The sequence below is a fragment of the Triticum aestivum genome, chromosome 3D (genome assembly GCF_018294505.1).
Source record: "Triticum aestivum cultivar Chinese Spring chromosome 3D, IWGSC CS RefSeq v2.1, whole genome shotgun sequence".
In the NCBI taxonomy this organism is placed as follows: Eukaryota; Viridiplantae; Streptophyta; class Magnoliopsida; order Poales; family Poaceae; genus Triticum; species Triticum aestivum.
In genome coordinates this window covers 554,532,599-554,604,687 of record NC_057802.1, presented here as the reverse complement: position 1 = coordinate 554,604,687, position 72,089 = coordinate 554,532,599, and the positions used below count along the sequence as shown (strand labels likewise).

The window sequence follows — 72,089 nt, the reverse complement described above, 5'->3', positions numbered from 1 at the left end:
GTCAGGGGTACCACTACTAAAATGTGGATTAGTCCTCTCTCTATGCATTTAACTCCTCTCCTTTAACACAGGAGAGTTCTGGATTGGAGGGTTTGGAGGATAATAAATGCTCATTAACTTGATTTCAGCCTTTTTAGTATTTGGATCCAAGCATGGGTGTAACATCCCAAATTTTCAATTTGGTATGTTATACATAGAACATCATTGCATATCATATTTTATTGCATTTTGACAAATCCTCGATAAATCCTAAGCAACTCAAGGACCCTCGGAGAGAGTTGGGCATTTTGTCGAATTTTCATATTTGATTTTTCATCAAATAATAAAACGAGGATTTTTGGTTTTAATTATTTTCTCTCCGGAAAAATATTTCATTAAAAATAAATGAGAGGAGAAAATATGACTTCTCCAAAACAATTGAAATATTGGAGGAAAAGTGTTAAAATCATTTATTGGAATTATTCGGATTTTATTTGCAATTTTAATTGCATTAAAAAAATATTGCACGTTTTCAAAATTTATTTTGTGTCAAAAAAATGTTCACCCTATTCTAGATTTTCTAACTAGACGGGGAAAATTTGTTTTATCTTTTTTGGATTTTTATTTATTTTTCTACAAATTTTTTCGGCGGAACGTTTTAAAAAAAATAAAAAAATTGCGCCGCGCCCCCCTTCACCCCGCACCGCCACCCGCTGCAGCGCCGCGCCGCCGCCGGTCGCTCGCCGCCCCGCAGCCGCGCCGCCGCCGCCCGCCGCCGCGCAGCCGAGCCCGAGCCCCGCCCGAGCCTCGTTGTCGCCCCGCCGGAGTCCCGCCGGAGCCCGTCCCGACGAGGTAGCCGCGCCACCGCCGCCTTTGCCGGTTTTCTAAAAAAACCGTTCGTTTAAAAAAAACCCTAGATCGGTTTTTTCTTCGGTTTTGTTATTTTGTGAGCGTTCACCGACTCGTTCGTTTTAACGAACGCGTTCGTCGGATTTTCTCTGTTAACGAACGTCCGTTCTTTAACCGTTCGTCCGTTTTTCTTTTTCGTCGGATTTTTCCGCGATTATCTCAGATCTCGATTTCTGATCGAATCTTCGTTTCTGTTTAACTTTTCGCTCGTTTATCGGAATCAGGCGATTCAAGCGCCTAGAGTTTCGTCTCGAAATTCTCTTTCCGTTTAACCTAGTCAAACAAGTTTTTGCTACTGTAAAATTTGACCTAGATCCAGATTAGTAAACGAAGATTGTTTCTTTCGCCGTTTGACTTTCGTTGCTTCGTTCGAGTTGATTCTTTTTGCAAACCGGAGTTCTTAAGTTGAAGTTTCTGGTTGGATCTTTCATTCGAGTTTTACCTATGCATTAGATGAGTACTAATTGACTGTTTGTTTGTTTGCGATAGAGTACCCGGAGTGTGCCGCTTGTTACTTCGAATCGCTAGGTTTCGCGGATCATCAGCAAGGCAAGTAACACTTTGATCATGTACCTTCCATACCCAGTTTTATTGCATTAGTTCTATTCCTCAAACATTGCATGGTTAGGATCAAATTAAATTGTGGGTTTTGGGAAGTAGATGAGGTAGTACCTATTACCTGTTCTTTTATCAAACCCTTGGGAGTTACTTCTACGTTGCTATTATATTGCCATGCTATGCTCGTAGACGTGGATTGGGTTTGAGAGAAATTCATGACAGATGTGAGATTGTTAATAATGGTTTACCTAAGGTGGCAACTAAAACTCACATCTGGGTGGATTGAGGCACCTGGAGAATCCAGTGTTGTCTGTTTGTATAAGGACCGCCACCCAGGCTCAAAGGGATCATAAGATTATTCATGCTAGAAACTTCCGTGTGCAGCCACAAGCTATTATGGGCTCTAGTATAGTTGAGTAGGCTACATGATCTCTTGAAGAGGTGGGCTAGCAGATGTAGGGGAAAGTAGGTGTACCGGTCCACCCGGAGTAAAGAGTGATTGTTCCTGAAAGACTGTGTCTCGGTCATCCGTTTCTCAAACATCATGCAGTGCGAGAATCAAGCGGAGGCGATCGAGTCTTGTGGGGAAAAGTGCGCAAACCTCTGCAGAGTGTACAAACTAATCATGGTTAGCCGTGTCCCCGGTTATGGACAACTTGAGTATCTAGTACATGGATTATCATTTGAATCTCATCACCATGTTACTTTTAATTAATTTTGTTGGGTTAATGATGACTTTTAATTGGGATTGAGATGCTGTCAACCATCTCAATGTTTCACAACCACCATGATAGTTAAATAAAAATTTATTCCTTTGCAGTAGGGAAAAATTGGCTTTTCGCAAAAACTGTAACCATAGAGTTTTCCACCAGCCAAATATGCATGTAGTATAGCATTATGATATTCATTATTCTCTATGTGTTATATTGCCAGCATATTCCATGTGCTGACCCGTTTTCGGGCTGCAATGTTTCATGTTGCAGACTTTTCAGACGACGAGTAAGGTGCTCTAGGTCGTGGTCTTATACTCAGTGATGCCGCTGGAGTTGATGGACTCACTTATCTTCCAAGCCTTCCGCTGTTATCGTTTTTAGATGGCCTTAAGCCATATTTATCATACTTAATCTCTTTGGAGATATTCGATGTAATAAGTGTGTGATTGCTACTCTGTTATAAATCCTCCATTTGTACTGTGCGTGTCAGCATTACTGATCCAGGGATGACACTGGTGCACAGCAGCACAGACCATTTGAGGTCTGGTCGCTACAAAGGTGGTATCAGAGCACACGCTGACTGTAGGACACGACCACTAAGCTTAAGCCCTAGAACACTTCTCTCTTCTCATTTCTGACCCCTCTCCTTTTTTCTACTCTTTTAGGAATGGCGGATGCAAGGAGCAAGTTCATGCAACCAGATGAAGACACGCCTTTTGATCGACACTTGAAGGAAGTCACTAAGTATTTGAACATAGGAATACCAAGCATCACCGGAACCTACAACGCCACATTACCCGAAGAGGAGAGCTGGAAGATTCAAGTTCACATTCCAGGAAGGACGTTTGTGCCAGTTACTGAACCCATAAGATTGGTTTTCGAAGCACCAACCTGGAGTTTAGGGAAGAGCATGGCCGCCCACATCGCTATGGGACGCATTAGAGAAGTCTACCACCAGGAGCTTAAGGATACTATTTATCAGATTTGTGGACGCCGAGACGCGCAATGGGAGATGATCAGAACCAAGAAGGATGGATCAATTGCAGCTTTCATCCAGGAGCAAAACCAACATATTCGTCGCCAGGAGAACCAGATGTGCACGGACAAGGAAGAACTGAAGAAGGCATTGACGAAGATCAAGGAGCTGGAGGAAGAACTCAAGGCTACACGCGAGGATTATATGGAGGAAATCATCGCACTAGTAGGGAAGAATGACGACCTGGAGAAGAAGATTGGAGTATTCATGGGAAATCTAGTGCCAAAAGCAAAGGATGACGAATGCACTTGTCCGGATAACTACATCATCATCGACGACACCGACTCGGAACCAAGTGAAGATGACTTTGTTGACGAAGCTGGAGCAGACATCATGGAGTCTTCAACGGATCAGAATTTCTAGTAGACCACCATACCAGTAGTAGTTTTCCCCCATTTAATAGTATAGTTCAAGCACTTTGTAACGCTAGTTAGATCGACTGTTATGCCTGGTTTGAATTGATTGAGTGATATTGATTGTATTTGTCTCATGAGCATATGGGTAGTGTTTTCTCTCTAGACCTCATTCTATTCTTAACTCTCATCTTTTCTAAACCTATCAGATGCCTCCGAGACGCGACCCCGGATTTGTTTTCCCACCGGAGATCACCCAGTTGATTCAGCAACAGAATGCCCTGATGCAAGTGTTAGTGCAGAACCAAGGCAACAATAACAACAACAACCCACCGCCACCACCACCTGTTGATCACTTAGCCCGTTTCTTGGGGCTAAACCCGCCAGTGTTCTCCAGTAGCACCGAGCCGATTGTTGCAGATGATTGGCTCCGCAAAGTTGGAAGGGAGTTGACCACTGCAGGATGCACAGATGCGGAAAGAGTGCGTTTTGCCGCACATCAGCTTGATGGACCCGCAGCATCATGGTGGGAGAATTATACAGCCACGCACCCCATTGACACTGTCACATGGGATCAGTTTCAGCAAGCTTTTCGTACAGCACATGTTTCAGCAGGAGCTATGGCTATGAAGAAGCGTGAGTTTCGCAACCTACGCCAAGGAGGATGCACCGTAGGCCAGTATGTGGAGGATTTCAGTAAGTTAGCACGTTATGCACCAGATGACGTTGCTACAGATGCAGCCAAGCGGGAGAAGTTTTTGGAAGGACTGAATGATGAACTGAGTATGCAGTTGATGGTAGCAACCTTCAACAACTACCAGGAGCTGGTAGATAGAGCTCTCATGATTGAAGGGAACCAACAGCAGATTGAAAACCGTAAGAGGAAGTATGGACAAGGGAAGTATAATTCTGGAGCTCAGCAGAAGCCACGATTTGCCCCGAAACCGGGAGGACAGTTTCAGCATACCCATGGAGGAGGTAGTTCGCACAACCATAATGGCTCCAAGAATGGTAATGGGAATGGAGGAAGCAACGGACAGAACCGTACCAACCCATCTACCCCAGCCAAGAGGGACCTAAGTCATATTACTTGTTTCAAGTGCCAGAAGACTGGACACTATGCAACTGATTGTCCTGAAGCCCAAAATGGAAATGGCAATGGAAGCTCTGGGAAGAAGCCGAACCCATTCAACAAAGGACATGTGAACCACGTGAGCGTGGAGGGGGTTGAAGCTCAGCCTGATGCAGTAATAGGTAAGTTTTTGGTTAAGTCATTTACTGCAACCGTTCTTTTCGATACTGGTGCATCGCATTCATACATATCAAGGGGATTTGTGAATAAGTTTAAGCTGTCCACCCAAGTTCTCAAAACCCCTATGTTAGTAACCTCGCCAGGAGCAGAGTATATGGCAAGCCAAGGATGTTTTCAGATACCATTGGCCATTGGTAGGCATGTTTTCCCCTCAGACCTCATAGTTTTGGAGTCGCAAGGTTTGGAGGTGATTTTGGGAATGGATTGGCTATCGTTGTAGGGAGGAAACATCGATTGTGCCAGCAAGACGATTTTGCTTACCACCCCAGAAGGAAAAAGGATCAAGTATGTATCCCGGCATATGCCGAAGAGGACTCAAGTGAATTCCTTATCAGGAGTTGTACAAGAGGAAGTACCAGTGGTGAAGGATTATCCGGATGTATTTCCAGAAGAGTTGCCAGGCATGCCACCAGATAGAGACATTGAGTTCTTGATTGAACTTTTGCCAGGCACAGGGCCAATATCTAAGGGACCGTACAGGATGCCCGCAAAAGATTTGGAGGAAATTAAGAAGCAGATCAAGGAGTTACTGGATAAAGGCTATATTCGCCCAAGTTCGTCACCTTGGGGATCACCAGTACTTCTAGTGGAGAAGAAAGATGGATCGCTGAGGATGGTTGTTGATTACCGTGGATTGAATGAAGTGACCATCAAAAACAAGTACCCACGGCCGATGATCAATGATTTGTTTGACCGCCTACAAGGAGCTAAAGTATTTTCCAAGATCGATCTACGATCAGGATACCATCAGTTAAAAATTCGAGAGCAGGATATACCTAAGACGGCTTTTACCACCAGATATGGATTGTATGAGTATACCGTTATGTCATTTGGTCTGACTAACGCACCTGCCTATTTTATGAACCTGATGAACAAAGTATTTATGGAGTTTTTGGATAAGTTCGTCATGGTGTTCATTGACGACATTCTAGTCTTTTCCAAGAATGAGGAAGAGCATGAGGAGCATTTACGATTGGTACTTGAGAAGCTCAGAGAACATCAATTATATGCCAAGTTCAGCAAATGTGAATTTTGGCTGAAGGAAGTTGGATTCCTTGGACATGTTATTTCTGGAGAAGGAATAGCAGTAGACCCTACCAAGGTTGACATAGTGACAAGTTGGGAATCACCCATGACAGTTGGAGAAATCCGGACTTCTCTTGGACTTGCAGGATACTACCGGAGATTCATCGAGAACTTCTCGAAGATTGCTAAGCCCATGACTGAGCTATTGAAGAAGGACACCAAATTCAATTGGACTGAGGAATGTGAAGCTAGTTTCCAAGAGTTGAAGAAACGATTGGTTACATCACCAGTGTTGATTCTACCAGATCAACGCAAGGAATATGAAGTTTATTGCGATGCTTCTCGTCGAGGACTTGGAGCAGTGCTTATGCAGGAAGGAAGAGTTGTGTCATATGCTTCACGACAACTTAAACCCCATGAGAAGAATTATGCTACGCATGATTTGGAGTTAGCAGCCGTGGTGCATGCGTTGAAGACATGGAGACATTTTCTGTCACGACCGGTTTTTCAATAAAATAATTATTGAGAAACCAATCCCTGTTACGGACCAGCGAGGAAGAATTCCTTCTCACTGATAGACAAAACATTGGTCACAGAAGAAAAAATACCAGGAGTACTAAATATAATACAAAGTTGAGCAGAGGCTGCCCAACAATTTATTACATGCACGCCGATAAAACAATTACGGCGAATAGGGTGGAAAACTACTAACTCACGATAATAACGATGGTGGAGATATCACCGCGGGGCGAGTGATATGACTCCAGAAGACTACAGCTCTTCGAGCGTCGGAGTGAGGCTCGAGAAGACTTATTGCGGGTGGCGGAAGCGTAAACGATGCAAGTGACCAATATCCGGGATCGCGCAGGACTGACTGGGACTCCTCTAGGCGTCGGACGCGCTATCAAACTCTTCATCCAAGAGATCGCCTTCGCCAACATCTGGCCAAATCAACAAGCCAGGTGAGTACTATGAAAGTACTCGCAAGACAGTTCGGGCATAAGGTATAACAAATGCAAACATGAAGCACATGAATAAGTTAACCAGTGCGATCAGACATAGAGATAATAAATACTGGGTACCAAGCGAGGGTCTGAATGACGCCTCGAGCGGAAACTGCAGAATAGTAATACTGGTGCCAAACGAGTGTCTGAAAGACTCCTCGAGAGGAAAAATGCGGAATAATAATACTGGTGCCAAACGAGTGTCTGAAAGACTCCTCGAGAGGAAAATGCGGAATAATAATACTGGTGCCAAACGAGTGTCTGAAAGACTCCTCGAGAGGAAAATGCGGAATAATAATACTGGTGCCAAACGAGTGTCTGAAAGACTCCTCGAGAGGAAAATGCGGAATAATAATGCCGCAGTCGGGTGTCGGGGCGACACCACATAAAGGGCTTATAACAGAAAATAAAGACAGTGCATGCCACAGTCGGACGTCTGAGCGACATCGCATAAAGGGCTTATATTGTAACACAAGAATACAATAATTCGGGAATATAACTTATCACAAGCACGAGACAAATATAATGTTGGTCCATCCACAGAAATAACAATAAATCTGAGACTTTACCGCTTGAGCTTGTTCACCGGGGGCGAGTTTTTCACACGGATAGATTTGGATATAAAAATCTACATTTCTGACTATGGATACGATGATTTGGAAAGAATTGACTCTGCAGAGTTTGTACTTAACCACAGCCAACGGATTTCAGTAGTCACGGGGACTAGTTCCGTCTACGGTTTTCTGGAAGGAACACGTCTAACCAGTACACACCCAATTTAACCATCCGAAGCCAGGGATCACCCTCGGCAACATTCAGGAAAAACCCTGAGTCGGGGAGGCTAAAACCTCGCGTAGCATGGGATCAAATTTCTATACGCGCGCTATAAGGGGGTGCCCCCCGTCTCGGTCCCAACCGGAAACACCCATGCCCCCTGACCGAATGACTGGCTTTAATCCTGGGCCAAGGTACCATCATCCCGGCCTCTCTGTTTGGTGTGTACACGGAAAGAGGTTACCAACTTACTAAACCATATCCTGGCAATGAGACATGTGGTAGCACGGAAAGGGGAAGGGACGATAACACGGCTCCAACCATGTTGACGTCGAAAAAGTCGGATGACACAAGGCTGGCATGCTACAACAGTACCACCTTGCTGCCCTTCATGTCACCACATGATTAGGCCACCTCTCATCAGAGGTCATCGCAACTTTGGAACATGCGGGAAAAGATCGATAACGTGGCTCCAACCACGTTAACGCCGAAGAGAGTCGGCTGACGCAAGGCTGGCATGCTACAACAGTACCACCTTGCTGCCCTTCATGTCACTACATGATTAGGCCACCTCTCATCAGAGGTGATCGCCACTTCGGAATAACCGGGTCGTTGCCTTACAAGCAACGAGGTATTTATCGACGCTCACATGCCACGCACAAACTTTCACATGAACATGCAAAACATCTGCCATATCAAATGTTCAAACATGCTTGCCTGGTTCGGAGAAGTCGGAGTCTAGCTCGGCGAAGTTCGCGGCTCCGTCCCCTCTCCCGGAACCTACGGCAATCACGAAACGGGGTACTAACGTGAAAACCAACACATGCACAGAAAACTTGCCAAATATTTTTGCAATAAATCCCATAAAAAACTAGACAAAATCTGGAGATTGACAGAAAAAGAATCACTCAAAAATACCTTTTCATTAAAAAGTTATAAAGGTTTCTGTCCAGGGACCTTTCTGTAATGAAACAGAAAAGTTCCAGGGTTTTAACTGAGAAAACAGAAAACGCTTCGGCTGGGAATGCGCAACCGCAAGGAGAAAACGTATTTTGCCCGAAGGCGCCAACAGAAAACGGTTCGGGGGAAATAAAACAGAGGCTGACACGCGGGGCCCGCATGTCAGGTTTGAAAGCTCGCCGGCGCCCGAAGACGGCGGTGGACGCCGGCGTCGAACCACGGCGAGTTAGGAGAAACGGAGGGTACCAAGAGCTTCAGTGTCTTCTTCCGCGTCGGTGGGTGGTGGACTCGTCCAACGGGGAGCACCACGTCGACGGCGACACTATCTTCGGCGGACGGCGGTTCGGGTGAGGTTGGGGAACTCCGGTGGAGGGCTGCAAAGTACGAATTGAGGCGCGGGTCAGAACGGGTGATGCAAGGAGAAGCTACTGGCAAGAGAATGGGGTTGCGGAGCACACACGGGGGCGAATCGGGCTGGACCCCGTGGCGGATCGCGGCGGCCGGAGTCGAGGAAGGAGACCCCCTCGCGGCTCTTCCAGTGGCTGGGCGTGCTCTAGGGGAAGTGTAGGGCTGGTGGGTGCTCGAGTTGAAGCTCGGGGCCGCTATTTATAGGCAGCTCGACGGGGTGGCCGTGAACGGAGAACCTCCGGCGAGCGATTACGGCGGAGCAGTGGGTTGGCAGGAGGTTTGAGCGGTCGAGAAGCATCAGTGGATGTTGCTGGACTTGATTTGCAGCTGAACGTGGTTAGTCTTGGCGTAACGGCGTCTGTCCACGGTGAGGTGACCGCACGGGCTCAACGGCGGCAGAGAGCGCGCTCCGCGCCCTGGGGTTCACGACGAGAGCGGCAGCGCATTCGGGGGAGTGGACGGCCACGCGGCGGGCTCCGGTGGTTTGGGCGGTGCTGGGTGGAGTCGGCGGCGCCGTGTCTCCCGCTGGCGTCCGCAATGCCGCCGCCGGCGTCGGTCACGGGGCGGCGCACCTTCTGCTGCTCGTCGCCGACGCCCGCAAGATGCCAGGCACTCGTGCGGTGCAGGAACGGGAGGGCGAGGACGAGGAGCAAGGCGACGCGAGGGTACTGGCGAGATCGATGTCATGCTCTGAAGAAAACGACAGTAGCCACTGAACTGAATCTCTAAATTTTTGAAACTTGACAGTGACTATGCATTGCAGGTGTTCGACAGTAGGTTTTGGTAAAAAGATGAATTTTGCTGGGGCTGTAACTTGGTGAGATGATCGCTCAAAGCACCCAGGGGCTGCATGAATTTACTTGGAATTTTTGGAGAAAGTTTTGAATGAATTTCACCAAATTTGGCAAATCTGGTCCAAACTTGCAGCTGATGTAGTTTGAAAATTTTGAACTGGAGACCAGTGGATCTTCATGGTTCCAGGTTGAGGGTTCAAGGGACTAGGAGGGGAAAGAAGTTTGGGGCCAAAAATCAAAACAGAAAGAGGAGTTCCTTTGTAAATCTCCAAGTGGTAGAATAGAAGGCAGAAAATATTTGAATAGAATTTGAAAGGAAAATAAATACATGGGGAGGTCCAACTTGCTGGATTTGATGTAAATCATGATCCAGAGGTGAGGGAGGAGTTAGGAGAGATCATTTGCACTTGGGCCATGGCAAAAAGGAATTGTTGAAAGTGGCAAAAGGCTTTCCAAAAGCCATAGTGCAAATTCAAGAAAAGGTTTTCAAAAGTTATTTTCCCAAATGAAAACCATTTTGTCTTGAGTCCTAAAGAAAGCAAGAACCTCCAAGGTCAAAGGCAGATCTTGGGTGAATCCAAATAAAATTTTTGCCATAAAGAAAGATATTTGAGAGTGAGAGTTCTCTTGAATTTTTTTTTTTTGAAAAATCCAAATAAAAACTTGGGTGTCACAACACCTACCCCCTTAGGAAAAATCTCGTTCTCGAGATTTCTGCTGATCCTCAAACAGATATGGATACTCTGCTCGAAGGAAATCCTCCCTTTCCCATGTAGCTTCATCCTCAGTGTGGTTGCTCCACTGAACCTTGAAAAATTTTGTCGTTTTCCGACGGGTCCTCCGTTCAGACTCTTCTAAAATCTTTACTGGCCTTTCTCTGTAGGTGAGATCTGGTTGCACATCAATGTCCTCATGGGGTACATGTTTCTCCGGGTTACTCACACACTTCCTCAGCTGCGAGACGTGGAATACGTCATGGACGTCTGACAGCTCCTTGGGTAGGTCTAGTTGGTAGGCTACCGTGCCTCTACGTGCCTTTAAACAAAATGGTCCAATAAACCTTGGGGCTAGTTTTCCCTTTATTTTGAACCGTTGCAGACCCGTCATAGGAGATACTCGGAGGTATACGGAATCACCAGGTTCAAAGCTGACCTCACGATGCTTCTGATCATAGTAGCTCTTTTGTCGGCTCTGTGCTGTCTTGAGTCTGTCCCTGATCTGTTTAACTTTTTCCTCGGCCTCCTTAAGCGTTTCTGGGCCGAAGATACGGCTGTCACCTGTTTCTGACCAATTCAATGGGGTACGACACCTCCGTCCGTACAATGCTTCAAAGGGTGCCATTTGCAAGCTGGCTAGGTAACTGTTGTTGTACGCAAATTCGGCATACGACAAACTCTCCTCCCAACTGATCCCATAGGTGAGCACACAGGCTCTTAGCATATCCTCCAGGATTTGGTTTACACGTTCTGTTTGTCCATCTGTCTGAGGGTGGTATGCTGTACTGAAAGCCAGTTGCGTGCCCAGAGCTTGTTGTAGGTGATCCCAAAATTTGGAGACGAATTGGGTGCCTCGATCTGATATTATGGTCTTCGGGACTCCATGCAAGCAAACTATACGAGATAGGTAGAGCTTTGCCAGTCTTTGTGTGTAGTAGGTAGTCCTTACAGGAATGAAATGAGCAACCTTGGTTAGTCTGTCTGTGATGACCCATATGGCGTCATTTCCGCGTTGTGACCGGGGTAATCCGACAATGAAGTCCATTCCTATCTCATCCCATTTCCACTCCGGTATTCTGTTTGGCTGGAGTAGCCCTGCTGGCTTTTGATGCTCGGCCTTGATACGCTGACATGAATCGCAACAAGCAACGAATGTGGCTATATCTCTTTTCATACCGTGCCACCAAAATCTTTCCTGGATGTCCTTGTACATTTTGGTCCCTCCAGGATGGATCGAATATGGAGCGGTGTGGCTTTCCGTCAAGATCTGTTGCTTGAGTTCCTCAATGTTAGGTACGCAAAGTCTGTTTCGGTACCACAATGTTCCTTCACTGTCCGTGACGAATTCTGAAGTCTTACTACGGTTCATTTTCTTCTTTATGCCTTCGATACTGGGATGTCCCTGTTGAGCCTTCTTGATTTGTTCCACTAGGGTGGGTTGTATCTCCAGGTTCGATACGGTGCCCTCGGAGACTAACATCATGTTGAGCCGAGTGAACTCTCGCTGAAACTCAGGCCTCAAGTTTTGCTGACCGTCACTGTCCGGGCTGGGGTTTCGACTAAGGGCATCGGCTACTACATTTGCTTTTCCTGGGTGGTTGTGGATGCCGACGTCGTAGTCTTTGACCAGTTCCAACCAGCGTCGTTGGCGTAAATTCAGCTCTGGCTGTGTGAAGATATATTTGAGGCTCTTATGGTCCGTATATATTTCACAACGATTTCCCAACAGAAAGTGCCTCCACTCTTTGAGTGCATGTATGACCGCTGCTAGCTCCAAGTCATGTGTTGGGTAATTTTCCTCATGCTTTCGCAGTTGCCTGGAGGCATATGCGACAACTTTGCCATCCTGCATTAGTACACATCCGAGACCTTTTTGGGACGCGTCACAATATACTTCAAAACTCTTGTGTATGTCTGGCACAGTTAAAACTGGTGCGGTTGTCAGTTTCTTCTTGAGTTCTTGGAAGCTCTGCTCACATGCTTCCGTCCATACGAATCTCCTGTCCTTCTTGAGCAGTTGGGTCATAGGTTTTGCCACAGTGGAGAATCCTTCAATAAATCTCCTGTAATATCCGGCCATTCCTAGGAAACTCCGCACATCTGTGACGTTGGCTGGTGGTTTCCAGTCCAGTATGGCTTTGACCTTTTCTGGGTCTACGGCTATGCCTTCTTGGTTCAGTATATGGCCTAAGAAACCAACTTGTCTTAGCCAAAATTCGCATTTGCTAAATTTGGCGTACAACTGATGTTTCCTCAATTCTCCCAAAACAATTCTGAGGTGCTCAGCATGTTCTTCTGGTGTCCTTGAGTAAACCAGAATGTCGTCAATGAATACCACCGCAAATTTGTCCATGAATTTCATGAACACTTTGTTCATGAGGTGGACGAAAAATGCGGGGGCGTTTGTTAGACCAAAAGGCATCACTGTGAACTCGTATAACCCATATCTGGAAGTGAATGCTGTCTTGGGGATATCCTCTGTTCGTACCTTCAGTTGATGGTATCCTGATCTCAAATCAATCTTTGAAAATACTTTAGCTTGTGCGAGCTGGTCAAACAAATCATTTATCCGTGGCATCGGGTATTTGTTTTTGATGGTGACCATATTGAGGGCTCGATAGTCTATGCACAGTCTCAGTGTCCCATCCTTCTTCTTGGCGAACAATACGGGCAAACCCCATGGTGAGGAGCTGGCTCGTATAAACCCCTTGTCCAGTAATTCCTTTATCTGCTTCTTCAACTCCACCAATTCTGAGGGTGCCATTCTATACGGTTTCTTATAAATGGGAGCGGTGCCAGGTGCTAATTCAATGCTGAATTCGATCTCTCGATCTGGTGGCATACCTGGTAGTTCTTCCGGGAACACATCAGGGAACTCACACACCACTGGCACTTTTCTTAATTCTGCGATGCCCATCTTGTTCAGTTTTGGTTTCTGTGACCGCGGCCTTTCTTGAGCGGAGACTCTTATTGTCTTGCCGTGATGGTGAGTGAGAATCACTGTCCGATTGAAACAGTCGATGAATCCTTTGTTGGTGGTTAACCAGTCCATTCCTAAAATGACATCCAGTCCTTTACTTTCCAACACGATGAGATTCGCGTGGAATGGTAGTCCTTCGAACTCAATGACCACTCCTTGGCAGTAACCCTGAGCAATTTGCTTGTTTCCGGGGGACTTGATGATCATAGACTTCTCCAAGGGGAGTATCGGAAAACCATGTTGCGAAACAAAACTCTTCGAAACGAACGAATGGGAAGCACCAGAATCAAACAAAACCGTGGCAGGTACTGTGTTGACAGGGAACGTACCGAGCACGATGTCTGGGGCATTCTGCGCTTCTTCCCTGGTCACATGGTTCAAGTGACCCTTCCTGTGGTTGTTGTTGGGATTGAAGTTGTTGCGCTTGGGGGCGGGATTGTTTCCACCATTGTTCGGCTTGGGTGCCGAGTCTCTTGGCTTCGGGCACTGTTTAGCATAATGCCCTTGCTGACCGCAAGCATAGCAGGTGACTCCCGGACGATATGTGAACTCCTTGTCTCTGGCATGAAAATGTCCGACGGGTCTTGGCTCAGTAGTCGTGGATCTCCTTGTGTCTGTCCTTGGGACCTCAGCCTTGCCTCGGTTGCTGCGGGCAAGAGTCGTCTTGTCCCTCTTCCGCTTGCGGATATCTTCCAGACTACGGCGCTCATTTTCCAAGGTGATGGCCTTGTCCACTAGCGTCTTAAAATCCGGAAAGGTGTGTACAATCAGCTGGCATCTTAGTGCTGGTGCCAGGCCGTCCAGGAATTTTTCCATCTTCTTGTTTTCTGTCATGCTCGTCGTAAGCATAACGAGACAGTTGGGTAAACTGGCCGTTGTATTCTGTGACGGACATGCCTCTTTGCTTCAGGTCATCAAACTCTCTTTTCTTGATCTTTAGGATGCTCCTGGGGATGTGTGCCCCACGGAAGCCTTCCTTGAATTCTTCCCAGGTGATGTTGTGTTCCCTGGATTGCATGTGTAGGAAGTTCTCCCACCATGCTGCGGCTGCTCCAGTAAGGTACTGTGGTGCATAAAGCACTTTCTCATGATCTGAGCATTGAGCAATAATCAGTTTCCTTTCAATCTCACGAAGCCAATCATCGGCTTCCAGCGGCCTATCGGTGTGAGCAAAAGTTGAGGGGCGAGTCTTCTGCAACTCGGATAACTTGGAATGTGGTTGATAGTGTTCACGGTGGTTTCCCATGTTGATGACATGGTTCATCATCTCTTGGTGCTGTTGCTGGCTTTGCTCGAAGAGACGGCATACTTGAGACAGTGCTGCTTCGCTGTCTTGTTGGCTGGACTGGCCCTGAGTTAAATTGTTGCTGGTCTGTGTCCCGTAAACTTCTTCTGGCTGATTGGGCATGGAGCGAGTCCATGGGCGAGACATTTTTCCAGTCTGGGGGTATCATTTGCAAAACCCATGAGAAAAATTGTGTAGCACGAGGAAAACCCTTGCAAAGGCAACACAAATGATTTTCACGGAGAAGAAGTGCTTAACCTAAAGCTTTCATGCGAAAAGCAAATACAAGATACAGCACTCAGGTTGTGCGTACACAATCCCGACATGTTATTAAAACTAGCATACTACTCCGGAAGGCAGCAAACACACCAATACAAACTAGCGTACAGATAAAACAGCACAACATACAAGCAGACATAACACGCGGCTACTCGGTGCTCTCAGTCGGAGATGGTGAGGATCTCCTTCCCCTTGCCGATGGCAAGGCTCAGCGGTCCAGGAGAATCAACCTCCTCCTCTCTAGCTGGCTCCTGGCGCGTGATGCTGCGCTGCGGTGATGGCGCGGGGGCGACTGGTGGTAGAGCGCGGGCGGCAGGCGGTGCGGCTCTGACTGGAGTAGGAGCGATGACTCGGTCGAACTCCTCAGTGGTAGGCAGACGGCGAGCAGTGGCCAAAACGGCCGGTGCATACGAGGCTGAAGACGAGACAAATGTCAGAGGCGGCGCCGTGTGGAGGAGCTCCTTCCGGCTGGCAGGACTGCCCCGGACTAGGTCCATGCGGGCAGCCACAAGATCATCTACAAGGTTGTCGAAAGACTCCTCCAGAGCCTTGAGATACTCCACAACCATCTCGATGGCTTCGTCTCTTTCTCCCCGATGGCAGGCAAACGCATAGTGGCTGGTGTAAGGCACATGGCATGGGAGGTAGCGGTAGCGACGAGTCTTCATCGTAGGAAGGATGTCCCGAAGGCGAGCTATCGCCTCGCGGGCAGCCATCTGCATAGCATGCCTCTCCGTAGGCATGGCCCTTCCCGTAAAACGGAAATGGCGAGCAGCAGATCGTCCTCCCCTGAACTGCACCACGGCTTGGTGCATAGACACGTCGTCACTGAGCTTGTGCTGATAGAGGGTGAACTCCGGGCGAGCTGCTGGCCCGATTGCGAGTTTGGTGATGGAGACGAGGAGCTTGACAAACCCCTCGGGCACGTTGGTGAACACTCGATTCTCACAGCCGCTACCAGCCATCTACAAAAGTAGGCAAAAATTCTGAGTAGTCATGTCATAAATTTTATGATGACCAACAGAAAATAGCTACAATTGCAAAATGCTGAAGAAGTACTAAAGATGCTAATAACCGATTAGCGATCGCACCTAGTGGCTTCCTACAGTCAGCCTGGCTCTGATACCAAGCTTGTCACGACCGGTTTTTCAATAAAATAATTATTGAGAAACCAATCCCTGTTACGGACCAGCGAGGAAGAATTCCTTCTCACTGATAGACAAAACATTGGTCACAGAAGAAAAAATACCAGGAGTACTAAATATAATACAAAGTTGAGCAGAGGCTGCCCAACAATTTATTACATGCACGCCGATAAAACAATTACGGCGGATAGGGTGGCAAACTACTAACTCGCGATAATAACGATGGTGGAGATATCACCGCGGGGCGAGTGATATGACTCCAGAAGACTACAGCTCTTCGAGCGTCGGAGTGAGGCTCGAGAAGACTTATTGCGGGTGGCGGAAGTGTAAACGATGCAAGTGACCAATATCCGGGATCGCGCAGGACTGACTGGGACTCCTCTAGGCGTCGGACGCGCTATCAAACTCTTCATCCAAGAGATCGCCTTCGCCAACATCTGGCCAAATCAACAAGCCAGGTGAGTACTATGAAAGTACTCGCAAGACAGTTCGGGCATAAGGTATAACAAATGCAAACATGAAGCACATGAATAAGTTAACCAGTGCGATCAGACATAGAGATAATAAATACTGGCTACCAAGCGAGGGTCTGAATGACGCCTCGAGCGGAAACTGCAGAATAGTAATACTGGTGCCAAACGAGTGTCTGAAAGACTTCTCGAGAGGAAAAATGCGGAATAATAATACTGGTGCCAAACGAGTGTCTGAAAGACTCCTCGAGAGGAAAATGCGGAATAATAATACTGGTGCCAAACGAGTGTCTGAAAGACTCCTCGAGAGGAAAATGCGGAATAATAATACTGGTGCCAAACGAGTGTCTGAAAGACTCCTCGAGAGGAAAATGCGGAATAATAATGCCGCAGTCGGGTGTCGGGGCGACACCACATAAAGGGCTTATAACAGAAAATAAAGACAGTGCATGCCACAGTCGGACGTCTGAGCGACATCGCATAAAGGGCTTATATTGTAACACAACAATACAATAATTCGGGAATATAACTTATCACAAGCACGAGACAAATATAATGTTGGTCCATCCACAGAAATAACAATAAATCTGAGACTTTACCGCTTGAGCTTGTTCACCGGGGGCGAGTTTTCACACGGATAGATTTGGATATAAAATCTACATTTCTGACTATGGATACGATGATTTGGAAAGAATTGACTCTGCAGAGTTTGTACTTAACCACAGCCAACGGATTTAAGTAGTCACGGGGACTAGTTCCGTCTACGGTGTTCTGGAAGGAACACGTCTAACCAGTACACACCCAATTTAACCATCCGAAGCCAGGGATCACCCTCGGCAACATTCAGGAAAAACCCTGAGTCGGGGAGGCTACAACCTCGCGTAGCATGGGATCAAATTTCTATACGCGCGCTATAAGGGGGTGCCCCCCCTCTCGGTCCCAACCGGAAACACCCATGCCCCCTGACCGAATGACTGGCTTTAATCCTGGGCCAAGGTACCATCATCCCGGCCTCTCTGTTTGGTGTGTACACGGAAAGAGGTTACCAACTTACTAAACCGTATCCTGGCAATGAGACATGTGGTAGCACGGAAAGGGGAAGGGACGATAACACGGCTCCAACCATGTTGACGTCGGAAAAGTCGGATGACACAAGGCTGGCATGCTACAACAGTACCACCTTGCTGCCCTTCATGTCACCACATGATTAGGCCACCTCTCATCAAAGGTCATCGCAACTTTGGAACATGCGGGAAAAGATCGATAACGTGGCTCCAACCACGTTAACGCCGAAGAGAGTCGGCTGACGCAAGGCTGGCATGCTACAACAGTACCACCTTGCTGCCCTTCATGTCACTACATGATTAGGCCACCTCTCATCAGAGGTCATCGCCACTTCGGAACAACCGGGTCGTTGCCTTACAAGCAACGAGGTATTTATCGACGCTCACATGCCACGCACAAACTTTCACATGAACATGCAAAACATCTGCCATATCAAATTTTCAAACATGCTTGCCTGGTTCGGAGAAGTCGGAGTCTAGCTCGGCGAAGTTCGCGGCTCCGTCCCCTCTCCCGGAACCTACGGCAATCACGAAACGGGGTACTAACGTGAAAACCAACACATGCACAGAAACCTTGCCAAATATTTTTGAAATAAATCCCATAAAAAACTAGACAAAATCTGGGGATTGACAGAAAAAGAATCACTCAAAAATACCTTTTCATTAAAAAGTTATAAAGGTTTCTGTCCAGGGACCTTTCTGTAATGAAACAGAAAAGTTCCAGGGTTTTAACTGAGAAAACAGAAAACGCTTCGGCTGGGAATGCGCAACCGCAAGGAGAAAACGTATTTTGCCCGAAGGCGCCAACAGAAAACGGTTCGGGGGAAATAAAACAGAGGCTGACACGCGGGGCCCGCATGTCAGGTTTGAAAGCTTGCCGGCGCCCGAAGACGGCGGTGGACGCCGGCGTCGAACCACGGCGAGTTAGGAGAAACGGAGGGTACCAAGAGCTTCAGTGTCTTCTTCCGCGTCGGTGGGTGGTGGACTCGTCCAACGGGGAGCACCACGTCGACGGCGACACTATCTCCGGCGGACGGCGGTTCGGGTGAGGTTGGGGAACTCCGGTGGAGGGCTGCAAAGTACGAGTTGAGGCGCGGGTCAGAACGGGTGATGCAAGGAGAAGCTACTGGCAAGAGAATGGGGTTGCGGAGCACACACGGGGGCGAATCGGGCTGGACCCCGTGGCGGATCGCGGCGGCCGGAGTCGAGGAAGGAGACCCCCTCGCGGCTCTTCCAGTGGCTGGGCGTGCTCTAGGGGAAGTGTAGGGCTGGTGGGTGCTCGAGTTGAAGCTCGGGGCCGCTATTTATAGGCAGCTCGACGGGGTGGCCGTGAACGGAGAACCTCCGGCGAGCGATTACGGCGGAGCAGTGGGTTGGCAGGAGGTTTGAGCGGTCGAGAAGCATCAGTGGATGTTGCTGGACTTGATTTGCAGCTGAACGTGGTTAGTCTTGGCGTAACGGCGTCTGTCCACGGTGAGGTGACCGCACGGGCTCAACGGCGGCAGAGAGCGCGCTCCGCGCCCTGGGGTTCACGACGAGAGCGGCAGCGCATTCGGGGGAGTGGACGGCCACGCGGCGGGCTCCGGTGGTTTGGGCGGTGCTGGGTGGAGTCGGCGGCGCCGTGTCTCCCGCTGGCGTCCGCAATGCCGCCGCCGGCGTCGGTCACGGGGCGGCGCACCTTCTGCTGCTCGTCGCCGACGCCCGCAAGATGCCAGGCACTCGTGCGGTGCAGGAACGGGAGGGCGAGGACGAGGAGCAAGGCGACGCGAGGGTACTGGCGAGATCGATGTCATGCTCTGAAGAAAACGACAGTAGCCACTGAACTGAATCTCTGAATTTCTGAAACTTGACAGTGACTATGCATTGCAGGTGTTCGACAGTAGGTTTTGGTAAAAAGATGAATTTTGCTGGGGCTGTAACTTGGTGAGATGATCGCTCAAAGCACCCAGGGGCTGCATGAATTTACTTGGAATTTTTGGAGAAAGTTTTGAATGAATTTCACCAAATTTGGCAAATCTGGTCCAAACTTGCAGCTGATGTAGTTTGAAAACTTTGAACTAGAGACCAGTGGATCTTCATGGTTCCAGGTTGAGGGTTCAAGGGACTAGGAGGGGAAAGAAGTTTGGGGCCAAAAATCAAAACAGAAAGAGGAGTTCCTTTGTAAATCTCCAAGTGGTAGAATAGAAGGCAGAAAATATTTGAATAGAATTTGAAAGGAAAATAAATACATGGGGAGGTCCAACTTGCTGGATTTGATGTAAATCATGATCCAGAGGTGAGGGAGGAGTTAGGAGAGATCATTTGCACTTGGGCCATGGCAAAAAGGAATTGTTGAAAGTGGCAAAAGGCTTTCCAAAAGCCATAGTGCAAATTCAAGAAAAGGTTTTCAAAAGTTATTTTCCCAAATGAAAACCATTTTGTCTTGAGTCCTAAAGAAAGCAAGAACCTCCAAGGTCAAAGGCAGATCTTGGGTGAATCCAAATAAAATTTTTGCCATAAAGAAAGATATTTGAGAGTGAGAGTTCTCTTGAATTTTTTTTTTTGAAAAATCCAAATAAAAACTTGGGTGTCACATTTTCTCATCGGAAACCATTGTGAGGTGTACACGGATCACAAGAGTTTGAAGTATATTTTCACGCAGAAGGAGTTAAATCTCAGACAGAGGAGATGGTTGGAGCTCATCAAGGATTATGATATGAGATTGCTTTATCACCCAGGAAAGGCTAACGTAGTAGCCGACGCGTTGAGCCGCAAGAGTCATGTCAACACCTCATGACAGGAGAGTTACCTCAGGAGTTAGCCGAGACCTTCGCGAGCTATGTTTGAGATAGTCCCAAGAGGCTATTTAGCGACATTGGAGATTCAGTCTACCTTGATGGAAAGGATCAGAGAAGCTCATAAGACAGACAAGGAGATTGAAGAGATAAAGAAGAAGATGAGCAAAGGAAAAGCCAAGGTATTTCGTGAGGATGAGCACGATACCTTATGGTTTGAGGACCGCGTATATGTGCCAAATGATCCGGAGATCAGGAAGTTGATTTTGCAAGAAGCCCATGATTCACCGTACTCGATACACCCAGGAATACCAAGATGTATTTGGATCTGAAGAATACTTTCTGGTGGACCGGAATGAAGAAGATTTGCAGAGTACGTAGCAGTTTGTGATGTGTGTCAGAGAGTGAAGCAGAGCATCAGAAACCAGCAGGATTGCTACAACCATTGCCGATACCCGAATGGAAGTGGGATAAAATAGGCATGGATTTTATCACAGGATTACCCAGGACTCGTTCAGGCTATGACTCAATATGGGTTGTAGTCGACCGTTTGACGAAAGTGGCTCATTTTATTCCAGTGAAGACCACTTACACCAGTGCTAAGTTGGCAAAGATATACATGACCAGGATCGTATGTTTGCATGGAGTTCCGAGGACCATTGTATCAGACAGAGGAACCAATTTACCTCGAAGTTTTGGAAGCAGTTACATGAAACACTGGGAACCAGGCTAGAATTTAGTACAGCTTTTCACCCGCAGACAAATGGACAGACCGAGAGAGTCAACCAGATTTTGGAGGACATGTTGAGAGCTTGTGCACTAGATTATGGATCTAGTTGGGACGACAATTTGCCATATGCAGAGTTTTCGTATAACAACAGTTATCAAACCAGTTTGAAGATGGCCCCTTTCGAAGCTTTGTACGGAAGGAGGTGTAGAACACCGTTGTTATGGGACGAAGTTGGAGACCGTCAGTTGTTTGGACCAGATTTGATTAAGGAATCTGAACAGAAAGTGAGGTTGATTCGCGATAGGCTCAAGGTAGCCCAGTCCAGGCAGAAGAGTTATGCTGATTCTAAACGAAAGGAGACAGTTCACGAAGTCGGAGACCGAGTTTATCTTCGAGTATCACCACTTCGAGGAGTGAAGCGCTTTGGAGTTAAGGGAAAGTTAGCGCCCCGTTTATCGGACCATACAGAGTTGTGGAACGTATGGGAGAGGTTGCCTACAAGCTGGAATTGCCCGAAGGATTGTCTGGAGTTCATGATGTATTTCACGTCTCCCAGCTGAAGAAGTGCCACGCAGAGATGGCTGAGATACCACTAAGAGATACTGTGCCACTGGAAGCAATTCAGCTGGAAAGTGATTTGACCTATGAGGAGAAACCAGTTAAGATTCTTGAGTATGCCAGCTGTGTTACCCGCAGTAAGGTTATCAAGTTTTGCAAAGTCCAGTGGAGTCACCACACGGAAGATGAAGCCACCTGGGAGCGAGAGGAAGATCTACGGAAGGACCACTCCCACCTGTTTTCTAGCCAGCCCGAATCTCGAGGGCGAGATTCATCTTAAGGGGGGTAGGTTTGTGACATCCCAAATTTTCAATTTGGTATGTTATACATAGAACATCATTGCATATCATATTTTATTGCATTTTGACAAATCCTCGATAAATCCTAAGCAACTCAAAGACCCTCGGAGAGAGTTGGGGATTTTCTCGAATTTTCATATTTGATTTTTCATCAAATAATAAAACGAGGATTTTTGGTTTTAATTATTTTCTCTCCGGAAAAATATTTCATTAAAAATAAATGAGAGGAGAAAATATGACTTCTCCAAAACAATTGAAATATGGGAGGAAAAGTGTTAAAATCATTTATTGAAATTATTCGGATTTTATTTGCAATTTTAATTGCATAAAAAAATATTGCACGTTTTCAAAATTTATTTTGTGTCAAAAAATGTTCACCCTATTCTAGATTTTCTAACTAGACGGGGAAATTTTGTTTTATCTTTTTTGGATTTTTATTTATTTTTTTACAAATTTTTTCGGCGGAACGTTTTTTAAAAAAAGAAAAAATTGCGCCGCGCCCGACCGGGCCGAGGCCCAGCCGAGCCAGGCCGGCCCGCCCGCGCCGTCTCCTTCCCAGCACGACGCCGCCGCCGCCCGAGTCCGTGGCGAGCACGGAGCCGCCGCCGCCGCCTTTGCCCTCCTCCAAGCCGCCTCCCCCCTCTCATATATACCGCCGCCGCCCCCCCTTCACCCCGCACCGCCGCCCCGCACCCGCACCCGCCGCTGCCCGCTGCAGCGCCGCGCCGCCGCCGCTCGCTCGCCGCCCCGCAGCCGCGCCGCCGTCGCCCGCCGCCGCGCCGCCGAGCCCGAGCCTCGCCGTCGCCCCGCCGTCCCGCCGGAGCCCCGCCGGAGCCCGTCCCGACGAGGTAGCCGCGCCACCGCCGCCTTTGCCGGTTTTCTAAAAAAAACGTTCGTTTAAAAAAAACCTAGATCGGTTTTTTTTCTTCGGTTTTGTTATTTTGTGAGCGTTCACCGACTCGTTCGTTTTAACGAACGCGTTCGTCGGATTTTCTTTTTCGTCGGATTTTTCCGCGATTATCTCAGATCTCGATTTCTGATCGAATCTTCGTTTCTGTTTAACTTTTCGCTCGTTTATCGGAATCAGGCGATTCAAGCGCCTAGAGTTTCGTCTCGAAATTCTCTTTCCGTTTAACCTACTCAAACAAGTTTTTGCTACTGTAAAATTTGACCTAGATCCAGATTAGTAAACGAAGATTGTTTCTTTCGCCGTTTGACTTTCGTTGCTTCGTTCGAGTTGATTCTTTTTGCAAACCGGAGTTCTTAAGTTGAACTTTCTGGTTGGATCTTTCATTCGAGTTTTACATATGCATTAGATGAGTACTGATTGTCTGTTTGTTTGTTTGTTTGCGATAGAGTACCCGGAGTGTGCCGCTTGTTACTTCGAATCGCTAGGTTTCGCGGATCATCAGCAAGGCAAGTAACACTTTGATCATGTACCTTCCATACCCAGTTTTATTGCATTAGTTCTATTCCTCAAACATTGCATGGTTAGGATCAAATTAAATTGTGGGTTTTGGGAAGTAGATGAGGTAGTACATATACCTGTTCTTTTATCAAACCCTTGGGAGTTACTTCTACGTTGCTATTATATTGCCATGCTATGCTCGTAGACGTGGATTGGGTTTGAGAGAAATTCATGACAGATGTGAGATTGTTAATAATGGTTTACCTAAGGTGGCAACTAAAACTCACATCTGTGTGGATTGAGGCACCTGGAGAATCCAGTGTTGTCTGTTTGTATAAGGACCGCCACCTAGGCTCAAAGGGATCATAAGATTATTCATGCTAGAAACTTCCGTGTGCAGCCACAAGCTATTATGGGCTCTAGCATAGTTGAGTAGGCTACATGATCTCTTGAAGAGGTGGGCTAGAAGATGTAGGGGAAAGTAGGTGTACCGGTCCACCCGGAGTAAAGAGTGATTGTTCCTGAAAGACTGTGTCTCGGTCATCCGTTTCTCAAACATCATGCAGTGCGAGAATCAAGCGGAGGCGATCGAGTCTTGTGGGGAAAAGTGCGCAAACCTCTGCAGAGTGTACAAACTAATCATGGTTAGCCGTGTCCCCGGTTATGGACAACTTGAGTATCTAGTACCTGGATTATCATTTGAATCTCATCACCATGTTACTTTTAATTAATTTTGTTGGGTTAATGATGACTTTTAATTGGGATTGAGATGCTGTCAACCATCTCAATGTTTCACAACCACCATGATAGTTAAATAAAAATTTATTCCTTCGCAGTAGGGAAAAATTGGCTTTTCGCAAAAACTGTAACCATAGAGCTTTCCACCAGCCAAATATGCATGTAGTATAGCATTATGATATTCATTATTCTCTATGTGTTATATTGCCAGCATATTCCATGTGCTGACCCGTTTTCGGGCTGCAACATTTCATGTTGCAGACTTTTCAGACGACGAGTAAGGTGCTTTAGGTCGTGGTCTTATACTCAGTGATGCCGCTGGAGTTGATGGACTCACTTATCTTCCAAGCTTTCCGCTGTTATCGTTTTTAGATGGCCTTAAGCCATATTTATCATACTTAATCTCTTTGGAGATATTCGATGTAATAAGTGTGTGATTGCTACTCTGTTATAAATCCTCCATTTGTACTGTGCGTGTCAGCATTACTGATCCAGGGATGACACTGGTGCACAGCAGCATAGACCATTTGAGGTCTGGTCGCTACAATGGGTGAGGCTAGCATGTTTTAGTCCCACTACTTTTAGTCATGGGACTAAAACGTATCCAAGCACCCTCTTAGTTTTATTTGAAAGGTGGGTTGTGCTGGACACCATTATTGTGACTAGCCTTTTTAATAGTACTATATGCATAATTTGGCGACGAGCGCTCTCTATATGTACCACCTTTTTTTTAATTTCAAGTTTTGCTCCATGGCGCAATCCATCGATACTACTGTTGTACAAAAGTATACATTTTTTAAAAGGCTAGAGGGCGGGGCAGTCTAGCTTGGTCGGTTTCACGAGAGGCGTGGGCCTTTGTGATTTGACGGCTCATTACTGCTGGAAGGCGGGGCCTTGTGATTTGACTGCTTGTATAAATGCGCCGACGACCTAATCGAGGAGGAGCAAAGAACCGTGCGGTATACTCAAGTTCTCCACTGGAGTAGTACTGCGACGGAGGAGCACGAAACACGGCAGCCCAGTGCCATATGGCGATAAAAAATGATCTAATTTGCTAGTCATCTCATTGTTAGCATTGTTCTATTCATTCCCTCAAAAAAAACACCATTGTTCTATTCATGCCTCGCAGAGAACGTGACACGTGCGGCGAAACACCCGAAGCAAAACATGAAACACAGGAGCAAAAGAAGAAGGAAGATTATCACCCCAAATGATCTAATTCACCGCGGAGCCGAAACTGCTTCTTCATCGCCTCCACGACCTCCATCTCCTTGCGCGTCTCTTCCGCCATATTCTTCATTCTGTCCATGACGCGGGATTTCTCGACGCGAGCCTTCATCATATGTTCCACGGCCGCAGAACGTACCTTGACAGCAGCCGGGTGCTCGATGCGGAACTTCGCCAACTCCTCCTTCTGTTCCATGACGAGGGCCTGCAGCATCTTCATCGAGGAACTACTATTCTCATGCAGCTTCTTCCAGCCGGCGTTCTTCTCCTTCAACAGGTCAATCTCGTGGAAGAGCTTCGCCTTGTCCTCCTGAAGTCGCAGGATTTCACCGGTCGCCTTCTTCTCCGAGGCAATGCTCTTCTTCAGCAGCATCACCAAGCCGGCGGTCAACTCCCCCTGCTGATTGAGCTCAGCGGGCATGTCATCGAGGCTCTCCTTCAGCAACTCCATCAAGCCTTGGATGAACTCCTTCTGCTTATTGAGCTGATCGGGCATGCCGTCGAGGGATAATGACTCCAGCTCTGCCGGCTCGGCATGTTCGCCTCCGCGGCTAGGGCGCTCCTGGGAGCCATCGCCTGCCCGTGAGAGATCTTTCGAGGTCTCTGCGTGGCGGCGAGCCCTCTCTTTTTTTCCGCAGCCTTGGTTGCCGCTCCCTTGTTACGAGTAGTTCTCGACCTAGAGCTCTGCTCACCGGCCATGGCAACGACGGGCGAAGAAGAAGCACTTATGAGGAGGAAAGGTAGAGTAATTTTCGGTTAGGTAGTTCCCCTTTTTATAACCTAAGTACTAGCACTAGTACTAATACCTGCATAGTGGGAACACGTTCAGGTTTGGTACGTACTAGTAGGTGTGAGTAGGCTTTCGAATGTGATGGGAACAAGGTAAAGATTAATTGATGGTTTTGGTTTCGAGGCCCGAAACGGCTCCCGATGAGTTTAGCGGAACATAAATTTCAAGTACTACACTGCTCAAATGCGTAAATATTATGTTACTGTCAAAAATTGGCACAAAATACGAAGGAGACCAATGGAAGTACTACTAGCAACCCACGATTTAACTACTCGCATGCGTGCAGTGGAGTAATAATGTCTTTCTTCCGCCCTCACGTCCACTTAATTTGCATGCGCTGTATTAATTGACCATCAATGAAGTGAACGACTTTACATGCGTCAAATTATCACATGGGGTGGATCTTGGTACAAAATTGCGTCCGCCCGTGTACCCGCGTGTGCGTGCGAGGGAAGGAGTGCGTGCGTGGCGTGCGTGCACATCTTCGCTTCGTGCATGTACCGCCAGTATGGCTCAGGGAGCACGAGTACATTCTTCTGGAACCAGCAGCATGTCACTGTCATCAATCCATGCAATGCGACAACGCCTCCACATGTGCCACGTGACTTCATGAACAGTAAGAGAGACACTGTGTAGCGTGCCATTGGTATTCTAATTTACGTGTTTTGCACATACTCGAAGTACTAGTAAGGTACACGTGCATTGCACGCATCAGATTTTGCAACCAAATTGTGAATAAATACCACACTATAGCATGTAAGCTCTGAGTCATATATGCCTGATGTAGCCCTTCGTTTAATTCTTATAGTTCATCTCATTCAAAATCAATTAGTTTTTATAAAAAAAGCTAAGAACGCGGGAATAGGAAAAACATGGGATTATAGTGGAATGTCGTCTTGAATCCTATAGGATTGTACGAGTGTTTGATTGTGCATAGAAAAAATGCAGAATTCTTTCAAAGAGGTTTGAGTGGATGGGATGTTTCCTATGAAATCTAGTGCAAATGAATCATATGGAAAAATTCCTATGGTTTACAATCCTACGAATCAAACAACCAAGATAGGAAAAATTCCTAATGATTAGAATCCTCCAAAATTCCTTTGAGAATCCTTTGAATCAAAGAAGCCCTTAATCTATTTTATGATTCATGGAATTGTGCGTTGTAAAGCATAAAGTAAAAACAAATAATGGCAATTCAACTAGAAAAAAAGTTTGGGCAGTTATGATACGGAAGATTCTAGAACAAAAGAGAACCACTGTTGTTTTGAGGTTTGTGCATTATGCTTAAGTTCAACCATGGAGTCTGCTAGATTGTACATGTGGCAAAATCCGGTGGGGGGCTAGAAGATGGTGCGAGGGGCCGAGTGGAGGGAGACTATGAAGGAATGCACAAGTGCGAGATCGATATTTAGAGAGAGGGGGCGAACACGTGCGCTGTTGCGCGCAGTGGCGGAGCCATGAAAAATAAATGAGCTAGGGGGCCAAGCATTGCTAATCCTTTACGAGGAGGGTCAGTTCATGAACTTAAACCATTTTTAGCAGCAATTGTCTAATGATCACATTCATATTAGCCTCGATATATAGTGATGTTAGGGGGGAGGGGGGCAGGGCCCTTACTGCCCCCTGTCTTCCCCATTGTGCACGCGTCTGAGAGATGAAGCGGAAGGCATGGATGATGAGAGGGGGACGTTGGATATATAATTAATGTGGTGTATTAGCTATATATGTTAATCCTATATAGAGAGGTATAGATTGATCGATGTGGACGTGGGAAAGAGGGTGAGACCTCACTGGATATATATCGATTGATCGGTTTGTGTGGAAAACTCTAAAAGACCTAGCTATATACACACATACATAGAGGAACATCGATCATTGCGCATGCATGCGTGAGAGATAAAGAATGCCCGATATGATGGAGAGGGGGATGTGTGTGGGTGTGTGCCTTCATGGGAGACCGACCTGAAGAAAAAGATTGCATGCGTGCGATGGATAATGTCGACTGGTAGTGTGTGTGCATGCATGCACGAGAGAAAGTTAGTGGTACAATTATAAAGAGAAGACTACTGTGTGGGTGTAAAAGAATAGGTGAGGTCATAATCAATGTAAAGTTGAATTCAAATATTTGAATAAGAGATCCTGATGTTTGAAACCCATGCATGCATGAATATAACGGAGATCTGCGCGGTGTGGTTCGGAAACGAGCATGTTGTAATGTATACACATTGAACAAGGTCAGACTGATTTGAATTTGAGATACCGATGGCAGACATCATTTGGCCACGTCGCATCCGTGCATGGACACACTATTCTAATTGGAGATGATGGGCGGCTTTCGCTTCACAAATCTATATCTATACCCCTATATATATATATTTTATATTTTATATTTTTTATATTGTGTGCGGGTAACTTTAACTTTGAAAGATGGTCATTGGATGAGGCGAATCCGATGGTCCAAAGATGGCAAATTTGAGCACTACTGGCCATTGGATATCATCTAGATTCCACCAGATTTCGCCACATGTATAATCTAGAAGACTCCATGGTTGAACTTAAGCATAATGCACAAACATCAAATCACAAGCACTTCTTATTTGTTCTAGAATCTTCCGTATCAGAATTGCCCAAATGTTTTTCTACATGATTTGCCATTATTTGTTTTTACTTTATGTCTTACGACGCACAATTCCATGAATCTTAAAATAGATTAGCTTTCTTATAAAAACTAGATGATTTTGAATGAAATGAACTATAAGAATTAAACGAACATCTACATCATGCATATATGACTCAAAGCTTGCATGCTATAATGTGGTATTTATTCATAATTTGGTTGCCAAATCTCATGCGTGCAATGCACGTGTACCTTACTCTAGTCTAAATGGTGTTTGTGTGTGTGTTGTGCGTGTTGAGGTGCAAATTGTCTTTTTTTGGGTACACGTTAAGCTTGTTCTTCCGAAATTTCAAGCCGCACCTTGTTATGCCGAAATTTCAAGCTAGCGTCTCTGTCTATCGTGCTGGAAACTCCCGCCTCTTCAACCCGCGCCTTGTTAGCCCGAAATATTTAAGATATATCTTTGTCTCGTTGTGCTCCGACAACTCCCTCCATCTCAACCCGCGCCTTGCTATTCCGAAATTACAACGCGCGCGAAAACTCCCACCTCCTGTGAAATCCCGACATGCAAAATGCCCGTGGTACCCCTGAACCGAAAGAACTGCCTCAAATCGGTGCGGGTACTTTCGTAACTTACCCCACATTTTGGACAAGCGCGTCTCTAAGCCATGGTTCCCCACTGCCATCCCATCCGCCCACCCATTCGTACACCGAGGCCGCGAAAACCCGCGATGAAACCCCACACCCTGCTCCGTCCGCCACCCAGCCGGAGCCTCTTCCCCGACGACGTCGTCCACAGCAACACCTCGACGTCCCTCATCCACCGTACCGTATGAGGATCCGTCGTCGATCTCATCGTCCCGCCGGTTCAGCCACCCCGCCCTCCACCTCCAAGGAGCTACCCCGACGTTCCCCTCGTCTATCTCGCCACCTCCATTCCCACACCGCCGTCTTCACCTGCACCACCGGAAGAGCATCATCATCACCGTTTCCTTGGATGAAGCTGCGGCCTAATCGGCGCCACCAAAGAGGTTGTACACTAATCGCCGCATTTTCTTCTTGATTCGATCTCACGGTGCTGCCGGCGCTCGATCCCGAGCCGACACGGCGCGGCTCCATCCACGGCAGCGTCGCCAGCCACTTTCTCCACGGCGTCGCTCCCTCGGCGGCGACGTCCACATCAGTAGGAGCTGCTGCTGCTTTAGCTCTCGCTCGCGCTGCTGCTCTGCTCTTGCTCTCGGTCCGCTGCCTGGTCTGCTCTTGCTATTGCTCTTGCTCGCGCTGCTGCTCTCGCTCTTGCTCTTGCTTGCGATGCTGCTCCGATTTAGCTACACTTCAGCCGACTGAATCGACTTTTGGGTCAGTCGATTTTCAGGGGGTGGGGGGGCTCGCCGGGGTGAAGGAAGAACCAGCCGCAGCGGGGAGGGGGGCTTGCCGGAGAGGTGCCCCACTATCTATCTTAGGGTTCAGGATGGGGGCGGTGGTCGCCGACGGTGGCGGGGCGTTGGCTGGGCGGTGGCGTGGGGATCGCCGGAGAAAAATCTCGGCATGGGGGGGCCTAGAGGGATGGCCGGGGCGGCGGCGGACCGGCGGTGGGGGAGTGTTTTCGGGGCGGGCGGGGCGGCGCACCGCCGGCCGCGGGCGGCGGGGGGCTGCTGTTTGGCCGTTGGTGGCTGGCGGCTCAGGGGGGTGGAGGTTGAAGATGAACCGCAGGCTCTTGATTTCGTATTCAACGGCTGCAAAATCGACTGACCAGAGATGAAAAAGTCAGTCGACCGATGTGTAGCCTCACCTTGCTAGTGCGTTCAGTTTCGACAGCAAAATTCAGTTTTGACAGTTAAGTTCAGTTTCGACAGTTGAGTTCACTTTCGACAGTTAAATTCAGTTTCGACAGTTAAGTTCAGAGATGAGCGGCTGATGTATTTTACATCTAGCACTTTGTGGTTATGTATTTTACGTCATGTATTGGAGATGCTATTAGAATTCCACTCAGGTTAACGTTGTTCATTGTCTCTCTTGTCCTGCTTCAGCCTCGGTGTCGTACAACTCACCGGAGCTGCTCCAATGACGAAACCCTCCATCACAGCGGAGCAGTACCTCGGGCTCCATCTCCAGACGCCTAAGATCTTCTTCCCCTCCTCGGACAGCCAAGTCAGCCGGAGCATCCTCACCGGCCAACCCAATCACGCTAAGATCAAAATGGCTTCGCCAAAGAGGTTGTACACTTGTTGCATCTCTTTTTTACTCTACATGTTATATATATTGTCCACTGAGCACTCGTAGTAACGGGAAATATGATTATTTTATCCTACTATATGACAAGCAGTGAGGTACCAGGCAACTTAGCTATCCGTGATGGACTCTCTTGAACGCCATCATTATTTATCTCTGCGCATTTGAGCTGTGCATTTGTCGATGGGCCTGGGAGTTGAGCTAATATGGCAGTGGCCTGGGTCCAAAGTAATAGAAGTAGCACAAAAACATTTTTTTAGTGCAGGATTTTCCTTGCTCAAGCCTGCCTACTAGAATCGCCAGTGCTTGAAAGGAAAAGTGAATGAAAAACATCGGAATTGGAAAGTTTCCTATGGTACTACTTTTCATGAATTTGGTGCAAAGGAATGGAGCAAAGGAAAATTGTAGGATTTGTTCCTTTAGTGTCTCCTTGAAAGAAAAACCGTAGGAATTCTAATTTCCACTTCTCCTCCTTTTCATATTCCTATTCATCAAGCACAAGACTAAGAGATAGTAGCATAATAGAATTATAACCGTACATTTTCTTGTGGTTTGACTTAATCTCACCATGCTTTTTTGCATCCTGTGATCTTCCAATTGTTGTGAATCAAACACCCAGATTGGCAGAAATCCTGTGTTTTTAAATTCTCTGTTTTGCACGTGCATTCCTATCCTATTCCTGTCTATTTCCTATCCCTGCATTGTTAGAATCCTCAAATTCAAACAAGCCCTTACTCAATTACTTCTGTTACAGATATGTGTCAAAGAAAACCTTGTGTGGTTTGTCCTGCTCCTGCGGCGCTGTGTTCCACCCCAGCTCAGCTGCTCCAACGACGGAAGGGTTCACCACAGCAGGGATCCGCTCTCCAGACTGTCTTTCGCCGCCTCAGATCTTCTTCCCCGCCGCCGGCAGCCACGGCAACTGCATTACCATCATCAACTGAGCAGATGACCTTGAGGACTACACGGGTCCGCAAGAGAGGTCGCACTCTTCCGTGTCTGCTTACGTTATGCGTCGCTTAATATGATGACATGCTACATTATCGTCGTGTTCACCTATTAGACTCCGAGTCAGGTCCAAACTAATGCTGAAACTTGAGTTTTTAAATGGTTGTGGGGTACATATTGGGGCAGCAATCAGTACTATCTGTCTACTATCTGGTTAATCTCCGGTGTCTACTATGAGTTTCATGTTGGGTGCAAACAAACATTAAAGGAGCCATTATCTGTATTTTTTAACTAAAGCTATTATCTGCCTGCTATCATTGGTTTTGGGTCTATCCACAGTTTGCTACCATCACTCTGGATTTGTGCATGCACTCCTTACATAATCTCACTATGTTTTATTCCTATGCATGCCAGTTATTGTACACAATGGAACTGATCATGTAGAGCAAAAGAGACGAGCCTTGCGTGGCAATAAAATTTCATGCAGACGTCGTTCCATGGTGGGCGCAAAGGCAGCCCCCCTCCACCCATTTCGGATCGTAATCAAGAGGAAGATAACTGTTCTGAGGGGGATTCAGAAGGAGAAGACCACTCCTATTTACCCCATGAGGTCTTCGCTCTAACTTGGCATGCTGATGTTGGTAATATCATGCATATGGTGCCTTGCATTGCTTACTGTATACATTAAAGATGTCATCTGCTTAGTTTAGACATGCTTTGTGTCAATGCCATCTGTTTAGTTTCTTTATCGTATATGTGAATCATGCAATGCCATCTTGTCTAGCCAGGCATCATATATGTGAATTTTGCAATGCCACCCTGGTTAGCCAGTCATCTTATATGTGAATTATATCATGCCATCATTTTTTTATTACGTGTTAAATTTGTCAACAATTTTAGTACATTCAATTACTCTTCCTGTGCATCAGCCATTCGGCACGGTCATGGAAAAATCTGGAGTGGAAACAAGGTCTTCAGAGCAGACAATGCTATCTGACGAAGCGCATGTCTTGCTGGTTACCGATAGCTCCTCAGAGGAGGATTCAGAGACAGATGACCAGTCATATTCCCCCCCCCCCGAGGTGCATGCCCTAACTTGGCAGGGTTATGTTGCTCATATCGTGCGTATGGTATCTTGCATTGCTATGTCATTTGCTTAGTTTAGACATGCTTTGTGTGAATGCCACCTGTTTAGTGTCTAATTACCATATATGTGAATTATGCAATGCCATCTTGTTGCAAGACATTATATATGTGAATTATGCAATGTTATCTTGTTGCAAGGCATTATGTATGTGAATTATGCAATGCCATGCTGTTTAGGCAAGCGTCATATATGTGAATTATATCATGCCGTCCTTTTTTTGTATTTCTCATTGCTTTTGTCGACAATGTTTGTATATTCAACTGCTCTTCCTGTGCATCAGCCATTTGAATTGGTGATGGAGAAATCTGGAGTGAAAACAAGGTCTTCAGAGCAGACAATGCTACCTGCTGAAGCAGATATCTTGCTGGTTACAGATAGCTCTTCAGAGGAGGATTCAGAGGCAGATGACCAGTCCTATTATCCCCCTGAGGTGTATGCTCAAACTTGGCAGGGTTATATTACTCATATAATGCATATGTTGTATTGCAATGCTTAGTTTTTACATCATATACACAATATTGAATGCCATCTCCTTAGTTGACACATCATATATGCGATTGCCCTCTGCTCACTTCCTTAGTATATAAATCATATATTTGAATTATGCCATGCCATGATGTTTACATAGACAGCATGTATCTGAATTATGGCATGCCAACCCATTTTCTAAAGACATAATATAGTTATATCATCTCATCCTGTTTACATAGTCATCATATTTTAAATTATGTCATTCTATCCGTGAATTATATCATGCCATCATGTTTCCATCGACGGCATGTTTGTGATTTATGGCATGCCAACCACTTTAATAGACACATCGTATAGTTATATCATGTCATCCTGTTTACATAGTCATCATATTTTGAAGTATGTCATTCTATCCTGTTTAGTTAGCCATCATACATGTGAAATTGTGTCATGCTATCCTGTTTAATTAGCCATCATATATGTGAAATTATGTCCTGCTATTCTGTTTGCTTAGACAACATAAATGTGAATTATTTCATGCCCTGTTTTCTTCCCTACTATCCATTGCACCTGTCTATCTTACAATGTCTGTACATTCAATTACTTTTCTTGTTTATCAGCCATTTCAATTGGAGGGAGTGATGGCAGTATCTGTGGGAGTAAAAACACGGTCTTCAGAAAAGATCGTGCTACCTGTCGATGCAGATAGAACCACGGTTGTACTTGCCCAAGAACCAGCCCCACCACACATAACCCACACTCATGCAGATTGTACCCCTACCCAGTTGGACAGAGAACCAGCTACACCCCTTCTAACCCCAACCCCAGCAGATAGACACCCAGTTCCCGTTGACACAGCACCGTCTCCACCACAGAGCACCCAAACACGAGCAGTTAGTAAGGCAACTGCAGTGCCCAAATCACGAGGACCACCACTCCGAACCCGAAGTCAACGCTTAAAGCAGAAGAAGAATTGTTCTCAGGTCAGGTTCCGTAGCTATGGTTCATACTACTTTGCTCTTGCATCACTGTATTTACTGATACCAACTAATTTCAAATTTGAAGGATGCAATTGAAACTCCAATGGCGCAACAGGTATGTTTTAAACCTGTTTCTTCAACGTGTTTGGCTGTTTGCTGTTGTAACTTGCTCTATGTTGATTTCAGTTTCAATTGAATAAACAGTTATGTTCTCATGCCATGCACATTACAAGTGTTGTTATTGCTGTGTAGTTTCCCACACTTATATTCTGTCTATGCTGCTTTGTCTTAAATAGATATGATTCGAACTGTATCTATCTTGATTTGGCAACATAAACTAGAATGATATAGACCATACAGTGACCATACTACATAGATATATGTTTGTTTCATGCTGTTATCCTGTCCACCTTACTACTGAACTGGTTTACCAAAATGAGTTTCATATACTACATTGTAAACCTGAGATGTGTTTGTTTGTTTCTCTTTTAGAACGCGGATAAAATATTGGAGAAGAGTACCCTGTTATGCAATGGTAAAGGAAGTAATGCAGATAAGGTTCAAGATAGTGAGACATCCCTGTTGGTCTCCAAGAAAGCTGATAAAAACTATATTGAAGACACTGAGACAACCCCAAAGTCCTGTCTTGATGTAGTGTTCGAGTTACTGGCTACCACTGCTGGCACCAGCTCTTCGAACTCGTTGCCTGAATCAGTTCGGCTTCTTGAGTCTCAACTTCAAGTTGAAAGACATCGATCAGATGTTATGCGACAGGAAGCCGAAGGACTGAGGAAGTCCCTGCAGAATTCAGATGCATACTTTCTGGTGCAACAGCAAGCGCTGGAGGACTTAAGCGCCAAACAAGAGAAAGTTAATAAGCTTGCTAAGCATCTTGCCAGCATTATGGGTACCCAGGATATTGTTTCTTGAGCTCTTCTGAAGTGGTTTCAGTTCTGGACTTGTTTTGCTGCGGCGTTTATATGCTGCTGTGTTCCCTATATTTGCACTGGTGGCGAACTTTGATGCCCAGTGGATGTAATATGTGTAATAGCCGTGATAGCCTAGTGTAAGTTGCTTGCTTATTTATTTCCTTGTTGTCTTGTTTATTTGTTTGCTTGTAGTCAGTGCAGTTCTTTTTCTGCGGTTTGCTAGTGGCTGCAATAACCTATTTTTTAAAACTAGGCCACAATAACCATGGGCTAATATTTACTGTAGTGACACTGGGCCTCCTACGGGCCGTAGAAACAGTGGGCCTTCTACGGGCCGTAGAAACAGCAGTGAAGGCCTTCTACGGGCCGTAGAAACAATGGGCCTTCTACGGGCCGTATCATCAATGGGCCTTATACGGGCCGTATGATCGATTGGCCAAACATGGGCCAAACAGACCGCATTCTGGCCGTAAACGGGCTAGAGTTGGAATCGTCCGTTCATGGGCCGACCATAACGGGCCATCGTTAATAGGCCGTATTTGATGACGCTATGAAAACGGCCCAACGTATTAACGGACCACAAACGGGCCGACTGTAACGACGGGCTGAATTTGGCCCACAAGCAGAAAATGACAGTAACGGGCCGTAAGTAAACGAATGCTGGAAAATAGCCCAAGAATAAATGGGCTCTGAGAAGGCCGAAAGATAACATGGGCTGGAAACGGCCCAACGGAATAACGGGCCGTTAATGGGTATAAAGTGATACACTGTTCATTACGGGCCAGTTTCACCACGGGCCGTTAATGGGTGTAAAGTAATACACTGTTCATTACGGGCCAGTTTCAGCACGGGCCGTTAATAGGCCAAGAGTTACATAGGGCCTCATATGGGCCGAAAGACGTCATGGGCCATACATGGGCCAGAAGTGAAAACGGGCTATTGGATGGCCCAGATGACGCTGCTGGGCCTAATTCGAATAGGGCGTAACGGGCCTTGGGTTAGCGGGCTGTAAATGGGCTATATGCGAACAGGCCGTTAACAGGCTTTCCATGGGCCGGCCCGGTAGCTTTTGACCAAGTCAAACGGGCCGGCCTTTTCACAGGAATGGGCCACTGTTGGGCCGTGCCACATGTCGACGTATCATAGGCGCCTTCTGTCCAATGAGTGGATGACATCTATCCCAGCGATGAGCCGACACGTTTTTCCTCCAGCCAATGATGATTTTACACGTGGAAAATCCCCACTGGTCGAGGCTGTTAACGGGTTATCGGATCCAAAACCCGACCCGATAGCTTAACGGCGTTCCGTTACGGTGGATGCCACGTGTCGGTCACCCTTGACGAAAGCACTTCTGTGACGCGCGATTTATCGTCATCGAAGTGGACACTTCCGTGATGATAATTTTGGTAATGTCATGGAACACTTCTACGACAGCACAGGTATGACTATCTTGATTCTGTCATAAATTTGTCATGGATGTACATGCATGACAAAAAACGTGACCTACTGTGACAAACACGTATCATCACGGAAGTGTATTTTTTGTGTAGTGATATTCGGTTTCCCTTATTACTCGAGCAAGGTTATAGTAATGTTTGATGAGTTACGCATTAGTGCGCAGCTTCCACTATATTCTCCTGGAGATTAAGCTTGAGCGGGGACAAGTAACCGTCTTAGACTCGAGACAAAAAGATCCCGAAACCTATGCGGACATGACTAAAATTCTCAACAAGTAAGTTCAATCGGTCATTATCGCACCATATCGGCAACTTTTTGTTCATTTCCTGATATCTCAAGTAATAATTATTTTCTTTGTCTTGCAGGGTTTGGAAACAGTTCACCGCAGAAGCTCCGGGACTACCGAAGGAGCAGCGATATACATACCCGAAAGTAAGTACTACTAGCTAGCTAGTTGCGCACATCTCCCGTTGATTCTAGCTACTTTCATCAATGCCATTTATAATGCTTCATTATTAGTTTGACTGACCTCTATTTCTCGTAAAGTGCTTGTGGCAGGAACAAGGGAATGATTACTGTGGATACTACGTGTGCGAGTTCATCTACAATGCGACTTTGAAAAATAAGCGGGGCTACTCTAAAAGACAATATGAAGTGCGTAAGCAATAATATTCACAATTTCATTTTATTACACCATCATTTCTGTTGAGTTTCATTCATATATATGTATTAACCCCCTTCTTCAAATTAGACGTGGCAGATGCGGAATGAACTCCTACCACAAGATCGCATGAAAGCAATTCAAGAGGAATTGGCGGGATTCTTTCTTTACCACGTCATCAATAAAGCCGGAGAATACCATGTGGAAGTTGAGTTCAAATGCTAGGGGATTGTAAGAGATCTTACATATTGTATATGTATGTAGCCAGTAGCGTCAGATATATAATATGAAAACTTGTTGTTCGACCAATCTCTCGGAGAAGAGAGGTCGATCACTTCTCTCGGTATGCATGACGAACTTCTGTACTTAATGGTTTCCTTCATTTTCTTACTAGCTAGCGTGTCGAGGGCCTCTCTATGTATAGTACGTGGCGTCGACCAAGCACGGAGATAAGAGAGGACACTTCTCTTTATTAATTAATTAGCTACCTAACACAATATATGAAACACCTTAATTAACCATACAAAACCCCCAAATCCACCCCCTTTCAGAAAAAAACAAAAACCCTAGCCCCTGAACAGCTGACGCGTGGATGCCTATTGGTCCTGGTTGGTGCCACCAACCAGGACTAAAGGGCCTCCTGCCTGGGCTCGCAGCACCGGCCACGTGGAGACCCATCTGTCCCGGTTAGTATAAGAACCGGGACTAAAGGCCTAGGCATTAGTAACGACCCTTTAGTCCCGGTTCCCCAACCGGGACAGATAGGCCTTATGAATCGGGACAAATGGCCCTTTTTCTACTAGTGATCATCCATCGTCCGATTCTGTTCTGCAATCATAACATAAGCAAGTTAATCAGTTCATCCTAAAAGGACCGTAAGGCTATCATATTACATGATCAAACAAGCCATATTACCAATGAGTATTGTTTTCGGCGCCATGTCTCTCATCATCCGTGGAAAGTCTGAAAAAACACACTCAAAACTTTCCTCGGTCTCGACTCGTCGCAGTACACCAGCCAGTATAGTACTCTAAAAATTGTTGTTATCCCCAACGAAAAGTCTTAAGGGCATGTCGTAAAGGTTCGTCCGGTGCGTTGTATAAAACGTCACTACACCACCAATGAAACTCTGCTGCAGACTGCTGCTGCTATTCGCCCACATCAAGTTCTTTGTCCGACCCTCTTTGTCTGCCTGCACATCTATACTACTATTAAAAGAGCAAACATGGATCCACCTAAAGTAACACACAAAACTGTACACGGGATAACCAAAGCCCTCCGATTAAATCAACTTAAATAGATCCGACTGACCATATTACGTCAATGATATGTCGCGTGAATGAACGTCTGAGATCGAATGTTGTGCCTAGCAGACGTCTGCCAATAGTCGCGCTCTACGTACCCAATCCCTGCGGCCCCGCCCGTAACTCCATGATTTTCGGATCCTCCCCACCTTTCTTTCTCTAGGCCCTAGGTCGAGAAGAACGGACCGGCAACAACTGCCGCCGCTCCTCCATTCCCCTCCTCCTGTGTGCTGCCCTCTCATCCATCCCGAGTCGACCCCGCCTCCGGTCGCGGCCCACTCTCCTACAAGCGGCGACGACATCCTCGCCGGTCAGCCACGCCCAGCGCCTTCCTCCTCCCTTCTCTCTCCCTCTCCTCACTAATCTCTCTCCCTGTCTCCGTTGGACCTTCCCTCGTGACTGCCGGCCTTCCTCCTGACTAGATCAACGACAGCGACGACCGGATCTCCCACGCTGCCATGGCTAAGACACACCGCGCGTTCGCCCCACCTCCCAGCAAACGCCGCCCCCCTTCCCTTTCGATCCACCTCGAGTCAACCTGTCGCCACCACGCACGCAAACCACGGCGGGGGACGCGAGAGGAGGAGTTGCAGCTTCCTCCATGCACACACGTGTCGTTGCATTTGGCCTCTCCTGGAGCGTCGGTCGCCGTCGCCGCCTGCCGCTCGGCTTCTGCCCCACGGGCGCCACGTCTAGGAACTCCCCTCTGCCACTGCCGGGTGGGTCAAAATCACTGCTATCGCCGTGTCCCGGCCCATTCCGTTCATGCTCTGACGCGATCCTGATGCGCCTGCACAAATCCTTTTCTGTATAGAGTAATGGCCATCGGATTTGGATTTTGGGAGCTTTCAATCGTGGATGCTTGTTTCCGTATGGAGTAATGACATTTTTTAACTGACGGATTGATCCATGTAATTAGGTTTCTAGCTCAATCTTTCCATATAGTTGCATCGACTTATACTGAATTCTTTAGTGTCACTGTATATAATATAAGTATTCATGTACTGTTCGAATGTCCGGTCAATGTCTAGTCTATGTACAACCCTCTAAAATTCTTTTATATCTAGACATGTCTGAAACATCATTTGTTAAGACACACTGTTAGTTAATCAATTTAGTCTGAAACATCATTTGTCAGAACACAATGGCTTGCAGGTGTTAAGATGTTAAAACAAAATTATTTGCACATGCATGCTTGTTTGTAAGTTGTAACCATAGTACCATACTGAAACGGAGCAACAACATTATATATGCTTAGGACATGAAACATGGACAACCCATTTTTAGTGGCAATACTTTGCGTAATCAACCAACCTAGGATCACTCTGCACCAAGCAGATGGTAGTTCCGGTCTTCTAGCTGAGGAGGATACACCAAGAGAATCAACCAAGCAGAATTAAGCACCATAATTTTCTATGTACACACTTTGCTGTAAAAGATTTTGTACACGGCAATGAAAGGGTTGAATATGAATAGATTGGCAAGGCAAAAATCTTTGGTGTTAATACTGACAAATAGAGCAGCCTATCATGAAAATGAGACATCTTTACTGTCAAGTTTATAGTCATCAAGTCGTCCTACATTTCCTGATTGTTTGTGTGTTCCCGCTTGATTTATGTACCACAATAGATAATCTGATTCTGATTTGTCCGAGGATTTGTTCCAGTTCAACTCAGCATTTTACCAACATCAGATCTCTCTGTAGTCCTTTGATCACAGTTTTATTTGCTTTTATGCATCAGGTCTATCATTTAGCATTTCTCATTCATTGCCCCTTTCAACTTATAAGCATTGAATTCATGATTGCAGGATTGTCTCCAGGTGCAATAGTCGTTCAAGCACATGCAGTTTTTGGGAGTGAAGTCAAAGAATAGCTTGGTACTTCTGTGGTTGAGATTTCAACAGAGGGATGCTGGTGCAGTAACCATATCTATGGTAAGACATATGGAGTAAAATTAAGAGTTGATACCTTTTTTGTTCTACTGAAATTTTACCCGTCTAAAGAAACTTCGTATCATATACAAAGAGGAGAAACTGCATTCTTCAGTTCCAGACATTTAACAGTGATCTGAGAGGTTTTAGCGTGGACTACAAACTAATCTCAGCTATGTCTGAATGTAGTGCAAGGAATTCTGCTTCTTGCAGCTGTAGGACCATGAGATGTCGATGCTACACGATAGGACACACCAAGGTCCCAGCCAAGTCAGTGATGTTGCCCCGACTCCCTGTTTCTTCAGCTTGAGGAAGCCCTATGGCAGCCTGACTCTCTTCTGCCTATTGTCGTCCTATCTGACCTGCTACTAGGCAACTACTACTACTCACGTTTGATAGGTGAACCTTCTGATTCAACCTTCCTGTTCTTCCCTTCTTATTATCCAATTGCTCTTGAGAACTGAATGATTCAATCAAATTTCATTGCAAAGCAAACTGTACCAGGCTTTTCTTCTTTCTAATGCTGTGTTAGTTCACATTAAGTTGTGAAATCCAAGTCCATACATTTAAAATTCTTGTTGTTCTAATTACACAAGTATTTTCTCATATATTTTTTCATTAACTAATGTTCATACAGAAAACCATCTCAGTAACGGACGCTGAGCTCGGGATGCCGAGCTCATTTGAGCTCGGGATGAACAGTAAAATCGAAAAAAAATGAAAAACATTTCGAAAAAATCTGAATTTTTTTAGGTGCAAACATTGACAAAAGTTCTCAATGCTCACAAAATTTCATCACAAAAAAAATTTGTGGAAGTCATAGAAAAAAAAAACAAAATTGGTGCTTCAAAATTTTTATTTCCAAAAGCATTTTGGAGTACTGATTTTGTTTTTTTTTTGCCACGACTTGTACGAATGCGATTTCGAGCTGAAATTTTGCAAACCCTTAGAACATTTGTTAAAGTTTACCCTAAAAAATTCAGATTTTTTTGAACATTTTTAAAAAGTTTTTCGAGTTTACTGTTCACCCGAGCTCATTTGAGCTCGGGTGCAGAATGGACTTTTCGCTCAGTAAATTGATATAGTAGTTAGTTTTGACATTAGACGCAACAACTTTGACATTGATAATTTCCTCATGTTTTTAGTAGGGCGATAAAAATTTCTAGCATTTCATTTTGAGCTGCAAGCTCTGAAAACATATGTATCCGCTCCTGAATTATGCTCTGTGTGGTTTCTCAATCATACATGCTGACGTGCATTGGCAATCATTATTCAACCAAATTCCTTTTCACTGAATAAGAACCACATAATGCTTACGATTTAATCTGGTCATCTAGATAACTAAATGGGTTAATATTATGCTTAGTATCCTTTGGCATATCTTTTGGCTTCGTGCTATTGTGTTTTAGGTTGTCTGCTAATACTTTTAAGTCTTTCTTACACTCAATTTCAGATGCTATCTTGCGTACGACTGAGCAGTCTCGGCTATACTTCAACCCAGACATCAACGAAGCAAATAGCTTGATACATGGTACATTCATGATTACCAATGCCTTGCTATTTTTTTACCTTGACTAACACAAAGGTTGCAAAATGTGCAGGTTCAGGGAGCTTCGACGCTTGCTCCGACCAAAGAAGTCTTTCAAGCTAGATTTTCTTTCCATATGATACCTAGAACTGGCATTGGCTGAGGTGTTTGTAACCAATTGTATCTTGATTAATTTTTGCTCTGTTTTTCCCTCCCCCTTATACCATACTATATTAATGAAATTTTGACCATAGAACTGTTGTTCTACAGTTTGCGGTTAAAAAAAAGAGCCAGCAAGGAGATGGAGTTTGCGAAGCACACGTTCGACCATGACAACCCCAAGCATGTGTCCCCATACCTGATGACGAGGCGACCAGGTGAATACCACTCATGAGATGTGTGAGCTCTAGCGAAGAGGATAAGTAGAAGCATAGAACACATATTTGTCATTAGGGACACGCAAGGATGTTGTTGCAACATCCAGGCACATTTACTTAAAAATAAATAGATTTCAAAAGACATGTGTTATATTTGAGAGACGTGCGTTGCAAGTGCACGCTTACTAGTGGTATGCAAAGTGCGGATCCTTACCACAATTTAGCAAACACTTCCATTGTCTTCCTCACATCGTCATCTACCTGCTCCTGGCTGATCTTTCCACACAGATTTTTCAGAGAACTCTTCGTAAACGACACATTATCCATTCACCCGAAAAAACTCCCAACAATGTTACCACATAGTACAATGGGCCTATGTGCGTTATACCACATAGTACAATCTATGACATTATCTTACCAGTACAAAGAAATGTGCACGCCAAAGAAGGCTGCTGGTCTTAAAACTATTGTATGTTCTTTGTTCTTGCCGGCTTGAGAGTGGTCCTTTCAATAAGCATTCCATGCATATTGGAGTGGCTTTAATCACGCCATAATTATGAAAAAGTATTTGCCCAGACATGTCCACAAATTTAGTCCATGCACTGGTTCCAGAAAGGTATGGAATTTATACATGTTCTGTCAATTCTACAGGTAATTTTAAAAAAATGAAGTTAGCGCTTGTACGGCACACTGGTCTGCAGTCCCTAGATCAGTTCGTCGCTCTCGGTCACCTCTTCTTGATCATGATAGCTTTGCTAATTTATTCTCCTACTAGCCCTAACCATGCCAAGAGGAAAGAACTTCATAAAAACCTGCTTACCAATGCAACTTCGCGTGCCTGTCAGGTCAGCATGTTAGGTTAGTGAAAACTAGCCACCTAGTCAACCCTTTATGGTATGACTGACACAAGAGTACCCACATTACAAAGGTCTCCAATTTGATTGTGGATGGTTTATTTCATGGTCAAAAATGAGTGCAAATGCACCTCTGGGTGGTCCACTTTAAATTGCAACAGCAAAAGCATGCACACAATTAAGTGGTAACTCCGATGCCCAATCATCCATGGAACGCATAAGGAAGCTTACTTGCTTGAATGCTCGAGAGACGGGAGTGTGCTTCAGCTGGTAATCCACACGAACAGGACAATGGTTGGTTGCAAAATACATCATCTGCAGGCGCCAGGTCATTAGTTGAAGCCTCACATGGGCAAAACAGAAGTCATGAGGCATTGAGGCAGTACCTGTAACTCAAATCAAAACATGAGTCATGCAAGCAGATTACTTGTGGTCCAGGAAACATACACCAATCTTCTTCCATTACTGTCGGCAACCATATGCCTTTCCGAATAGATGGTAGCAAGATGGACGAACGTCTGAGACCTACAACGCTTTCAAGAGGACGATAAAATATGAATCGCGTATCAGACAAGAAAAATATTCGAGAGGAGGTATAAGAGTACACACTAGAATTGAATTTGGAATCAATGAAGAGAATGTATTCACTGGTGAGTATCAAGTCAATGAAGAAAATGTATCCCTTTCGCTCTATTTCTTGTCTTCTGATTGTCATCATTACATCATCTGTATTATGACATTAATTCAACATGAAAGGAAGAATAAGTGAGAAAAATGATAACATGGACTTGAATCATGGTTCAGTGATATCAAAAATACTTGTTTAAGATGATAGTCACATATTAGCCTTCAACTCAGAAAAGCAGAAAACATATGTCATTGAACTATATCACTGCAATCTACCCCTAAAGAAACTATACAAAAACTCGATGCTGGTATACAATAATAATCATGAAAAAGGAAGCAAAGGAAGCCTTCTGCTGCATTGCTAAATTAACATTGACCTAAACTAGTAATTGCATAAAAACTACAAATGACCTTGGTGATGTTTGGAAAAGCTAGCAGGGATGGCACCAAGGTAAGAAAAATAGAACAATGTTAGAATGCATGCCGCATGATTTCTTATTCCAGCAACATTTCCCACCCTCTCTCAAATTCATTTTCCTTCAGCATATGGTTCAGCACCTCCTATTTATCTTCCCACATAGTTTACGCAAAGACCTCTTTGTGAACGGAACATTTTCCATTGACCCAAAGATGCTTCCTATGAGACTGTATACCTTAGCGAGGTTCACATTGTTCTGCCTCAACTACTTCACAATATCTCCGCTGCACACGTCTATGTGCTTGTGCGTTGGCCAATGGATTGTCTCACCAAAATTAGGCGAAAGCGAATGGTTGTGACTCTATGCTCTGCAATATATCAGCCATTGTTCTCTGATCGTAGTATCCTTATCAGAGCAGGGCACTCACATCAACAAGACCTCGTTTTCTCAACACCAGCTTTACCCTACAACATGTTTCCAGATTACTCTCAGTAATGAAAAATACAACTCCCAGGAACTTAACTGGATTTACAGGCACTATCTGAAGAAAATTTTGTACTCACCGAACAGCCACACACCATTACCTTCATGAATTTCATCCTCTCCACATTAAGCTGGCTCTTCCCATATCGGATTGCAAAGCCCTTCTCACAAGAGTACAGATTTTACAAGTCGGATTGCAAAGCCCTTCTCACAAGAGTACAGATTTTAGAAGTCGTACGCGTCGCCCAAAGAGTCAAAACCAGTCCCAAGAACTGGTGTGATGACATTTTCAGCTAGGTTGTCAGCATAACACCTGACAGCCTTCTCAAATGGACTGATCCGATTTGGCAAGGGGTTCTGCTAGCACCTATCCTCGGCCTGCAAAAAGCATCCAATTTCTGACAGTAAGTGCCCGAACTAAGTAAGCAGGATTCTACCCTAGTTGTCCTAATTCTACGATGTATCCAGTCACGCCAAGTTTCTGTAAATCCCTGCATAGCTCACTGGGACAATAATTTCAGTACTAACCTATTGTTCCATCCGGGCGCCCGAGGATTCAACCTCCCCGTTGACAGCTCTGACGTTGGAAGTGAGCTCTCCCTCCTGTGCACCGCCGGTTCCTTGGCCGCCATAGTCTGCGCATCAGCGCTAGCCACTACCCGCCGCTGCTCCATCACCTACTACTCCACCAAACTCTCCCCTACTTCCTCTAGCAGACTGGATCTGATTCAAAGCCCAAACCAAATTCTCTAAATCACCAAAGCCCAGCGCCTAAGATTTGAGAAAAAAATGCCAAACAAGCAAGGATCTACGTACCTTCCGATTGGCTGCATCAGGAACTCCATGGTGGCTCGCCGCCGGTGCTTCATCTCTCCATGCCGCGGTAGCCAGCTCCCAGATGAGCACGCCCTAGGTGGAGAAGACACTGGACCCTGCATTCAATTCCTACCTACACGCACCGAACGGGAAGTGAACTTCTTGTGCCACGGATCAGACGGATACGTCGATTCCAATCCACGGCTCACCTCGCCGACGGCGGACAGATGTCCACCTGCGCGTTAAAATCTGACCACACCAACGGGTCACCACCGCTGTCGCCTATGTATTTCGCTACAGTTCGCATTTTCCAGCAGGCCGCCACCGTGCGTATAAAGAACTGGCCCAGATCCATATGCACTATCGAACGTCCTGGATATCGATAGCATTTGAGCTCGCGCTCAGTTACTCCATGTCCCCTTTATGCATCTTATTCTGCTTTGATTAACGGTAGCATTATAAGATGATCTCTCACTAAATTTCAAGGTACAAGTGTTGTCCCTGAGTATGCACCGTTGCCAAAGTTCGTCGTGCCGAGACACCACGTGATGATTGGGTGTGATAAGCTCTACGTTCACATGAAACGGGTGCAAGCCAGTTTTGCACACGCAGAAATACTCGGGTCAAACTTGACGAGCCTAGCATATGCAGATATGGCCTCGGAACACTGAGACCGAAAGGTCGAACGTGAATCATATAGTAGATATGATCAACATAGTGATGTTCACCATTGAAAACTACTCCATTTCACGTGATGATCGGTTATGGTTTAGTTGATTTGGATCACGTGATCACTTAGATGATAAGAGAGAAGTCCATCTAAGTGGGAGTTCTTAAGTAATATGATTAATTGAACTTTAATTTATCATGAACTTAGTCCTGGTAGTATTATCATATCTATGTTGTACATCAATAGCTCGCGTTTAGCTCCCCTGTTTTATTTTTGATATGTTCCTAGAGAAAACTAAGTTGAAAGATGTTAGTAGCAATGATGCGGATTGGATCCGTGATATGAGGATTATCCTCATTGCTGCACAGAAGAATTATGTCCTTGATGCACCGCTAGGTGACAGACCAATTGCAGGAGCAGATGCAGACGTTATGAACCTTTGGCAAGCTCGATATGATGACTACTTGATAGTTTAGTGCACCATGCTTTACGGCTTAGAATCGGGGCTTCAAAGACGTTTTGAACGCCACGGAGCATATGAGATGTTCCAAGAGTTGAAATTAGTATTTCAGACTCATGCCCATGTCGAAAGGTATGAGACCTTTGACAAGCACTTTGCCTACAAGATGAAGGAGAATTGCCCAGCTAGTGAGCATGTGCTCAGAATGTCTGAGTACTACAATCACTTGAATCAAGTGGGAGTTAATCTTCCAGATAAGATAGTGATTGACAGAGTTCTCTAGTCACTATCACCAAGTTACTAGAACTTCGTGATGAACTATTATATGCAAGGGATAACGGAAACGATTCTCAAGCTCTTCGTGATGCTGAAATCGACGAAGGTAGAAATCAAGAAAAGCATCAAGTGTTGATGGTTGACAAGACCACTAGTTTCAAGAAAAGGGCAAAGGAAAGAAGGGGAACTTCAAGAAGAACGGCAAGCAAGTTGCTGCTCAAGTGAAGAAGCCCAAAGTCTGCACCTAAGCCTGAGACTAAGTGCTTCTACTACAAACAGACTGGTCACTGGAAGCGGAACTGCCCCATATTTGGCAGATAAGAAGGATGGCAAGGTGAACAAAGGTATATGTGATATACATGTTATTGATGTGTACCTTACTAAAGCTCGTAGTAGCACCTGGGTATTTGATACTGGTTCTGTTGCTAATATTTGCAACTCGAAACAGGGACTACGGATTGAGTGAAGATTGGTTAAGGACAAGGTGACGATGCGCGTGGGAAATGGTTCCAAAGTCGATGTGATCGCCGTCGGCACGCTACCTCTACATCTACCTTCGGGATTAGTTTTAGACCTGAATAATTATTATTTGGTGCCAACGTTGAGCATGAACATTATATCTGGATCTTGTTTGATGCGAAACGGTTATTCATTTAAATCTGAGAATAATGGTTGTTCTATTTATATGAGTAATATCTTTTATGGTCATGCACCTTTGAAGAGTGGTCTATTTTTGTTGAATCTCGATAGTAGTGATACACATATTCATAATGTTGAAGCCAAAAAATGTAGAGTTGATAATGATAGTGCAACTTATTTGTGGCACTGCCGTTTGGGTCATATTGGTGTAAAGCGCATGAAGAAACTCCATACTGATGGACTTTTGGAATCACTTGATTATGAATCACTTGGTACTTGCAAACCATGCCTCATGGGCAAGATGACTAAAACGCCGTTCTCCGGAACAATGGAGCGAGCAACAGATTTGTTGGAAATCATACATACTGATGTATGTGGTCCGATGAATATTGAAGCTCGCGGCGGGTATCGTTATTTTCTCACCTTCACAGATGATTTAAGCAGATATGGGTATATCTACTTAATGAAACATAAGTCTGAAACATTTGAAAAGTTCAAAGAGTTTCAGAGTGAAGTGGAAAATCATCGTAACAAGAAAATAAAGTTTCTACGATCTGATCATGGAGGAGAATATTTGAGTTACGAGTTTGGTCTTCATTTGAAACAATGCGGAATAGTTTCGCAACTCACGCCACCCGGAACACCACAGCGTAATGGTGTGTCCGAATGTCGTAATCGTACTTTACTAGATATGGTGCGATCTATGATGTCTCTTACTGATTTACCGCTCGTTTTGGGGTTATGCTCTAGAGACAGCTGCATTCACGTTAAATAGGGCACCATCTAAATCCGTTGAGACGACGCCTTATGAACTATGGTTTGGCAAGAAACCAAAGTTGTCGTTTCTTAAAGTTTGGGGCTGCGATGCTTATGTGAAAAAGCTTCAACCTGATAAGCTCGAACCCAAATCGGAGAAATGTGTCTTCATAGGATACCCAAAGGAAACTGTTGGGTACACCTTCTATCACAAATCCGACGGCAAAACATTCGTTGCTAAGAATGGATCCTTTCTAGAGAAGGAGTTTCTCTCGAAAGAAGTGAGTGGGAGGAAAGTAGAACTTAATGAGGTAACTGTACCTGCTCCCTTATTGGAAACTAGTTCATCACAGAAACCGGTTCCTGTGACACCTACACCAATTAGTGAGGAAGCTAATGATATTGATCATGAAACTTCAGATCAAGTTACTACCGAACCTCGTAGGTCAACCAGAGTAAGATCCGCACCAGAGTGGTACGGTAATCCTATTCTGGAAGTCATGTTACTTGACCATGGCGAATCTATGAACTATGAGGAAGCGATGATGAGCCCACATTCCACGAAATGGCTTGAGGCCATGAAATCTGAGATGGGATCCATGTATGAGAACAAAGTGTGGACTTTGGTTGACTTGCCCGATGATCAGCAAGCCATAGAAAATAAATGGATCTTCAAGAGGAAGACGGACGCTGATAGTAGTGTTACTATCTACAAAGCTAGACTTGTTGAGAAAGGTTTTGACAAAGTTCAAGGTGTTGACTACGATGAGATTTTCTCACTCGTAGCGATGCTTAAGTCTGTCCGAATCATGTTAGAAAATTGCCACATTTTATGAAATCTGGCAAATGGATGTCAAAAACTACATTCCATAATGGATTTCTTAAAGAAGAGTTGTATATGATGCAACCAGAAGGTTTTGTCGATCCTAAAGGTACTAACAAAATGTGCAAGCTCCAGCGATCCATCTATGGACTGGTGCAAGCATCTCGGAGTTGGAATATACACTTTGATGAGTTGATCAAAGCATATAGTTTTATACAGACTTGCGGTGAAGCCTGTATTTAGAAGAAAGTGAGTGGGAGCACTACAGCATTTCTGATAAGTATATGTGAATGACATATTATTGATCGGAAATAATAGAAATTTCTGGAAAGCATAAAAGAGTATTTGAAAGGAGTTTTTCAAAGAAAGACCTCGGTGAAGCTGCTTACATATTGAGCATCAAGATCTATAGACATAGATCAAGACGCTTGATAAATTTTTTCAATGAGTACATACCTTGAAGAGATTTTGAAGTACACTACTGGAATTAGCAAATTTGCCGTCAGCCAAGTCTTTGCCGTCCGTTGGCTGACTGCAAAGAAGGTCTTTGCCGTCCGCTTACAGAAAACGGACGGCAATGAACTGGCTGATGGCAAAGAACGGTGTTTGCCATCAGCTCTAAAATGATCCATTTCACCTTAGTTAGCTCATAAACGATCCATTTCACCTAAGTTGGCTCATAAACGATCCATTTCACCTAACTTAGCTCATAAATGATCCATTTCACCTAAGTTAGCTCATAAACGATCCATTTCACCTAGGTTAGCTCTAAAATGATCCATTTCACCTTAGTTAGCTCATAAACGATCCATTTGACCTTAGTTAGCTCATAAACGATCCATTTCACCTAAGTTAGCTCATAAATGGTCCATTTCACCTGAGTTAGCTCATAAATGACATATACTTCTTCTTCTAGTCACCTTTTTCCTAACTTTCTTATTTGCCATTTTGCAGATCTCATTCACTTCACGGGAAGCTAGCTTGCTATGATGGAGTGCTTGTTTTTTCTTTCATTCTCTTCTAGTATTCTTAGCTTGCTATGATGGAACAATGTGAATGTGCAACTTGCTATGTATGAATGGATGGAACTATATATGTATGTACGATGAAACTTATGTGCTGGATATGTCATATGTTTGCTGTGAAATAACCCTGTGAAATATATCTATATATGTCATATATATTTGCTGTGAAAATTGTTGGATTTAAAAAAAAAAGAAAAAAAAGAGCCAATGCAGGCTCTTTGCCGTCAGCCACCGACGGCAATGGGCTCTTTGGCGTCCGCGACAGACGGCAAAGAAGCCACGTGGCAGCCAACTGTACTTCCTGGGAGCTGACCCATTTGGTCAGTTTGCCTACAGTGGCGGACGGCAAAGCCTTTGGCTACTGCGGTGGACGGCAAAGACTTGCTGGGTAGTGACGTCCAACTGACGTCTTTAGGCGGACGGCAAAGCCTGATGCTATTTGCCGTCAGCCGCGGACGGCAAATACTGCCGTTTGCCACCCAACGGACTAACAGTGAATTTATTGCCGTCGGCTTTCTTTGCCGTCAGCCGCTGATGGCAAAGGCCCCTTTGCCGTCCGCTTCAGAAAGCAGACGGCAAAGAAGCTCTTTACCGATCCTTTCTTTGCTGGTGCCTTTTGCCGTCCGTGCCTTTGCCGTCCACCTTGGCTGGCGGCAAATTAGCTGATTCCTGTAGTGGTAGTTCAAAATGGAACAGTCAAAGAAAGAGTTCTTGCTTGTGCTGCAAGGTGTGAAATTGAGTAAGACTCAAAGCCCGACCACGGCAGGAGATAGAAAGAGAATGAACCTATGCCTCATCCATAGGTTCTATAAAGTATGCCATGCTGTGTACCAGATCTATTGTATACCCTACACTGAGTTTGGCAAGGGAGTACAATAGTGATCTAGGAGTAGATCACTGGACAGCGGTCAAAATTATCCTTAGTGGAATAAGGATATGTTTCTCGATTATGGAGGTGACAAAAGTTTCGTCGTAAAGGGTTACGTCGATACATGTTTTGACACTGATCCAGATGACTCTAAGTCTCAATCTGTATACATATTGAAAGTGGGAGAATTAGCTAGAGTAGCTCCGTGCAGAGCATTGTTGACATAGAAATTTGCAAAATACATACGGATCTGAATATGGCAGACCCGTTGACTAAAATTCTCTCACAAGCAAAACATGATCACACCTTAGTACTCTTTGGGTGTTAATCACATGGCGATGTGAACTAAGATTACTGACTCTAGTAAACCCTTTGAGTTTTGGTCACACGGCGAGGTGAACTATGGGTGTTAATCACAAGGTGATGTGAATTATTGGTGTTAAATCACATGGCGATGTGAACTAGATTATTGACTCTAGTGCAAGTGGGAGACTGAAGGAAATATGCCCTAGAGGCAATAATAAAGTTATTATTTATTTCCTTATTTCATGATAAATGTTCCTTATTCATGCTAGAATTGTATTAACCGGAAACTTAGTACATGTGTGGATACATAAACAAACAGAGTGTCACTAGTATGCCTCTACTTAACTAGCTTGTTGAATCAAAGATGTTTAAGTTTTCTAGCCATAGACATGAGTTGTCATTTGATTAACGGGATCACATCATTAGTGAATGATGTGATTGACTTGAACCATTCCGTTAGTTTAGCATTCGATCGTTTAGTATATTGCTATTGCTTTCTTCATGACTTATACATGTTCCTATGACTATGAGATTATGCAACTCCCGGATACCGGAGGAACAATTTGTGTGCTACCAAACATCACAACGTAACTGGGTGATTATAAAGGTGCTCTACAGGTGTCTCCGATGGTGTTCGTGGAGTTGGCATAGATCAAGAATAGGATTTGTCACTCCGATTGTCGGAAAGGTATCTCTGGGCCCTCTCGGTAATGCACATCACTATAAGCCTTGCAAGCAATGTGACTAATGAGTTAGTTACGGGATGATGCACTATGGAACGAGTAAAGAGACTTGCCGGTAACGAGATTGAGCTAGGTATTAAGATACCGACGATCGAATCTCGGGCAAGTAACATACCGATGACAAAGGGAACAATGTATGTTGTTATGCGGTTTGACCGATAAAGATCTTCGTAGAATATGTAGGAATCAGTATGAGCATCTAGGTTGTGCTATTGGTTATTGACCGGAGACGTGTCTCGGTCATGTCTACATAGTTCTCGAACCCGTAGGGTCCGCACGCTTAAAGTTCTGTGACGATCGGTATTATGAGTTTTTGTGTTTTGATGTACCTAAGGTAGTTCGGAGTCCCGGATATGATCACGGACATGACGAGGAGTCTCGAAATGGTCGAGACGTAAAGATCGATATATTGGATGACTATGTTCGGACACCGGAAGTGTTTCGGGAGGTTTCGGGCATATACCGGAGTACCGGGGGGTTACCGGAACCACCCGGGGAGTATATTGGGCCTAATGGGCCCTAGTGGGAGAAGAGGAGGGGCGGCCAGGGCAGCCGCGCGCCCCCTCCCCCTCTAGTCCTAATTGGACAAGGAGGGGGGCGGCGCCCCCCTTTCCTTCTCTCCCTCTCTCCCTTCCTTCCCTTCTCCTACTCCTACTAGGAAAGGAGGAGTCCTACTCCCGATGGGAGTAGGACTCCCCCCTTGGCGCGCCCTCCTCCTTGGTCGGCCGGCTCCCCCCTAGCTCCTTTATATACGGGGGGCAGGGGGGACCCTAAGACACACAAGTTGATCATTGATCTCTCTTAGCCGTGTGCGGTGCCCCCCTCCACCATAATCCACCTCGGTCATATCGTAGCGGTGCTTAGGCGAAGCCCTGCGTCGGTAACTTCATCAACACCGTCACCACGCCGTCGTGCTGACGGAACTCTCCCACGAAGCTCTACTGGATCGTGAGTTCGTGGGACGTCACCGAGCTGAACGTGTGCAGTCCGCGGAGGTGCCGTAACTTCGGTGCTGGGATCGGTCGATCGTGAAGACGTACGACTACATCAACCGCGTTGTCGTAACGCTTCTGCTTACGGTCTACGAGGGTACATAGACAAAACTCTCCCCTCTCGTTGCTATGCATCACCATGATCTTGCATGTGCGTAGGAATTTTTTTGAAATTACTACGTTCCCCAACAACACCAACAATTGTTAGCCGTGTGCGGCGCCCCCTCCATAGTTTACTCCTCCGGCCATATTGTTGTAGTGCTTAGGCGAAGCCCTGCGCGGATCACTTCACCATCACCGTCACCACGTCGTCGTGCTGACTGAACTCTCCCTCGACACTTTGCTGGATCAAGAGTTCGAGGGACGTCATCGAGTTGAACGTGTGCAAAACTCGGAGGTGTCGTACGTTCGGTGCTCGATCGGTCAGAACGAGAAGAAGTTCGACTACATCAACCGCGTTGTCAAACGCTTCGCTTTCGGTCTACGAGGGTACATGGACACACTCTCCCCCTCTCGTTGCTATGCATCTCCTAGATAGATCTTGCGTGAGCGTACGATTTTTTTTTTAAATTGCATGCTACATTTCCCTACAGTCTCGTCATCGGCGGCCATGGCCTTGTGCTCCTTCTTCATGGTGAGGAGCCCCCGCTCCTTCTTCACGACGAGGAGCCCCGGCTCCTTCTTCGGCCTGACGAGGCGGGACGAGGGGGGAGAAGGCTCGTTAATGACGATAGCGCCACCGCGGGTGCGCCGCCCGAGCGGCATCTCCTGTGGCTCTGGCTTAACGGGGTGGAGCACCGGCTATTCGGAGGAAAGGGAGCCCGATGACGAGGAATACACCGTCTCCATTCGATGCGGCGTCCAGGAGCTTCCACGGCGGTGAGAGATGTAGGGGGTGTCGGGTACTCCAAGCGTGGCGTGTTCGAGGGTGCGGCCGGGGACGCCCCACCATTGGCGCCGCCCCTCGGAGTTGAGGCGGCCGCGGGGCTCGACGCCGTTGTTGGAGGCGAGCTGCTCCTCGTGGCGGCGGTTGAAGTATGCCGTCCACAGCGTGTTCCAGTCGGGGATGTACCTCGGCTGGTTCCGCGCTTGCTCCGGCAGCGACGACCGGATGCGCGCCATCACGCCGATCAGCACCGGTGGGTGCCGAAGGCACCGGCACGCCGTCGGCGCTCAGCCTCCACGAGTCCGGCACCCGCATGTCCGGCGGCGCCAGGTAGTCGGCCTCGAGCAGGTGGCGCCGGCCGAAGCCGTTGGCCGCCGCACCATCGCCTGGGTATCGCTCGGCAATGGTTGTCGGCGGGGGAGAGAGGAGAGACACGGGTCGGCGGTGAGAGTTCAAGAGGGGCGTCGGCGGTGAGAGGGGGGAGAAGGTTCTGTGGCGAGCGAGGGGGGAGAAAGTTCACGAAATTCGTTAATGTAGTCCACTTTTGTGAATTGCTTTTGCTCAGCTTCATGAACTTTTACCACAGTATTGAACATTTTCCTTCAAATTTCGTGAACTTTTCAAATTTGTTTTCTTTTCCCTCATAATTACTGAACCTTTTAAAAAAATGTGAACATTTTCGCACAAATTAGTGAACATGTTTTAAATCCCCAGACACCCGTTTTTTTTCAAATTCATGTACTATTTTGGAATACGTGATCTTTTTTGAAATTTATGATCATTTTTGAATGCGTCATTTTTTTCTGAATAAGTCGACGTCAACGCAAGTCAACAGGTCAACACATTTAGTAAAACGTCAACACCGCATGCTGCAGCAACTTTGTTTAGCGGTCGCACTGAAGCTACGTGCCGTAGCCAGCTCCACCTGCTCGCGTCGGGGCCGGCCCAACGCGAGGTAGCGTGAGCGCCGATTCCTCCAATTGGTACTTAACGCGCTACATACAAGGGGCACGACTAGTATGAGATCAGTAGCTGAGATGCGATCGTGCGATCCACTATTGTAGGCCATCGGATGAATAATCAACGGTACAGATGACGGATTGGTGGACATGACAGGACTTCTTTCAATGGAGCCCCTAAACTTTTAGAGTTTACTGCACTTGTTATCACTTCCTCACGTGCTTTTGTTAGATTTTTACTGCTATTTATCTCATGCAAAGGAACTATGCAGAACAAAATTCAAAAATAGTGCATTACGAATATCACTGCAATTTATTTTGTTCTTCGCAATTATTTATTTGGAAAACTGTTTTTCTTTTCAAAATTGCATAATGAGATCTCTAAATTTAGCATACATAAATAGAGATTTGTAAAAGTATAATATTTGTTGCCTAAAACTAAAATGACAAACATCATCTTCCCACATTCCCAATGTCTATCTCCAATTTCGATACATATTGTTTTTTTCTTCGATACAGCACAAAACCAACATCAAGGTATTGTATTCCACAAGAACATGTTGTACAGATTTCCTTATAAAATGTATAAATAGAAGGTTTCACTACACAAAATACAGCAGAAAGGATATTTTTGTTGCGCACAAATTTTGGTACAGATAGAGCAAAACAACATCCCTTTGATTGCATAAAAAATTATTGACAGCAAAGATCAAGAGCTGGAACAAAAATGAACACTCTGCTGTGTGCAGTCCAAATCAAGATGAGGATTTAGCACACAGAGGCTAGGACGTGGTGGTTAGGACGTGGTGGTTAAGGAGGAGCTCGGCTTGCAATATCTGGTAAGCAGTGGGGGTCTGTGCAAAATGTCTTCCCAGGTCTCCCCGCTCCAATCTGGACCATACAATATCTATCTGATGGGCCGTACTCAAGGATCGCAGGATCGCACCTCAGCTGCTGATTTCATACTAGCCAGTGCCCACATACAAGCTCTCTTTTTAGCTCAAAACAAAAAACTCTCTTTTTGTACATCTATCATTGCGAGAAAGTTCTCAGATTTTTTTAGAAAACTTTTGATATTTTCATCTTCAGTTATGGCAGTACAATGAACATCAGAAATAATAAAAATTACATTCAGATCCGTGGACCATCCAACGACGACTACAAGCACAGAAGCGAGCCGAAGGCGTGCCGCCGTCATCACCCCTTCTTTGCCGGAGTCGGGCACAACTTGTTGTAGTAGACAGTCGAGAAGTCATTGTTTTAAGGCCACATAGGACCAGTGCACCAGAACAATAACCGCCGCCGATGAAGAATAACGTAGATCAGAAAGATCCAAGCAAATCCACCAAAGGCAGATCCGCCGGAGACACACCTCCACACGCCCAACGACACTAGACGCACCACCGGAACGGGGGTTAGGCGGGGATACCTTTATTCCATCTTCAGAGAGCCGCCACCGTCTCGGCTTCCTGAGCAGGACACAAACCCTAACAAAACTGAAAGAAACGACTAAAAACGAAGCCCTCCCGCCGACTCTTGCCAGGATCCACTGTACCCCATGGCCCTAGAGCCACCGGAGACGAGGCGGACCTGCGGCGGTGCCAGCAAGAGGCATATACCCTAGCTTTTATTTTGGAGGAGGAGGAGGCGGCGGCGGCTAAAGGTTTTCAGAAAATTATGCATCGATCATTCATGGACGGAGGGAGTACTCTCTCCCCCTCTCTCTCTCTCTCCCTCATCCTTTTTATTCAGCATATAACATTTGTCTACAGTCCAATTTCGTAAAATTTGATCAACTTTATAGAAAAAATATTAACATTCGCAATACGAAATCAACATCACTAGACATATCATGAATTACTATATTTTTATTGTGGAAATTTAGAATTATTGTTGGTGATATTTTTAACGTAAATATACAAATCTTATATGCGGAGTAAAAAGTATCGAAGGAGTACTAGTCATTGTTCGTGCGGCTCCACGCCGCCTTGCTACTCGTTTTGTAGGGAATTACTGTGCAGATTGAAAATTTTGTAACCGGTAGAGAAGCGATGCATTAACTACAATAACTGTGATAAGTTGTGGTATATAATATGCATCTCAATAAACTTAATAAATACTCGCACCGTCTCATAATATAGGACGTTTTTTTATACTAGTGTAGAGTCAAAAAAAAATTTACATTATGGGACGAAGGGAGTACAACACAATAAATCTTTCGAGAAAAACACATCATGGCGTCTATGGCATTTGTATACGGAGCAGATTCATGCATTTTTTTAGTTTTCATAGTTGAAGGCTTATTTCGTCACATTTATGCAATAAAGATAAAAAAATAACATCCCAATATTAGCCCATGTTGCCATGCCCACAAAACCCTCAACGCCCAAAAAGAAAACCGGAAACATGAAAAAGGAGGGAAGCTTACAGCTGTAAAAGCGTGCAATCGGTACATGCTGATGTGAATGATTGACAGGCCCTCCCCAGGTTTGGCTATATATTAATCAATTGAGAAATAATTATTTTCTAAGCAGCAGATATTTATCATATGACATATTTTTCTGAAATCTTATAAAAAGGACTACACGAATCACTGCGTAGATTAAAGGTTTAGCAGTTGATGGAGAAGTAGTTACTTTTCAATCAATTGAGAACTAACAATGTTGTGAGAGTAATGCTACATCTATAAATGGTTACCTTAATTTTTTACAGGCAAACTGATGTGGTAGATTATGATTGGTAATAGAGGGATGAAGGGCCCACCCCAGTTGAGAATCATGGGAGAGGGAGGGAGCGGGGGTTAGTTTGGACAGTGAAGTAAAACGTTGGTACTATATTCTTTGTTGGTGTACCATTATTAATGCCGTAATCTTTCGATACGGAACCAACATGTAATTGAATGGTTAGGAGGACAGTGATATCCTCAACTGATCAGAGTTTGAGCTTGAGACTTGATATTGGTGCTCGCATTTTTCTTGATTGATTTCAGGTCTTCAAGCGATGCACGTTCAGTGGAAGAAGACATTGTCTTCGATTAAGAAGACATCTATGGCGACTTCGTCAATCTTAAGATGATGCGTCGGTTCAGTCTGTCGGAGATGCTCATAGGGATAAGGTGTTTGTGTGTGCGTTTATAAATGTGAGTGTCCATGCGTGTATATATATATATATATATATATATATATATATATATATATATATATATATATATATATATATATATATATATATATATATATATATATATATATATGAGTGTTTGGGTTTGTACTGTGTTAAAAAAAAGACGTAACGAGTGTTTGCAATTGTACTGTGCTAAAAAAAATGTGGTTGGGTCTCAATTGACCAAGTCTCAGTCAAGTCATATACGTAGTACGTAAGAATAAAACATGAAAACTAAAAAAATGCATGAATCTTCATGGCAGATCAAAGGTAATCTTTCGGACCTAGAATCCCCTCTGTTTCTCCCTCTGAGTTTACCCTGTGCAGCACTCCACACACGCCCCGGCTCTGCCTTGCCACATGCCGCGCCACCAAACGCAACGACCCGCATGTTCCCGCGGCCGATGGGATGGGACCCCCGGCCTCTCTCTTTCCCCCGGGTCGCCGTCCCCCTCCGCTTTCCCCCGCTGCCGCATACGTGCCCATCCGGACCTCACCGTCGTCGACGGCGCCACCTCTTGGCCACGACGCCGACCGACGCCAGCCATATTCCTCACTCCTCCCCGTACAGCGACGGCCGGAGACGACGACACGAATGTCCTCCCGCCCCAGGAAAAAAGCAGAGACACTGAAAGCCACAGCGCAGCCGAGCTCTCCTTCTCTGCATCAACACCACGTAGCTGCTTTCTCTTGCACAGTAGCTTTTGCTTTCGTCACAGTTCACCGAGCAGCCCGCGCCGTGAAATCGCTCCCGTTGCCATCTCCTTTTCTCCGGCTGACCAATGATTGAGCGGAAAGCAGCAACGAGAGAGGGAGAGAGCTGCTGGCTCTGTCGCCTGTGGTTGGTTGTCTGGCCATGGGGAGAGGTTGATGCCAGTAGGAGATTCCTCAAGGCGAGGCGGTCGCTCACGGGCTTCTTGCGCGACATGGAGCAGTACCCCAGCATTGCTGATGCTTGACGGGAACTAATCCTGCCGAAAGAAGAAGAGATGTCAGATGTGCCTCCGGTTTTGTACGGGAAATCAAGTTCATGCTTTGCCAAACCAGGTCATGCGAAAATCGAATGCCTGCAAGTTTAAATGACGGTGTTTTTGTTCTTGGAATCAACGGTGTTAAACAAGTTCATTGGTCAAGTTTCCTTTTTCTTTCTATTTTCCTTTCCTAGAGTGAGCATCTCCACAACGACCCGCAAATTGCCGGACGAAATTTGTGCAAACACGGTCGGATTTCATTCAAGTTCGGATATACTTTTACATAAACGGAAATTATTCATGCAAACACGGCTGGTTTTCATTGCATTTCAAACATTTAGAACAAAAATAAAACTACGGCGGCCGCCGGCTTCCAAGCCCATGTTGTTCCCTTCCTTGGGACCGCCTCCTACTTCCGCGGTCTATATGAGCACCGGCAATAAGACCCATGAAGTGAAGCTGCGGTTTTCGATGAGAAAGAGTTAAACATGGGAGACGGACCGACCCACATGGGACACAAGGCCCTCCCACCTCCCGTGCCCTACTCATCCTCGGAGGAGTCCGCGCCTTGTCTGTCGCCAGTGGATGTCAGGTCCACGATGGAAATGGTGGCGCCCGCGCCGTCTTCATCCCACCGGGTCGCCGGATAGTTCGTCGGCGACGCGTAGGAGCTGCAGGGAACGTTGTTGTCCTCCGCAATCGCTTGAAGCCGCGCCTCTGCGTCGGCTGCTGCCTGGCGAGCAGCGGCTTGAGCGCGGACGTCATCGTAGATGGCACTCTGCTCCGTGACGAAGTTGGGGTTCGCCGTGGCCATGGCCGCCACGGCCTCGTCGCTCCCCCTAGATCTAGCCTTCTGCCAGCCGGTGGTGCTCCAGGAGAAACATGGTGTACTGTTGTTCCTCATGTGCCTGCTGGAACGCCGACACAGGCGCCGACGCAGGTTGCACCTCTGCCATGGCGACATTGCAGTGCGTCTGCACCTGCTCCATGGTGAAGCCGGCATGCACATGCATGGACGCCAGGGCGGTGTCGTCGGAGCCCGTCTTCATATATAATGGGGTCGACCCGTCATCGAAATGTCAGGCGAGCTGGCCGGCAAGCCGACCTCGATCCGCCTTGCATGGCGGCTCTGCCACGCGGCAGTAAGGGCGGCCACCTCGTGCTTCATCTCCGTGGAAAGGCTCTCACACAAAGTTTCACTGCCTGCAGTCATGGCGATTGTGTTGAAAGGGCGGAGGATGGGGATCGGCTTGTGTCTTGGCGTGGAGTTAGTCGGGTGTGGACGCGTTTAAATAGAGGATTCCGGTGATGCGAGACGTCCAGGTGCGTCCATGTGCAACGCCGGAATGGGTTTCTCGGCCGTCGAGCTTCTTAACGGCAGCATACGGATGGATGGGGCATTGAATGGGCGTGGTAGATATTCGTCCTGTCCCATCCAGTAACGCGTCTTTAGCATTGAACAAGCGCGAACACCGGGGACGCGTCGCGGGCGGCGCACTTGGCTGGAGCACCGCTTCAATGGCGGAGCTAGTGAGAGGTCGCGTCCGCTCTCGGCCGACTTCAATGTGGAGCGGCACGCTCTACAACGGTGTGAATGTGGATAGCTAGGGCCAGGCAGGCACGCGCACGGGCGAGGGAGGAGGGGGTTTGGATGGGTCAGGGTGGTCAGAAGCTGGCGTAGGTGCTGTCCGGACACCCGTAAAGCCCTCCGACCTTTGTCTCCAATTTATGGTAGAAAATGCATCCGAAACATCATGTGAATCGATACCGACCTGCGTTGTTGGATGGCACAACACGTCCGGACAGTACGGTCCGGATGATTGCGGGTGGTTTAAGGGTTGTTGTTGGAGATGCCTTTATCGTACTCATCAAAAAGAAAGAAAAGGAAAAGTAGAACCTAGAGTGGCTTGGGTAACGCAAATTCTCTTGGCATCGAAACGTGCACCAAGCTAGCTAGCCCCGTGCCCCCGTCTTGCCGCATCACGGTCGTTGACGGCTACATCTTTGTACTGTTGTCCATCTGGTCTCAGCTCGACATGCACTACTTGTAGCAGACTGTTTTTTTTAGGGTTACTTCTAGCAGGCTGTCATGACTGAATTAGTACTAATACAGTGTCAAAAAATGTATTAAATTTTGAGAGAGTAGAAGTACTTAGATGTACAGATTGTTTAGCTACCCTCCTTCCTTCTAGTGCTAATTAATCAGGCGCATGTTCCCAGCCCAGGCTAAGTATACTTTCTCTTTCAGCCTTTTTAGTGCTTGACGGTGTACAAATGCTAAGAATGCCACATAGGTAAAGTTCGGGTGCCAAAGTAATTGAGGAGAGAGTAGTTTGATGACCCAAGAAGAAACAATACTAAACACATGGACCTATGCAAAACAGCTATGCAGAGACGGGTTAGGCTGCTAAACAATTAAATGTATGAAGCTTAGCTAAAAAAGCTGCGCATCTATGCATTGAGGAGTTTAATTGCTAGGCCCTTCGTGCACTAAGCACCTTATCTAATTACATATGCATTGGTAGAAGCTTAGATAGGAAAGATCACTCAGACCTATTAATCAAACAAGCAGTACAAACAGTGATAAAAACTAAAGAAATGACATTGAAGTCCTTGGGCCGACTGTCGTTTTCGACTTGAACAGGACGATGGCGCACCACCACATGTCGTTCCACCATCGGGGCCAACCTATAATTGTTGATGGCGAATAGGATTCATTGAGCCCAAAGTCCTACCTGACAAGCACCCTAGAGAATAAAGCCGTAATAACCGAAAGAGCCGCAGATCTAAGAGTCAGACCTCCATATTTTTGCATCTTCACACTGGCACCGGAGGATGCACCAATGTGACGAGATGAAGCCGAAGGACTAAACTGCAAAGGAAAGCCCCCGTCGCATCAACATACCCTGCAAGCCCTAGTCTCACCATCCAAACACATGGTAGGAATATATGTCCGCGAGTCATTGATGCCGCCCTAGACGACATCGTCAAAGTGGTGAGGCTTCAGAAAAATTATTTGTCAAGCTACACCGCCATCACCATCAACAAGGCATTGTTGCAGAAACCTAACGCTTACCAGTCTACCCCCTAACATCGCAGGAGTGGCATATGGGGAGGGGTGAACTCATGGGATCAACATCAAGAATGGAGATGGCGGGGAATATCGGCTCGCCCTAGCCACCCCTCGGGGGCAGATGGGAAGGGAAGGAGAACAAAATGGTTTTCATGTGCTGCAGTTGTACATACATGTTTTCTTCTTTCCTGTTTTCGGAGCTACAAATTATACCATAAGGTTGTAAGTCCAATTTCCTAGATTCTATATGAACCCACACTTTAGATATTCCAATTGTGGACAAGACCAGCATTTAATTAGCATATAATTACGGATACGGATCTTTGAAACATGGAGGCCAATGCACCTGAATTGGAAAAAAATTAAAGAAATAAAAAAGAGTAAAACAATTCTGAATCTTTTCTGTAACAAACATGGCATGGAGCAATACTCGTGTGAAAACTTCCGCAGAGGAATGACTCTCGAGGTATACCAAAAAAGTGTGAATGGTAACTTTTGACGTAGCATTGATCTTGTTTCGTCCAGAATGCCATGGAAGTCATTCCTTCACGAAACTTTTCACGTGAGTATTATGCAAAGTCATGTTTGTTAAAAGAAAGTTTCCGATTTTTTGAATTTTTTTAATATATTTTTTATTTTTACAATTCGATGCAAATGGAACCCAAGACCCATTGGCTATTTCCGTTAATTAACAACATGGCTCGATTAGAACTAAGTGAAATTCAGTTAAATCCTACTCGGCTAACATCAATGTAGGATGTTTTGCCTTTTCCAATTCTTTTTTGCATTTTTATTTTATGTTTCTTTTTTTACCAGCCGCGTGTGGCCAATGAGAGATGAGCAACTGTAGTTGCGCACAATCAATGAGAAATGTGCAGCTATAGTTGAGTGGTCGACGAGGGACGTGGCTTGTTGTTGTGTGTGGCCACCCAGGGATTGCATCTGGAGTTAGACATGAGGCGAAGGATTGTGCAATTAGGAGGGACAGAAGGCCCCTACCAACCCCAATGACCCACTAGTTTTGTATTATGTATGGTTGACAAGGCTTGTAATAACAATAGTTACGTGTACAAATGCTAGGGACGAACTTCGCAACTGTTGAAAGAAAATAAAAATATGAAAGAAAAGAACAAAATTGTGAAGCTAAAAAAGGCAAATCTAATTATGTAACAGAAAACTCAGTAAAAATATCCAAACGAATCTTCGCGTAAAAATCGAATGGTTGTATATCATTCATTGAGATTTCACTGATTCTCGATCCAACTAGAAAAAGAACACTATTTCTCAATCGATTGAAATATAATTAATCATGGACTAAAGTGAGACACCCCGCAAAAAACAATTGGACTAAAGTGAGACATAAATAATGGTGGACAAGCACCCTGTTATTATCTCTCTTTTTTTTTCCCAGCTAATCAAGCGGAAAGAAGCGACGAAGAGAGCTGCTCTTTTGTCCTGTGGCCATGGGAAGAGGTTGGGGCCAGCAAGAGATTCCTGAAGGGGACACGGTCGACCACACGACGCGGATGTGAAATGTGTAGGCTTCTTCGTCAGGAAGTTCCCGGGCGGCATAAATTGTCGATTAAAACAGATCATTCACAAAGCAGAGGAAATATGGGCTACGTGTGTGACTCATGGCGTGCAGGCCTGGTGTGCATGGGAAATCACGTGTTTTTCCATGCCAAACCCGGGTGTCCGACTGGAAAGAATCGAATGCGTGAACGTGATGGCATTGGCATTCCTTGTGAAACTGATGGCGCTGGTAAAATCCATGGGTCAAAGCATCCTTTTCTTTTGCTTTCCCAGAGTGAGAAAACAGCAGAAGCTAGAGTGGCATGGGTGACCCAAAATCTCTTGGCATCGAAGTGTGCACCTATAGCTCACTCTTTCTGCATCCATTCCGGCCGTTGACGGCTACAGCTTTGCATTGTTATTCATCACCACAATATGCTCTCCTGCCAGACTGCCATGACTATTTGATACAGATTAGTTTAGCTCCTCATGCCCTGGTGTTTTTCCCAGCAGTCCAAGGGGTTGGTTCACTTTTGGTGGTGCTACCTTTGTTTGTCTCTTCATTTTCTGACGTTCCGGCCGGTGCCAATTAGAATCAGGCGTATGATGTGTCCCAAGGATACACATACCTGTAAAATTTGCTTTCTTCTTTTCAGAGCAGCAAAATATACCATGCATCAAGCTGCAGCTCTAGTTCTCCCTGATTCCAGATGAATCCACACTTTAGCTTTTGCAATTGTGAGCAAGCACGCCACTAATTTGCTCCATAGTTTAGTATCATGGACTAAACTAAAGAGGGACATAAATAACTACCATTTGGACACCTCAGCACCGTCAAAAGGCGGTCTAGAGGCCGGAATAGATGCTTTCCTCCCCTCCTCCATGCAAAACAAAGGCATATCGTATCATAACATCTCTCTCTCGCACACACACGCACCCGTTGGACTTTGTGACAAAACAAAACTCTTCCTTTGCACAGGGGAGCGAAAGCGGTGGCCTTTCTTTTGCGCATTTGGCACGATAAAGGCGGCCACTATGCACGACTAATCAATCACTCCGTCCATGCCCGGTTGCCTAGACCAACACAACACTCCATGGGAGGGGCAAAGAATCTTAGCAAGAACTCCACAGGAGGAATTCTCCTGGTGTGTGTTATAAGATTATATTTGGTTTGTGTGCTTGCGCGTCGTGGTTTTGTGCCGTCGCCTTCCTGGAATCTAGCTATCCTCGCTTTTGCTTGCGTGAGTAGTGAAACTTTGCTACCCGCCTGTAAATGAAAATGATATTACAACAACAGAAAGGGAGACATATTGGTGTTATAAATCTTAAAGCAATAATAATAGGGCCTACTTTTGGCTAATAGATAGCATGTTAAGCTAACAGAATGCCGTGAGAAAATTTGCATGTGAAGTTTGTGAGCTTCCTAACTAAAATGATCGTTTCGACACTTTGAGAAATTCACAAATACCCTAGTATTACACAACGATTTGACCGTCCCATGTGTGAACTGAAAAAGATTCAGCACCAGAAAGAAACATTCAAGCGCCATTCGTCCTCTGAAAGCAGCTCCGGCCTACATCAAAATCTCACCTATACAGCTCATGATGAGCTCAAAAAGAAGAGGAAGGAGCCATCACCAGTACCACCCTCCATAGGTAATAGGTTTAGTTCCAAGCAACTTTACCTCCTCCTGCTCAAATGTTTCTTCAGAAAAGAAGAGAGAAGCCTCAAAGGGTGTGTTTTGCCCACATGTAAAGCCACCTCCCCTAGTCACAAACCAACTAGTTTATACATATGCCCAACCCAACGCCCACTACTCTCCATGCTTGTTCTTTCTACACCTTTCACTTGTTAAACCAGTGCCGGGTATAAAATCTCCCCAGCCCTCCCCCACAAGGCTCCCCCACTTTCCCCTCTCCCCGACTGCGAATCATTCCGCTCGTCGCTCGACATGGCGACGGAACCTGTAGAGTTTCAGGTGGTCACATTCAACATACTAGCTGTGATCCTTCTGTAATTGTGGTCTTGCACTAGTGATACTTCTGGTCATGAGCATGTTCATGTGTCTGATCAAGCACTAGATTTTTTTTTGTTGGATTACTATTTAAGTCATGTGTGAGTTGTTGTTGTTGTCTTGTTGACGATATTTGCATGGAAGTGTGCTGAGGATGGTTTGGTTTGCTCTGATGTAGGTTGTGGTGCTCAGGGTGTCCATCCATTGTGAAGGGTGCAAAAAGAAGGTGAAGAAGGTGCTCCTACATATTGATGGTATGCCTCGCTGATTTGATTGATCGCCATCTGTTGTTTCAGATGCCTTTGTAGAAATTTCCATGCTGGGAACTCTGATAGGATATTTGCATGTGCATCTCTAAGCAAACACTGCCATACTAACATGTACAAAGAAGGCGCAAGAACCAAAATAATCATGGTTATGCTGAGTTACTGAACAAAATTTCCGTTTCCTTTGATCTTGCAGGCGTATACAGATGTGACATCGACGCCCGGAGAAACAGGGTGGCGGTCACAGTCTCTCCAAAGATCGACGCCGGGATCCTCGTCGCGAGGCTGCGCAAGTCCGGCAAACTGGCGGAGCCTTGGCCGGAGGAGCCCAAACAGCAGCAGGAGCCGCCTCCTCCTGCAGAGAGCCAAAGCCAAGAAGCCAAGAACCAAGCAGATGATGCCAGCAAGCCTAACGAGGCCGCCGAGCCAAGCACCGCCCAGCCTCCGGCGCCGGAACCCGAGAAGACCGCCGAAGAGACCCCACCGCCGGCCGAAGAAAGCAAAGGGCCCGACGAGGCCAAGGCGGAGACAGGGCCGCAACAACAACCCAGCGAGGCGAACGGGAAAGCCAAGCAGCAGCAGCAGCACCAGGAGCAGCATGATCATCATGATAAGCCGATGAACGCCAGGGTGACGATGGAGTTCGACGACGCCCGCAGCAGAGGCGTCTACGGCTACGGGGGCCCCCACCAGTACATGCCAGCCACACGGCAGCCGCCGGTGCACGTCATGAGCTACAACGTGGCACGGCCGATGGCGAGCTCGTCATACTACGCCGCCGCGCCGACGCCGGCGGCGATGCCCACGCCCATGGCGAGGCCAGGGCCGTCGCACGGCGGCTACATAGACGAGTACGCGCCTCCGAACTACTACAGCCGGCCAGCGCCATCGGCGTACGAGCCCTACTACTACCCCGATCCCCAGCCGTCGCCGTACCAGCATCAGCGTTCTGCGGCCGAGGACTACTACTACGGAGCGCCGCCGCCGCCTCCGCAGAGGAGCGCCTTCTCGCCGCCGCGGGAGGCCTACGGCGACATGTTCAACGACGAGAATGCCAATTCTTGCAGCGTGATGTGAAGGATCCATTCGGCAGGTTTAGCTAGTTAATTTAATGTTCTTTAACTGAGGACCTCTCCATGTGTTAGAGCCGAGATTTTAGTAGTAGCAGCCGATGTATTAGCAGTATTGCTCAGGTTCCATGCTAGTACTAGAATAAAACGAGCTGAGCTTGGTGCATGCATGCATGAGAGGAAGAACGGGAGGGATTCATGGAACAGCTCTGATCGATGCTTACTGGAGCAATTTTGTAATATACTTCCTCTGTATTTGAACTGCAAAAACGTCTTACATTTAAATAGGAGCCTCTTCTACGGAAGGCTCTGAGGAGCGTGTCGAAATCATCTTAATTCTTATACATATGGTTATCGTTGACTGCTGCTTCGTCTGGCAACGATGGTATCCTCAGAGTATGGTGCTCCGATGGCTGTTTGCCATGCGGTGTTCTTGTGCTCCTCCGGCCGGCAGCTACTTCGGTAATGCTGATGGTGGATGGCGGATGACGATTTGGTTCAGCAATCGACCCCCTTAGCGACATGTTTATAATTATTTTTTCTATGGGTGTGTTTTCTGTTGTGTCGTGATGGTTGTCCTTTTTGGTGTTGTATAGTGTGGACCGTGTGTGTTGTTTGTAACTTACAACTTTATATGATGAACACATAATAAATACTCCCTCCGTTCCTAAATATTTGTCTTTCTAGAGATTTCAACAAGTGACTACATACGGAGCAAAATGAGTGAATCTACACTCTAAAATATGTCTATATAGATTTGTATGTGGTATTTATTTGAAATCTTTAGAAAGACAAATATTTAGGAACGGAGGGAGTATGAGACGAGCCTCTCTGTTGAGAACCTTGGGAGAAATCGTCGAAAAATTGGAGTGTCAGAAGGGTGCCTGATTATTATTTTTTTGCATCTGGTGTCAATAAATATATTATTTCCTCAATTAGGGGCCCAACCCAAAAAGGACCCAAATAGTTCACACTGCCTACCCCCAGGTGTCATTTACCTCCTAGCTCCCTCTCTCTCCACAATCCACATCTTCTATTCCTTTGTAATTTGTTTGATGATGCCTTTTTTTTATTTGGGCACCAAGATGTCTCCCTCATGGTTCCACGCCCACCAGCGTTTGCAGAAGGGCAGGCCGGGGACAATGGCAGCAGCAGCCCCAACGACACCACCCCTAACATGGATGGTGAAACTTCACATGGAGCGATACCAACAACATCGACTAGTGCGGTTAAGTCCATCACGTACAGTTGAGCCGCCGCCTCCTCCTCCTTAAAAAAAAAGCTAGGTTCCTGCCTCTTGCCGGCGCCGCCGCAGGTCCGCCTCGTTTCCGGTGGCCTTAAGGCCATGGAGGCGCGGTGGATCCTGGCAAGGTCCGTCTCGTTTCAGTGTTCCGAGGCCATATCTGTTATATGCTAGGCTCGTCAAGTTTAACCTGAGTATTCCGAGTGTGCAACTGTTTTGCACCCGTTGTATTTGAGCGTAGAGCCTATCACACCCGATCATCACGTGGTGTCTCAGCACGAAGAACTTCCGCAACGGTGCATACTCAGGGAGAACACTTATACCTTGAAATTTAGTGAGAGATCATCTTATAAAGCTACCGCCGAACTAAGCAAAATAAGATGTATAAAAGATAAACATCACATGCAATCATAATATGTGACATGATATGGCCATCATTATCTTGCGCCTTTGATCTCCATCTCCAAAGCATGGTCATGATCTCCATCTTCACTGGCATGACACCATGATCTCCATCATCTTGATCTATATCAATGTGTCGTCACATGGTCGTCTCGCCAACTATTGCTCTTGCAACTATTGCTATCGCATAGCGATAAAGTAAAGCAATTATTTGGCGCTTGCATCTTATGCAATAAAGAGACAACCATAAAGCTTTTGCCAGTTGCCGATAACTTCAACAAAACATGATCATCTCATACAACAACTTATATCTCATCACGTCTTGACCATATCACATCACAACATGCCCTGCAAAAACAAGTTAGACGTCCTCTACTTTGTTGTTGCAAGTTTTACGTGGCTGCTATGGGCTGAGCAAGAACCGTTCTTACCTACGCATCAAAACCACAACAATAGTTTGTCAAGTTGGTGCTGTTTTAACCTTCTCAAGGACCGGGCGTAGCCACACTCGGTTCAACTAAAGTTGGAGAAACTGACACCCGCCAGCCACCTGTGTGCAAAGCACGGCGGTAAAACCAGTCTCGCGTAAGCGTACGCGTAATGTCGGTCCGGGCCGCTTCATCCAACAATACCGCTGAACCAAAGTATGACATGCTGGTAAGCAGTATGACTTGTATCGCCCACAACTCACTTGTGTTCTACTCGTGCACATAACATCAACGCATAAAACCTGGCTCGGATGCCACTGTTGGAGAACGCAGTAATTTCAAAAAAATTCCTACGCACACGCAGGATCATGGTGATGCATAGCAACGAGAGGGGAGAGTGTTGTCCACGTACCCTCGTAGACCGAAAGCGGAAGCGTTAGCACAACGCGGTTGATGTAGTCGTACGTCTTCACGATCCGACCGATCAAGTACCGAACGCACGGCACCTCCGAGTTCAGCACACGTTCAGCCCGATGACGTCCCTCGAACTCGGATCCAGCCGAGTGTTGAGGGAGAGTTTCGTCAGCACGACGGCGTGGTGATGATGATGATGTTCTACCGACGCAGGGCTTTGCCTAAGCACCGCTACAGTATTATCGAGGTGGACTATGGTGGAGGGGGATACCGCACACGGCTAAAAGATCAAACGATCAACTGTTGTGTCTCTAGGGTGCCCCCTGCCCCTGTATATAAAGGAGCAAGGGGGAGGTGCGTCCGGCCAGGAGGGGCGCGCCAGGTGGAGTCCTATTCCTACCGGGAGTAGGACTCCCTCCCTTTTCCTAGTTGGATTAGGAGTGTAGGGGGAAAGAGGAGGGAGAGAGGAAGGAAAGGGGGGGCGCCGCCCCCCTCTCCTTGTCCTATTCGGACTAGGGGGGGAGGGATGCGCGGCCCTGCCCTGGCCGCCTCTCCTCTTCTCCACAAAGGCCCACTATGGCCCATTAAGCCCCCAGGGGGTTCCGGTAACCCCTCGGTACTCCGGTAAAATCCCGATTTCACCCGGAACACTTCCGATATCCAAATATAGGCTTCCAATATATCAATCTTCATGTCTCGACCATTTCGAGACTCCTCGTCATGTCCGTGATCACATCCGGGAGTCCGAACAACCTTCGGTACATCAAAACATATAAACTCATAATATAACTGTCATCGAAACGTTAAGCGTGCGGACCCTACGGGTTCGAGAACTATGTAGACATGACCGAGACACGTCTTTGGTCAATAACCAATAGCGGAACCTGGATGCTCATATTGGCTCCCACATATTCTATGAAGATCTTTATCGGTCAGACCGCATAACAACATACGTTGTTCCCTTTGTCATCGGTATGTTACTTGCCCGAGATTCGATCGTCAGTATCTCAATACCTAGTTTAATCTCGTTACCGGCAAGTCTCTTTACTCGTTCCGTAATACATCATCCCACAACTAACTCATTAGTTGCAATGCTTGCAAGGCTTAAGTGATGTGCATTACCGAGAGGGCCCAGAGATACCTCTCCGACAATCGGAGTGACAAATCCTAATCTCGAAATACGCCAACCCAACAAGTACCTTCGGAGACACCTGTAGAGCACCTTTATAATCACCCAGTTACGTTGTGACGTTTGGTAGCACACAAAGTGTTCCTCCGGTAAACGGGAGTTGCATAATCTCATAGTCATAGGAACATGTATAAGTCATGAAGAAAGCAATAGCAACATACTAAACGATTGAGTGCTAAGCTAACGGAATGGGTCAAGTCAATCACATCATTCTCCTAATGATGTGATCCCGTTAATCAAATGACAACTCATGTCTATGGTTAGGAAACATAACCATCTTTAATTAACGAGCTAGTCAAGTAGAGGCATACTAGTGACACTCTGTTTGTCTATGTATTCACACATGTATTATGTTTCCGGTTAATACAATTCTAGCATGAATAATAAACATTTATCATGATATACGAAAATAAATAATAACTTTATTATTGCCTCTAGGGTATATTTCCTTCACAATATTTGTGGGCAATTGATCCATTCAATGTAAGACTGGAACAATATTAATTTTAGTCATGCATTTTTTAATAGGAGGGATAAGTTCTTGGAGTGGATGGTGTCAACAAATTTGAGGTTTAGTGATAAGAGAACTAATCCATACTTTGACTATGTAGAACGTTGTTTGACAAAATGTCAATGGAGGGCTAATAGGGCGGGGGGCGGGGGGGTCTCATGCAATGGAACCAATATATATATTGTGCTATATGCTGATCAACAAAAATGCACAGCTCTTAATTTCCAATTTAGGACGGCGCATGCTTTACAGTCAATGAAACCTCATCTTACTTTGGGAATAGGGGGATTTTGTAGCATGGCTCCGAGGATTCACTATCTTTACACAAACAAATTGATCAAAGCAGGTAATGAATTTTA

General features: G+C 45.9%; 1 protein-coding gene and 2 long non-coding RNA genes across 5 annotated transcripts; 2 read left to right on the top strand and 1 right to left on the bottom strand.

Moving 5' to 3' along the window:
* The first annotated feature begins 39,105 nt into the window (after positions 1 to 39,105).
* On the top strand, positions 39,106 to 43,247 carry LOC123075386 (uncharacterized). Its single transcript, XR_006436129.1, has 6 exons — positions 39,106 to 39,346; positions 40,846 to 40,971; positions 41,158 to 41,367; positions 42,422 to 42,499; positions 42,570 to 42,660; positions 42,767 to 43,247. It is a non-coding gene; the product is annotated as an uncharacterized lncRNA (long non-coding RNA).
* A 135-nt stretch (positions 43,248 to 43,382) lies between these two features.
* LOC123075385 (uncharacterized) lies at positions 43,383 to 46,394 on the bottom strand. Of its 3 annotated transcripts, XR_006436128.1 has the most exons (8): positions 46,282 to 46,394; positions 46,073 to 46,205; positions 45,785 to 45,979; positions 45,337 to 45,634; positions 45,008 to 45,237; positions 44,114 to 44,453; positions 43,959 to 44,042; positions 43,383 to 43,711 (listed from the first exon to the last, which is right to left on the bottom strand). It is a non-coding gene; the product is annotated as an uncharacterized lncRNA (long non-coding RNA). The 3 variants fall into 3 exon arrangements; XR_006436126.1 differs by having other exon boundaries at positions 43,383 to 44,042; XR_006436127.1 differs by having other exon boundaries at positions 43,383 to 44,042; positions 45,358 to 45,634.
* A 19,517-nt stretch (positions 46,395 to 65,911) lies between these two features.
* LOC123080442 (heavy metal-associated isoprenylated plant protein 35) lies at positions 65,912 to 67,828 on the top strand. The gene is made up of 3 exons (XM_044503369.1): positions 65,912 to 66,171; positions 66,386 to 66,461; positions 66,670 to 67,828. The coding sequence occupies exons 1-3, from the start codon at positions 66,145 to 66,147 to the stop codon at positions 67,548 to 67,550; spliced, it is 984 nt and encodes a 327-aa protein (XP_044359304.1). The 5' UTR covers positions 65,912 to 66,144; the 3' UTR covers positions 67,551 to 67,828.
* The last annotated feature ends 4,261 nt before the right edge of the window (positions 67,829 to 72,089 follow it).

Coding starts and splice junctions, on each gene's coding strand:
- LOC123080442 (XM_044503369.1), top strand. CDS start 66,145: ATGGCGACGGAACCTGTAGAGTTTCAG. Junction 66,172..66,385: donor CGGAACCTGTAGAGTTTCAG/GTGGTCACATTC, acceptor GCTCTGATGTAG/GTTGTGGTGCTCAGGGTGTC. Junction 66,462..66,669: donor GGTGCTCCTACATATTGATG/GTATGCCTCGCT, acceptor TTGATCTTGCAG/GCGTATACAGATGTGACATC.